At 42.3% G+C, this 72089-nt stretch overlaps 1 protein-coding gene across 1 annotated transcript; it reads right to left on the bottom strand.

Annotated features, from left to right (window-relative positions):
* Positions 1-25637: 25637 nt before the first annotated feature.
* On the bottom strand, positions 25638-42486 carry CXCL14 (C-X-C motif chemokine ligand 14). Its single transcript, XM_073358149.2, has 4 exons — positions 42167-42486; positions 41138-41243; positions 33418-33528; positions 25638-26708 (listed from the first exon to the last, which is right to left on the bottom strand). The coding sequence occupies exons 1-4, from the start codon at positions 42228-42230 to the stop codon at positions 26693-26695; spliced, it is 297 nt and encodes a 98-aa protein (XP_073214250.1). The 5' UTR covers positions 42231-42486; the 3' UTR covers positions 25638-26692.
* Between the last annotated feature and the right edge of the window lie 29603 nt (positions 42487-72089).

Below are 72089 nucleotides of genomic sequence, written 5' to 3'. Positions count from 1 at the left end.
TTGGTGATGTATGCTGCAAGTGCCAGGAACCTAGAAGTGAAAAGTTCTGTCTCTTAATGACAGTCCCCACAATCTGACTTCTTGATAACTTTTAGCTTTGACTGTGTCCTTTTAAAGGACAATTCTATTTGTATATTTCCCCCCCATTTTAAAGCTTGTGTACCTAAAGCACATAATAATTGCTGCTCTTTGAATACTTCTTTTACAGCATAAAAAAGATTAGTAACCTAGAGAATGACATCCTAGAAACAAAACAAATCTGTTTTAAAAATCAGTTTTAATTTATATTTAAAAATGACAAGAATAGGTTAAATCTCAGGAGCAGAGGAAGACCTGATTCAGTGTTTCCCACTATTGTATGAAAATGATTGATTAACAATAACATTACCCAGGTAATGTGGGATTTTGTTTCAGAGAGATTATTTGTAAACTTAGATATATGGTATGTATTATATTAATTAAAAAAGAACTGAATATTTGCACAAAATCAGTTAAGATATATGGAGACTTAAGCAAGTGTATAGAGTGTAAAAACAAAATAAAAGCCAGGAGAAATCACAGAAGTGTAGGACTGGAAGGTACCTCGAGAGGTCATCTAATCCAGTCCCCTGCACTCAAGGTAGGACTATGTAATAACTAGATCATTCCTGGCAGGTGTTTGAGAAATGTTACCTTTTTATTTATACTAGGACTGTCAAGTGATTAAAAAAATTTATCACAATTAATTACGCAATTAAAAATAATAATCAAGCGATTAGTCTTAAACAATAATAGAATATCATTTATTTAAATATTTGTGGATGTTTTCTACATTTTCAAATATGTTGATTTCAATTACAACACAGAATACAAAGTGTACAGTGCTCACTTTATATTTATTTTTAATTACAAATATTTGTACTGTAAAAAGCAAATAGTATTTTTCATTTCACCTAACACAAGTACTGTAATGCAATCTCTTTATCATGAAAGTGCAACTTGCAAATGTAGAATATATACAAAAAACCCCTGCATTCAAAAATAAAACAATGTAAAACTTTAGAGCCTATGAGTCCGCTCAATCCTACTTCTTGTTCAGCCAATCGCTCAAACAAGTTTGTTTACATTTGCAGAAGATAATGCTGCCTGCTTCTTGTTTACAGTGTCACCTGAGAACAGGTGTTTGCATGGCACAAGATATCTACACGCCAGATACAGTAAAGATTCATATGTCCCTTGATGCTTCAACCACCGTTCCAGAGGACATGTGTCCATGCTGATGATGGGTTCTGCTCAATAACGATCCAAAGCAGTGTGGACGGATGCATATTCATTTTCATCATCTGAGTCAGATGCCATCAGCAGAAGGCTGATTTTCTTTTTTGGTGGTGTGAGTTCTGTAGTTTCCACATCAGAGTGTTGCTCTTTTAAGACTTCTCAAAGCATGCTCCACACCTCATCCCTCTCAGATTTTGGAAGGCACTTCAGATTCTAATATCTTGGGTCCAGTGCTGTAGCTGTCTTTAGAAATTTCACATTGGAATCTTCTTTGCATTTTGTCAGATTTGCAGTGAAAGTGTTCTTAAAACAAACAATGTGCTGGGTCATCATCCGAGACTGCTATAACGTGAAATATATGCAGAATGCGGGTAAAACAGAGCAGGAGACATACAATTCTCCCCCAAGGAGTTCAGTCACGAATTTAATTAATGCATTGGTTTTTTAACGAGCATCATCAGCATGGAAGCATGTCCTCTGGAACGATGGCTGAAGTATGAAGAGGCATATGAATCTTTAGCGCATCTGGCATGTAAATATCTTGCGACGCCAGCTACAACAATACCATGAGAATGCTTGTTCTCACTTTCAGGTGACAGTGTAATTAAGACGTGGGCAACATTATCTGCCGTAAATGTAAACAAACTTGTTTCTCTTAGCAATTGGCTGAACAAGAAGTAGGACCGAGTGGACTTGTAGGCTCTAAAGTTTTACATTGTTTTATTTCAGAGTGCAGTTAAGTAACAAAAAAACCCTACATTTGTAAGTTGTGCTTTCATGATAAAGAGATTGCACTACAGTACTTGTATCAGGTTAATTGAAAAATACTATTCCCTTTGTTTATCATTTTTACAGTGCAAATATTTGTAATGAAAAATAGTATAAAGCGAGCACTGTACACTTTGTATTCTGTGTTGTAATTGAAATTGATACATTTGAAAATGTAGAAAAACATCCAAAAATATTTAATACATTTCAGTTGGTATTCTATTGTTTAACAGTGCGATTAAACGTGATTAATTTTTTTAATCGCGATTAATTTTTTTGAGTTAATTGCGTGAGTTAACTGCAATTAATCAGTAGCCCTAATGTATACAATATAGAGATTGAAAACATGCCCAAAAGTTGGAAGGTAGACGGATGTTTTTAGTGCCTTATATTTTGGGTTGATACATAGCCATTTTCTTGAACTATCAAACCAAGTACAGAAAGATACTATCTTACACTAGCTCATTGAAATCAGTGGGAATCTTTTTACTGACTTCAATGGGTTTTGGATCAGGTCCACATAATCCAGCTGTCTGACACATTGTTCTGTTTTCCTCCCAAAGTAACATGGGAATGAGTGCAGTAAAAATGCCTAGTATAGATGGATGGTCCGATAGATAATTAAATGGCAAAGAGAAAATGTTTACAGCTGAAAATTTAGTAGTAGTATTGGGGGAAGGGGAAGATAAGAGAAACGTTATCTGATGCCAAATGACATAGGGATTTGTGAATGAATTTCTCGTAAATTACTGATAGCACAATTCCACAGCACAGAACATTGCCCTTTCTGTTTTTACACTGATACATTGGAGTGAAAAGGCTTATATACAGTTATTTGTTTAAATGGTTGTAGAGGAGGTGAATGCCTTGTATGCAGTTGTGTAGACTTAGAGCATGTGTTACAGCACTGAATTGTAAAACTTAATGATGGACATAAGGTGCTTTCCCCAGTGGACACACAACTCTTTAACAGTTCAGCAGTTAAAAGTCACAAAAAGGTTCAGAGGTTCATGCATTTGCTGGAGAGTTATTGACTAATAGACAGTTCTGGAAGTTAAATATTTTAAAGAGAAATAACCTTTTATTATTAACCTGACAAAAACTCATCTTAGTTTTAGAGCATTTTCAGATTTGCTGATTTAGGAATTATCTCAGATAAAGCTCTGGGGTTCATTTGTAAAAGGAATGGTCCTAATCTCATTCCTACCTAAGTGTCAAGAATGCTTTGGTCAATTTCAGGTCTTATTCTACTTTTTTTGTGGCCAAAACTTCACTGAGAGTTTAGAATGTGCCTGGAATACAGGAGTGATCCCTTCTTCAGTAAAGCATTGACGTTTCATAGTTGGGTTGATATGTGTAAGGCAAGAGTGCTACAAAATGTCCACTGACAACATGGTCAGAGAATCTGAGGGGCTGTGTGTGTACTATTTTCCTACCAGGGACCGAAGTCCATTCAGAAATACCTGTTAAACATCTGTATTTGAGCATACACTGGGATTAAGACTTAATCCCTTTTTATGTATTATGTGGAAATAGGAATAATGTTTTTTCAGTTTTTAAAAATGTGATTTAACATTTTTGTTGGGGGTGTTGGGACCTAAGTAAATTATTGTTCCCTGTGAGCACCAGTGTATTTTGTTTGTCGTAATTAAAATGTTTTAATGAGACAACCATAAAATCAACCATTAATTATTTTTTTTAGAACACTTCTGCTTCCTTTTGAGCCAGGTCTATTTAGAAATAGTTTAGAGAGTAGCCTGCAGTTTTATTCTTTCTTTGGTATTATACACAGGAGAGAAGAAGTCATTTATAAATAATTACACAATGTTTTGGGTCTTTGGGTTTGTATAATATATCAAAGCGATTAGTACATGCATTGTTCCATTGTAAATGGGTTTTCCCCCCTTCCTTTCAGTTTCACTTGCCTTGTCTTCCATCTAAACCTTTTTCTTGAAATCCTTTGTCTTCCTCATTCTTTTAGCTTGTTACAGTGCAGGGGCATTCTTCTTATTCAAACACTCACAGCGTGAGTAAAGAAAGCTACTTCTGTCGCATCTTAAGATTTGCCATAACTTTCTGGCATTTTCTTTTCTTCCAATGTTCCCAGACTACTGATGGGGCAATGAAGAATTATAACGTACATCAATTATTAGGGCTCACGGTGTATTATGCTCCTGAATTCAAGGGGAGATAAAAAAAAAAGTCTCACTTTTTCTGTGGTTTTAAGGCACATAAGAGAGGACTCTGCACAAATTATTTATAACGCCAAACAACTTTTTGGGCAGTGATTATGTTTGACTCCTATGTTTGACTCCACTTCTCCGTCCAACTGATTTTATGGCTATGAACGCTTATTTGTGTGTGTGTGGTTGCTTTGGCATTTAACTTGTTTCTTTTATGAGCAGCCTAAACAATGCATTTTCAGCCCAAACAATCTATCTCTTAGAATAATAGCTTAAATGTCAGTCAAGCTCTCAGCTCTGGGAAATATATGATCATGTTAAGGGACATCTAATTTGAGGAGAATGTTTGCAAAGAATGCTGATGGGGAATGCCAGTGAGGTTGACAATAGGGGCAATTTAACCTTATTACCCCCATAAAGTGATAAAATAACATTTTTACAAGATGGCTAGAGTTCAGTCTTCTAGAGAGAAGGACATGAGGCTGCTTGGATTGAAGAACTCTTGGCTGGCATTCCTGCCTGGGGATGAAAGTGACCAACTGAGAGGATTCTCCAAGGAGATAACCTGATAGGATTAGACCTGCACGAGATAGGATTGCAGTTCAGTGTAGAGCCACGTGAGAAAAAAAAAAAAAACTATTTCTAAGGTTTCAACAAAACTAATCCGTGTTATCCAACAGAAGAAAAAAAATCCCTTGTTGATAATACCCTGCCGCATCCTTTCTCCCAGCCCTGCAGTTATAACGTCACTGAAGCTCTTGGAGAAAATTTAATTAAATTTTGTATTCAGGATCCCTCTTCCCCCTTTTCTTTTTGGTAGGAAGTGTTTTTTCTTTCACCCTCTCCTCTCAAGAACCTCTATTTTGACTTAAAAAAACCAAACAAACCAAAGAACCAACCTATAAGATTTTTCCAAAGGGAAAGAAACTGGGATTTATTGTAAATTTTAGTTGCAAAATGGCCCAAGGGGATGGCCACTCTGTAAATATCCCAGGTAGAAAGTTTACCCAGCTTTCAAGCTGTTTATTTTTGTTGGATATAAATACCTTCGGTTAAAATTTAAAATAAGAATGTCCAAGAAGGGAAAATATCACCTCAGGCATAAATACTGAAGGAGACACTACTGTTCAAGGGGGGAAATATTTTCTGCTTTGACTGAGTAATTTTATTCCAGTCCAGAAGAATGTCCTCTCATTTCAGCGTTTTCTTGAGTAAAGGCAGCAGTCTGTCAGGACTCCAACCACGTTTACATATGAACAGCCAGCTCAACCCCCCCCCCCCCCCCCAGTCTCCTATCAGAAGGGAGGATGGATTTGCTCCCATTTGCATAGCAGGTGCTTGATTCTTGTCCATTCGTACTTAAAGAAGTTTTAATACGGGATAAATGACCAGGAATTAGGAGGAGGCAGGCAGGGGACACGAGACGGGACTATGTAGTCGTCTTCCTGCCTAGCTCAGAGGGGAGAAAGCTCAGAGTGTGAAACAAAACACAACACAACACAACAACAACAACAAAAAAACACGTCAGCTGCTTTTGGAGGCGAGGGAGGGAAGGAACTTTCATCGCTTTGATTTTACATTCCCGTTTGGGTCTGGTAAAACCATAATCTGAAGACACTAATGCGGTGACTGGCCCCAAGGATTTTTATTTTTGAGTCAGAAAGTCCAGTAAAGGAGTTTAAAATGCTAATCCTTGGTATAATCCCTCCCCTTGGTATTGTACAAGTACTGCAGCCACAAGAGATTTTCTGATTTTCCCCTACTGGTTTTAAAGGGGGGGGGGAGTCAAAATGGGCCCATTACTTGTGAACGATAATGAATTTCTTACTTCAGTGCTTCAGTTATGTCCCTGCGCAGCTCTCGGTGCTGTGAGGGCTGCCCTATATTTTGGTTGGAGGGTTTTTTTGTTTTGTTTTTTGTTTTTAAGCAAACCAGAAAGCTCATGCTTACAACAGGGATGGAAACCAATTCCTTTGTAGCTGTTTAGGCATTAGCTCTTTGGGATCTAATGCTTCATTCCTCCTATTTGGAAAGCTCGGAGCAACACTGGGCTCCTAAAGAGAGAGAAATTCTTACCCCGCCCCCTTTTACATTTATGCTACTCCTTTAGGCGAAGGTAACCTGTAACTCTTGGACTTGAGTGCCGAGCGAAACGTGCCTACCTCTTTCTGCTAAAGTCGGCGCCGAAGGACACCGTGTAGACAACCTGGAACACTTGCCTAGGGACTTGATCCTTTAGAAACAGGTGCCACTACATGCCCCCTCGCCAATAGGCGTCCATGCCCTTTAGAAATGTAGGAAAGCCTCACCCACCTCTGCAGGTGCGTTCAGAGTGCTGTGGCCTCGACTGCCAGAATCGTTTTGGTCAATACACCCCACGGTATAGACATAAAGCAATAGGATCTCGAGTTGGCAGAAATGTTGCACGCTGCATTGCTCCTAATCGCAACCCCGGCGACGGTTTTGCTAGGAAGGGGATAAGTGCATGGAAATATTCCTACTGGAAGTGAAAGCGTTTGTTAATCCAAGTCAGTGCACGCCTTTGGAGGCTATTTTGTTATTGGTTGGTCCGAATATCTATCCAGTTGCTGACCCCTGCACTGACTGCGCCATGAACCGCAGAAATCATCATCATGATGATTCACTCATCCAACCCACCATCCAGCCCGACGTCCTCAGCGTCAGGCGCTGCCCATGCTCGTGGGCACCGGAGCGCTGGGTTTTAAAAGGCGCCGATCTTTGGCGCTGGCCCACCGGGGCGCTTTGGGGTTTGGGGAGCAGTTCGGCTGGAGCATATGGTTTGGAGAGCAGTGACTCGTCGCGCGCACACAATGGGGGGGACTGGAGAAGGGGGAGGTCAGTGGCCGAGCCAGCTATGCGGCAAGCCGCCCTTTCAGGCTAATGAAGCTGTTGTCTGGGGGTAATGATGCACGCCCCTCGGAGCCCCCTTTGCGGGGCGCGGGGGTCTAGAGCGCGGTTTGCCAGACAATCCGAATCCGCCAGGGCTGAGACGGAAGGAACCGCCCCTCGGAGATGGAGATGCGCCCATATGTCCACTTGCTTTGCATCTGAAGGGAGGGGGTGGGGGAGAGAGGGGAGGATCGGGAATGCTTTCTTTCTAAGGCTCCCGCTGCACAAGGAAAGCTTGCCGGGAAAAGGATCGATCTTCTCTGAATAGCTGCTCACATCGAAAGCTGCCCCCTTGATTAGCCCCACCCTTCGGTTGAGTGTGTAAAAAAGGCAACCTTTATCTAGGAGAGCAAATTGAGGGCCCCGCTCCTGGACTATTGAAGCCAGGGAGGGGTTTTCGCCTAAAATGGGAGCAGGATCCCCCCCCCCCCCCCAAAAAAAAAACCCAAACCAGCGAAAGCCGCTACCCGTTGCCTTGGCAAGCTGTCCCCATTTTGCATTTGCCTTTAAGGCAGGCTCGGCGTATGAGTGCGAAGGAAACAACCGTCTGTGTTGATAGGGCCTTGAGAGGGATTGCAGCCCGGATGGGGGATACAGCGCCGGTCACCGCGCAGCACAAAAGCAAGGCGATGGGTCTGAGCGCACTTCAGTGATATCTAAATCGAGCATCGTTATCTAGGGTTTGCATCCTCCTCAGTGAGGCAAGAGGAGAGAAACACAGAAAGAATGGGGAGAACAGGCTAGCAAAGGCGGTACTGTAGTGGAAAGAAGGAAATTGACCAGCGATCTAGAGCAGGAGTGTAATCTCCGCCCCCCTCTAGTCATCATCTTTAACCTGGTGGGAGCACTGAGCAGGATGATGCCAAATCCGGATGCGGACCTGTTAGCTCACACCAACATCCATCCTTGCCCCTCTGCTTCCCCCTTTAGCTCTGGGCGTGTGAGAGCTGTCCCAGCAGCAGGACTTGCCTTGGGCTCCTAACCCAGCAAAGGGTTCCCTTTAGACGGGGGAAAAACATCCTCCCCCATCCTTCCCCCAGAAAGCGCCCCGTCCCACTTTACACTTATACAGCACTTTTCATATAACACACGTATCTCCCTGTTGATGTCCCACGTATTGTAACTTTCACTCATACACTGTACCAACGATGGCTATCTGCTACACTTTATGCTTTATCATGCCACTGTTTTCCTCACCCGATCAGGTTCCTTTTAACTAGCGTGTCTAGAGGAAGCACAAAGGAAATGGCACACATAATTTGTTTGACATTAAAACTGGATGTCATGCAGCAGCACAATAAAACTGGGCGCTGAGTGTAGGAGTTTGTAAAATAATGCACATAGCATTTTGGACGCCTCCGAAAGTTTCTTTCTCTACGTACCAAATACTACTTTACACACCAGATTCAACATAACTCTCCTCTATCCTGATTTTCTGGGATTAGGAAATTGAGTGTAAACTCACGGGCATGAGAACTATAAAGTCAAAAATACACTTGTAAACTTTGGCCAGATCCTTCACTCCTTTCATGCAAAACTCCTGCCTTGACTTCAGCGTGAGATTGGAGTGAAAGAAGGATCCATGATTTTGTTTTTCTCTGAATCAAGTTAAAAGTTCACAAGCAATCGAATGCACTGCTAAATTAATCGTAGGTTTTTAATAGGTCTCCTTTTATAATCAGGATATTTCATGAATCATGCTAGATAGCTACACTACTAAGTGAAAACAGTTATTGGACTTAGTGTTGTTGCTATTTTCTAGCAAAGTTGTTCTACGGACTTCACTGCTGGAGTTTGGGGTACTCTGTCTGGAGAACCAACTGTAGAAAATAGCGCCATCTGTTGGTTTGACATCAATTGTGAATGAATTCAGAAATGTTGCGTAGTACTATACTTCTGCTACACAAACATACTATAGGCGACAGGTTTCAGAGGGGTAGCCTTTGTTAGTCTGTATCAGCAAAAACAACGAGGAGTCCTTGTGGCACCTTAGAGACTAACAAAAGGACTCCTCGTTTTTACAGGAAAGGTGAGAAATCTCAAATAGTCAAGAAATAGCTCTAGTAATATCTAGCATTGACATTCTTGTCTCCCTGTATGTAAATGACTGATTATATGCATCTGGTCTTGTTTCCACCCACTCAGTTTAAGCAGTGGATAAATCATCCTGCATTTAATAGCCACTTATCCAAACCCCATGTAGTATGTTTTAGGAACATAAGCAGACATGTTCAAACCTGGCTGCCAAAAGATTGGCTACTAAATCCATATTGAGACATCTAAATAAAGAGGCTTGATTTTTTTTGAAATGCGGAGCACCCCCAACTAGCTTTGAAGTCAGTGGGAGTTGGAGGTCACTGGCACTTCTGAAAATCAGACCAATTTTAATTAGGTGCCTAACTATAGATTTTTCCAGTTTGTCTTCAGGGACATTTTTGGCCATGAGCACTTTAAACAATTAAGAGTCTCTTAATCAAAAAATCATTCTTATTCAATACACTTCACCAAGAAGGCCATTTCACTTGGGGTCTGATTTTGAGACAGCTGATACTGTGTCATAAAAGTAGAAAAGAAACAAATTGATCAAATATGACACACAATATTTAATTTATGAACTGTTGTCCCAAGATAATGAAGAAACTTATGTTTTAATATGTATTATATAAACAGTGTAAATATTTTGGAACATAATCCTAATGATCCTTTTCAGTATTATACAGGTGTGCATGTTTTCCTTCTGGGGTGTTGCAGCAGCTGGCACAATGGGGTTCTGGGCCATGACTAGGGTCTTACACACTACAGTCATACAAATAATCAAATAATAATAATTAATAATATGCAGGTGCATGTATATCTCTATATCTGGTGTGAGTACACACACATGCATACAGAGCGAGTGGAAGTCAATTGAATTATGCAGGTCATACTGAAGGAATGTTAAAACATCAAAACATTCATATCACATCACCTCGTCTCAGATCCTGAGTCCCACATATTTTACAGCAAAGCTACTTGGGAAAAGTTTTCAGTTTTTTTTAAAGCTGGGACTATTATACATGTCTATTCACCTGTAAAATTCTACAGCCTACTTAATGTTCTATGTAGGTCATGTTTGCTAGTGACTTTTACTTCGGCAGCTATATAAATGGCCATAAATATGTGTCCATCCAGATGCCTAGTGACTCCACACCAGAAGAAGCTTTTTCACAGCAGTGATGGAGAATTTGACATGAGCTCCCTTATAAAAAAGGTTCAGACTGTAAAACCCATATTAGTGGTGCAAAAGACTAAACCACACAGCTCTTTTGGCCTAAAGGACCAGATCTTCTTCTGCAGATGCATTGCATTCAGCACTGATGGGTTACACAGGCTGTGGAAATCCCTTCTTGGAGGATGGAGGTGTAATCCATCTGTTAAAACAGCGTTAAGAGAAGTGACAGTGGGCTGGTTAACATCTCATTGTTATGTGCCTGTCTCTTCAAATCCTCCCTGCTGTTCACAGACACCCACTGAGCATGTGCAGGTGTCTGTTACCCTGTGCAGCTGAGAGGGATAGCTGAGGATCAGCTCCCAACCTGGGCAGCTGCCAAGAGGGAGAATGGGATAGTGACACTGTATCCTAAAAACAGGTGCATTCAGTCAGAAAGAAACATAAAAACTGGACACAGAGCTACAGACCCCTGCACAGACTCCATGAACCCGTGAACAGCAGGGAGAATTTAAAGACACAAGTATGTAACTGAGCAGTTAAAATAAACAGCCCACTGTCTATAATCTTGACACAGTTTTAACAGATGGGTTATAAAAGTGTCTGGTGAAACTACTATTCTTCATTGCAACCAAATAATATGTGAATATTTCTGATGCATTTCCCTGATTGTCCCTGCAGATAAGAGGAGTGGGGGTTTCATCCTAAGGCATGACACTGAAAGGCCTTTTTTACACTTAGAAGTTTTGCTGCCATAACTAAAGCAGCAACTCCCCCTTGTGTAGATGCAGTTATACCAGTATAGAAGTGCTTATACAAGTATAGCTTGTTAAGTGAAAGCTGTTATAAAACACTTTATCCCAGTATAACTGTGTCCACACTAGGGCTTTTACTGGGATAACTATGTCAGTAAAAATATCACACCCCGTACCAAATAGCAATGCTGCTATAACTTTTTAAAATGTAGACCAGGACTAGTTATCATAAGACCAACTGTACAGGCCTCAGAGGAAGAGAAAAATGATAGTGAATACATCTTCTACAATTTCTAAAATAGCATTTTATGCATAATGACCTTATGCTCTTAAGATCCAAAAATTGGGGCCTCCCAGAGCTAAAGACAAACGCTGCATGTCCCATTGGAAACCATTCCTAGCATTGAAAATATATTGGACATTAAACCTGGCTTTGTTCCATAATTTAATATTGCTCATATTGAGCTTCAGGTCAATATATGTTAGAGGGGGGAAATTAAGGTTTTAGAAGAGAAAAGGAACCTTTCTCTGGCAGGTAATTTTCTTTTCATCCGATGAAGTGAGCTGTAGCTCACGAAAGCTCATGCTCAAATAAATTGGTTAGTCTCTAAGGTGCCACAAGTACTCCTTTTTTTTTTTTTAAAAAAACATTGTGACTCTCTGCCGCTGCTCAGAAGTTTGGCATGTTAGCAGTAGGCCCAGTGGAGGTAGATTAGTGGCAAGGCAGTCAAACATGAATGGTGAACGCAACTGAGACCTTATCCCGTGGCTATGTCTACACTACTGCAGGATTGGTGATTGATGCACTGGGGGTCAATTTAGCGAGTCTAGTGAAGACCCGCTAAATCGACAGCAGAGTGCTCTCCGGTCAACGGTACTCCACCGGGAACGAGAGGAGTAAGGTAAGTAGATGGGAGAGTTATTCACATAGCTGGAGTTGCGTAACTTAGGTTGACTTACAGTGGTAGTGCAGACATAGGCTCTATTGAAGTAAATGAGAGACTTTCTGTTGACTTCAATGGGCTCAGGACCAAACTGTTTGCCAGCTGGGGCTGGTTTGAAGATGTCAAAGTGGTAAGCACTGGTTTTAGCAGTCAGGAGAGCTGAATACTTTTAAGAGAAGCATTTTCCAAATAAAGCAAATGCTGTTCTACGGGTGCTTGTTTTCTTCAGGGCTGTAAAGTACTTTATATACTTTACAATCGTGAATTGTCTTGGAACAATGACTTGTTTAATAATGCAAGGAAGGCTTGGTTGATGTATCTCCCGTTAGTGCTGCAAAAATATTTCTTTCTTTTTCAATTTATAAAAAAATCATGCATCCATTAAGTGCTGTGCTCATGGATAAACAGAAAAATAAGATAATTTGTGAGCGGTAAGTAAATTGGTCCCTCCCCGAGATAGTTTTATAACTATCCTTACGTATAGCCATTGTCCTTACTGTCCTTACGTATAGCCATTGTCCTCTTAGATAAAAGCCACAGGATCTGATTCTTCTTTCACAACAGTTTAAAGTGCGGCAACTCCAGTGGTCATGATTCTGATCCCATTTATGCCAGTGAAAATTAGGTATAGCTTCTCTGAAGTCAGTGGAGTTACACAGTCTAACATTTTCAAAAGCACCTAAGTGACTTAGAGGCCTATGGCAATGGAACTTAGGCACTTTGGAACATATTACCCAACTGCATAAAACTGGTGTGAGATCAGAGTCAGATTGTAGAGTTAGAAATAAATATTGCAATGCATACAGTCTTCCTTTTCTTCTTATTTATTATATGTATTTTGGTTGTGCTTTGGCGCCCCAGTCATGGACCACTTTCCCTGGCCCATTCTGCCCCCCTGAGAATGTCTTCACAACCCCATAAATCCTCAGAGCAATGGTTTCTTTATAAAATTGTCCAAAATTATATCAGATGCTCTGATCTCAGAATTTTTCCTGCACAAATAATGCTTAAACACTGCACAGATGTCTGTAGGGAATTTGTCTTAATGTAGCTGAGGTCAGTGTTCAAGTTGTGTGTTTGAGTGTGATTGTGAGAAACTGGATGTGTGCACTGGGGCTGGCTATAAGTTGGATCCAAAAGGATGTTTATTAGGGAGCTCTGCAGGTTTTGATATGTGGGTTTGGAGATGATTATATTTGGGCGTAAGGCATCTTAATCGAGGCTTATGTGGAAGGTAGTGCTGTCTTCCTGAGTGACTGTCCTGACTTTTAGTGGCTACATTGATAGGAAAGGTGGTTAAGCAATCTTAACTCTATATTAATGAAAAGCTTTGTGTAGTTCTGAATAGAAATCTGAACGGAAAGAGGCGGAAGAAACACTTAAAAAACATCATCAGTGCCACTGTTTGTAGACTAAAGCCAATCAAAAAGCTAAGCCATTCTGCTGGTGCCTGTACGTGTTCTGGCTACCGGTGTTTTTTTTTTTCCTTTCTTCCCCTGTATGATCAGAAGTTTGTTTTTTAGTGCTTAAATTAAAAAAAAATAAAACAACAAATAAAAAAAAAACATTGGCAAAAAGTAGCAAAAACAGCCACGAGATGGCAACCTTTGTCACCACTCTGCAACGTTACCTCTGTTCAGAGCCAGGAACCTCAGATCTCCTCCATAAGTGAGGCAGAAAGATAGCTAATTCGGTCAACCATTTGTAGAGCACTAGTTCCAAGTTCCAAGAAGCTAAGTGATGAAAATCCCTTCATTCTTGTTGAAGAATTGACAATTGGTTGTTTTTCTGTTGTTTTCCCTTTGCTAGGGCTAATGTTGTTTATTATTTGTGGTACAGTATCACCTAGCAGCCCCAACTGGGATTAAGCCCCATTGTGTTAGGTGCTGTACATACCCATACATACATATAGTAAGACAGAGTCCCTTATTAGTTAAGAAGACAAGATGGACAAAGGCTGGGAAAAAAGAAGTACCATGCCCTGTGCTATACAAAAGGTCAAGCTAGATGATCACAACGGTCCCTTCTGGCCTTAAGAATGTATGACTCTGTGAGTATCATTCCTATTATATAGATGGCAAAGCGAGGCACAGAGGGAAGTGAATTGCACTATAAGGCATGAAGTTAAGAATTGTGCATACATTTTTGCAGGATTGGAGCCTAAGAGACTTGCCGAAGATTACACGGGAGGCCTGTGGCAAAACTGGGAATCAAATACAGAGCTCCTGAATCCCAGTGCAGGGGGTGAGGGCTCCAGCTGCGGGTGTGGCCTCTGGGGTGGGGCTGGGACTGAAGGGTTAGGAGTGCAGGACGGGGTGCGGGCTCTGGGCTGGGGGGTGAGGCCGAGGGGTTCATAGTGTAGGAGGGGGCTTAGGGCTGGGGCAGGGGGTTGGGGTCTGGGAGGGGGTGAGGGCTCCAGCTGGGGGTGCGGGCTCTGGGGTGGGGCTAGGAATGAGGGGCTTGGGGTGTAGGAGGGGGCTCCAGGCTGGGACTGAGGGGTTTGGAGTGCAGGAGGGGGCTCAGGGCAGGGTGTTGGGGTGTGGTAGGGTTGCAGGCTCCAGCTGGGCAGCGCTTACTTCGGGCAGTGTTCCTGGCCAATGGGAGCTGTGGAGTCAGCATTCGGGGCAAGGGCAGCACACAGAGACCTCCTGGCTGCCCCTGTGCCTAGGAGCCGGACATGCTGGCCGCTTCCTGGAGCCGTGCGGAGCCAGGGCAGAGAGCCTGCCTTAGTCCCACTGCGCCATCGATCAGTGGCCTATTAAAATCTCCCGGACTGCTTTCAATAGCCACCAGGAGATTGAAGCCGATCCTGGTAGACTCCTGGCCAATCTGGGAGGGTTGGAAACCCGACCTGCATTTCTACACCAAGAGCCTAGGACTGATAATACTGCAATGAACAGTAGCATTGCCATTTTCTTTTCTTTCCCTTTGAGTATTGCACCTTTCTTCCCTTCTTAACTTTTTGTTTTCCTAATCTTTAAGGAAAATCCCCCATGCTGGACAAGTCCAAGAAATCTCAAAGAATTCTGGAGTTCTTCTCCTTCTCTTGGTCATTATCTCCACCTCCATATTTTCGTTAGTGCTTCACTCAGTGTAGTTTAACATCCTAAGTGCTGGAGCTCCCACCACTTGAAAAAAGATTCCACAGCTTCATAATTCTCACTGTCAGGGCTTTCACGGGATATATTCTTCTCTTTTTTAAATTTGTCCCATAATTCCTTGTTGTACCTCCATGAACGTGCCACCTTTTCCTTCCTTGGTGTTTATGCCCTTCAGATGGCAGTAGGCAGTGTCATGTCCACTCATATGGTCATTGCTTAGCCTACCTATACGTATGTAGCTTTTTGAATCTTTGATTCTAGCCCCTTTAGTTTAAAGTGCACTCCTGCTTGGAAAGAAACTCTGTAATAAATTATGTCTTCCTATTTGACATAGCTGCTCCCTATGTCTATTCAGCATCACATATGCTCAGATGTTTTTGCTGCTTTTTATTCCTGTTAGCCTTGTGCAGCCAATGAAGCTCTAGGAGAGTGAGCTGGGTTTCAGTCTTTCTTGTCCTTCCCATCAGTTGTATCTGTGTAAACACAGTTCAGGCAAAGGTGTTGCACAAGTGTTACCAAGGGCATGACTTGAAGAAAGTGGGCTTGCACAGGAGTAATTGAGGACCTACTTTGCCTTGCAGAACCTATGTGTCTGGTGACGATGCACAGAAAGGAGAGAAACCAGCTTGATAATCAAATTCCAGGTTGAATTTGCAGAGGTGGCAGTTAGAAAGCATCTATTTTATTTGCAAACAGAGCAATTGATCTGGAAATCACTGAACCAATAGGAGTCACAATGTCATTTTTATGGAGCAAAACCATACTTTAAGGTCCTTGTAGGCTTTGGGAAAGACCCTTGTTTTTTTTCCCAGCAGCCTCGTTATTCCAGTTAGTTATGGGTTTGTTTTTCTAAAATATATTTGTAAAAGTGATACATTGTATGGACTTAAAAACGAAGCTGAAATAAATCCAAAGGGAAACTGTAAATGGTGCAACTATTAAGGTAATAGAAATGTAGAGGTATGCCCACTAACCACCATGTAATGGGCAATGACAAAACAAAAATGCTACAGGATAAAGGAATCACACATTTCTTCCGGGATTAAAAGTGAGCTCAAAATTGGCCAAAGCCTCGTGAAAAAGCCTGTTGTCGAGTTTCCTTCCCTTTTAATAAGCTGCTTTTTCTTGGAGTGCTAAGTATTCAGATGTAGCATATTTAGTGCCTAGTAACCTAACAAAGCATGGCTTGGTGGCTCCAGGGAAAGATTTCTTTCCCATGTAGGTTTCTAACCATGAAAAGACACAAAGCTTGGTTGCTTCAGACTCCTTAATTAAAAACAAAGAAGGGCAATCAGAGCTGTGGTTTACTTCTGTCATCACCAACAATTTTGTAAGCCTGAATAACCATTTCTCACTCTGAGGTTTACAACTGGAATACATCATAATTGTGGCTATAAATTATCAGTCTGAGGAGAACATCAGCAGGTTTCTCTGAGGGTTTGGTGTGTATCCAAAACTAATCCACTCCTCTCTTTTCTTTAGACGGAGGTGGGGAGAAAAACAACAGCACAATCCTAATGATTTCCTCACATCTTACCTTTTTGTAGAAGCCTCTTTCATTTTTTAAAAAAAGTTTATAATTTTAGGAAAAATCTCAAACTCCTTGAGGATATACATTATTTTTTGTTTCATGGTGGCATCTAGAAATCAGAGCCTCATTGTGCTAGGTACTGTACAGACACATACTAAGTGATAATCCCTGCCCCAATGAGCTTACAATCAAAACAGGCATTGGGAGGGGAAATAGAGTGATTAAGTGACTTGCCCGAGGTCATACATCAAGTCAGTGGCAGAGCCAAGAACAGACCCACATGTCTCCTGACAGGTCAGTGCTCTCGCTCCTACATCATGCAGCCGCTCATGTTTTTAAAATGTTCCCTATCCTGGTCCTTGTTCCTTCCCGGTGCTTTACTCAAAGCCATACTAATACCTACTCAGTGAAACTAGGTTCTTCCATTTAAAGAGAAGGAGGGCGGGGGAAGAGAGGAAGGCATTTTCTCTCCTCAGAAATTCAGGCTATGTCTGCACTTGGAGCTAGAGGGGTGATTCCTAGCTTGGGGAGACAGACTTTTGTTGAGCAAGCACACTAAAGTAGCGTAGCCATGGTAGCCAGGTCAGTGGTGGCGTTGCCCTAAGTACAAACCCACTGAACCCCTCGGGGTACGTATTTAGGGCTTCTAGCCTCTGCTACCACTGCCCACATTACCACATCCACACCACTATTTTTAGCGTGTCAGGAAAGATGAGAACTGGCGCAAGTTATGTCCACACGAGCTGGAGTGACAGCCTTAGCTTGTAGGATAGGTGTAGCCTCAGAGGGCCTCAGGGCACTATTACAGGGTACCGATTACAGAATTGTAAAAGGGGTGGTGGTGGGGAAGTCTGACTGTCGTCACAGTGGAACAGAGAAGGGAGGAGGAAGAGGAGATTGTGCAGGAATTTCAGGGTCAGCATTGGCCAAAAGTATTCCTATGTTGCTGGATATCGGCCAAGATCCTGGTATGTGAGCAAAGCCACAGTAAAAGGACTTTGGTTGGAGAAAGTAGATGGTGCCTGGGGAAGGAATCCACCCCACAACTTGAAGTAATGCCCAGGGCATCAAAATTGTGACCACTGCAGAGGGTATAAGATGGCCTTACAGCTCATGCTGTGAAGGCTTGGGTCCAGGGGATCTACTGGCTGGTCGTGCTCCTCCATGAACCCATTTCCTTGTTCATATTGCAATCAGGTGTGTGTGTGTGGTACCCTGAATGGCTTTCAACTGTGCCTCATGATGATGTGAAAACGCCACTTTTGCATTGTGTTTGGGGCCTGGAGAGGGAGCTGCAAAGGATGCCCCTTACATATCAATCAGAGATGAAAGATTTGGTGCATGACAGGCAGCCCAGCTCTCATCAGAAACAGGCAATGGCCGTCTGGTTTATAGAGAAAATAGTCCAAAGGATGATGCTAAGGTGTCTCCAAAATCTTGTCCAAAATGGATGCAGACTTTCACTGTCACCACTAGATGTCCCTTCAGCTCTTCTTTCTCAAGAAAATTCTCTTAATATCATCACTAACCCTCCCATGCAACCATATTTATTGAAAAATATGCTGGCCACTAGTCAGCATACTTAATAGCATGAAAAACAAAAGATGGGGCTTCAGCTATGCAACTTGTGTTTTATGATAAAAAGATGGTTTGGGATTTAATGAACTTGGATTCCATAAAATACGGGCTTGCTATCAGCTGACTGGGTCATTTCAAAGTTCCCTTTTACGTATTCCTGGCCATCTCACACCGCTCTGGATCATGCAGCACTAGCTCACGTAAGCGCTAACTACCATTTTAAAAAAGTGTATCAACACTGACCTGCGAGGTGAGAGGGTCCCAGAGCATGGGCTCCAGCCAGAGCCCAGAGGTCTACACAGCAAAGAAACAGCCCCACAGCCTGAGCCCCGGGAGCCCGAGTCAGCTGGCATGGGCCAGATGTGGGTTTTTCTTTACATGTAGACATACCCAGAGAGACTGAGAGTAAATGTTTTAAAGGCATAAGACCCCCAAAGGTGGTGGATAGGTGGCTACTGGGATGTCTAAAATTGTCCATAGTGAGTTAGGTGCTGAGGAGATTGTTTATCTGCATCTCAGATGCCTAAATACTTTTAAAAATCTGGCCCTGACATGCCTAAGGTCATACAGGAATCTTGTGCCGGAGTCGGGAATGGAGTCCCGATTGGTGTCTTGAGACCATTCTTCCTGTCCCCACTAAGTGATTTTATAAATTGAATTTTTTAACTAGTAAAACATAAAGCCACTATTTTAATGGCATGCCGGTTACTTGAAGGAAAAAACCCCTCTCAGGTTCACAAACACATCTGCCAGAGCCTCTGGGATGAACTCTGATATGCCTTTCACCATGCTGAGAAAGGCAGCCTCACATCACCAGCGCCTGCAGCCTCTAATGCAAAATAACACAATATGTTATTGCCAGCCAGCCATGAATAGGATATAAAAACTTGGGGTGATTATTATACATACTGCACAGTATGGTCAGACATCCTAGCGATAAGCTGTTTGGAGCTTGCTTTGGCAGCTGCAGACTGTTCCTTTCTCAGGTAATGGTAATCACGGTTCCTATTCTGGTCTGTGTTATGTCTGGGAAAAAAATTCTAGGAAGTCCATTTTGGACTGGTCTACTAGAATGAGGCACAGGCTGTTTACAAAAATACCTGGTCTGGCCACACACAACAATCCACTTAAGGGAGCATGATAAGCAGGTCGTGTGAAAAGTATGGAATGCCAAAATCTAAACCCAGCAATTTACCAGAGTCACTCTGGCCAGCATTTTTCAGAGCTGGGAGTTGGGCTCCTAAGTCCTTATGTAGGTGACTAACTGAAAATGGCCTGATTTGCAAAGGTGCTGGGCACCTACCGCTCCCATTGAGTTCTGTGGAATTTGTGAGTGCTCAGTACTTCTGGGTTGAGAAGCCTAACTTCAGGCAGCCGGCTTTGAAAAAGGTGGCCTAGATTTATTTAGAACCTATGGGAAGCAAATTTGGAGCCCGGAAACCCTGAACATGTAGAATTGATGCTTTGAAAGAGCAGTGAATAAATATTAATGCTTCTGGAAGGTTCCTGACTGACGCCTTTGCTGGAAAGGTCCTCTGTTTCTCCACACAATGGGTACAGCCTATTGAGTGGCCATAAAAGCTTCCTTACCATTCTCCCACCAGTTAGCCAATTTATGACCAAGCCAGACTAGCTCTAGGTCTGTGAGGGTAATTTGCTTTCCATTCACGTTCTCTGCTTAACTCCTTTGCTGGGATTACCAAGAAGGTGTGTCCAACTAGTGCCAATAATTCTGGTGGTGTTTGTTTTGTGAAATGGGCGCTGTTATATCCTGGGGATACCAGCTCCAGATTCCTGACCTGGACTTTGGAACAACCAATTAAGAATGTCCCTAGAGATACCGACCCTTGTTTCACACGGAGCCCACTGTATGCTCTGACAGGACTATAGAAATGTAGTTAGTGCTGTGGGAATAGTCACACCGTACAAATGTGGTCAGTGAAGCTCTTAGTTTATATAAGCCCTCACTAGCAGGGTTTAAATTCTCAGAGATTATTTCCCAGAGCGCCTCCCCTCATCTATTGGGGCTCCTCAGGACACCTCCTATTAGCCGGGAGTGGGGGGGTCCTCAGGGCTTTAGCCCGATGGGAGAGGGTGTGGAGGCTTGGGACTTTAACCAAGTGCTGGGAGGATGCAGGGGCTTCAGCCCCACAGGGTGCGCCGGGGCATGGGGCTCAGGGCTTTAACCCTGGAGTGCGCATTGAGCTTTGGGGCTTCTGCCTCGCGGGAGGCCCCAGGGCTCCCACAGGTTTGAAAATATTTGGCTTTGGCTGAATTTAAGCCCTGCTCACTAGTGAGTCTCAGTGGTTTGATTTAAAGAGCTCCCTAGTAACCTGGGGCATAGCGGACATCTGGAGACTAAGACTTGGACTTAGAGCATCAACTCATTTAACAGAGGTCACTGAACGACTATCGCTTGTTAATAAACTTTTGGCCATCACTGACCTAGACCATATATGAACAAGTGACATGCAAGTGCTGAAAGGCTCTGTATAATGTTACTAATCCCATGTAATGCTCATACTGAAAGAAAGGCAAGGCAAGGTTTTCCTGTATTATCGTGTACTTTCAGTGCAGCTGCTTGATTTACACTGGTGCTCTTATTAAAACAGAACCTGATAGGATAATTGCTAAATGAATGCAGACCAGCTGATATGCGATGCCAAATAGAAGGGTGGAGAGCGGATGATGAACATTTAAAGCACTGTACTCAGGGCGTGGTTTGGGTGTTTTTTGTCATTGCACACTCCTGGCTTCTATTTTGCCAAAGTCAGATCATGTCTACAGGTTGGAGAACATGCTAAAAATAATTTTGCCAGATGGGCTCATTGGAAGCACATTGTGAAGCATGTAGAATTTATGCTGAAATGGTTTGGTTGTGACTAAAGAGTTAAAACCAGACAAATTCAAATTAGAAATAAGGCACACATTTTAAAAAAGGGTGATGAACCACTGGGACAAACTACCAAGGAAGAGATTCTCCAACTCTTGAAGTCTTCAAATAAAGACTGGATGCCTTTCTGGAAGATATGCTTTAGTTAAACATGTGTTATTGGGCTCAATAAAGGGGTGACTGGGTGCAAATCTAAAGCCTGGCCACTTGTACAACACAGGCCAAATAATCAAATGGCCCTTTCTGGCCTTAAAGTCTATGTATCTATGAAAAGAAAAATCACCTTTTGATCAAGCCAGTTCAGCGTTCTATTATTTAATATATATTTTATATGTTTGGATTTACAGTCTCCATAATGTGCTTCCAATGGGTCCCTTTAACAATGACATTTCAACTACCTGCTTTCCTTACAGCAGCAGGACACTTGGATTGCACCGGGGTTGCCGGGGATAGAGGCTGGCTCATAGTTTATATTTTAGGACCATATATCCAGGTGGGTCCGGGTATCACACTGAAATCTGTGAAACGTGTGTAGCTTAACACACACCGGTATATAAAGTATATATGACATACGTTATACTATACATACAGTATTTATCACGTTCTGTACATGCATTGGTTATACCTCCCACTGGATCGGGCCAATGGGGAGACAAAGGATTTGTGTCTCATACAACTCCTCTTTCTGCTTTAGCAGTAGCTCACTCTTCTTTATTGTCAATACAAGCATAACAACCACGGTTGGCATCAGAACAACTGGATCAAAGGAAACTGCAGCACCACAGTCTGAGAAAGGGGAATTAAATGTTTTCACATTCAGCCTTCCTGACCATCCACACTTTTACATTCTTAGAGATTTTTTTCTTCTGTCACTTGTGCTGCAGGCGCCTCTTGGCTTCCGAAAACGGAGTGATGTGGCTCTCAGATGCACGCGACATGAAGTTGGTGTTCTGTTTCCTGTAAGTACTGTGGGTTCATATCCTGCGTTTAGTTACCCCATGAAATCTCGTTAAAGTCAGTGGGGAAACCTTGCCCCTATTGTGGTTAATGGCAGTTTTTACCATTGACTCAATTGGGGCCAGGATTTCACCCACTAGGAGCAATGGATAGTAAATTGGTTACGAATCTATGCATTTCAAAGGACATTAAGATTGTGTTTGTGTATTTGTATACACAGGAGAGGACAACACTGCAGTGGAGACCAGACCAGTAGAACAGGGGGGGTCTAACTACTTTAAATGGTCTTTAAATTACATGTGTTTTTATTCTTTTTACATTTTTAAACAGGAGTGTTTCAGCTGTTGGGAAACAGCTGACATCTCCAGTGCTTGACAGACATTATTTCTTATTATCAGTGAAGGCTCACTGGTTGAGATGGTCACACCTCATAGCCTTGGAGGCATTATTAACTTTGCAAACTACAGATGTGATTTGCAGGGTTTGCAAAATTGTTCAAGTTCACAAACATTTCCCCCTATAATTTAAATACATACTGCCAAGGGTGCTGCTCATAAAAAACAAACAAGCCAGCAAAAGAACAACAACTTTTTCTAGCAAAAGCTAATCCTGTGCTGGATATTAGAAGATGGAGGAATTTTCCATAGGCTGGTCTGGCACAAGTGGATGGTCTCTATAAGGTATATAATTCTCAGTAAAAACATCAAACATGCCCTCCGTGTGTCTCAAAAGCTTGTCTCTTTCATCAACAGAAGTTGGTCCCATAAAAGATATGACCTCACCCACCTTTTCTCTCTAATATCCTGGGACTGACACAGCTACAACAATACTGCTTATAACAGTGTTCCTTGTACTCAACTGCTCCGTGCACGGAGAGAGGACTTTAAGCCCCAGGACTGTCACTTGGGGACTTTTCCTGACCATTAATGTCCTTGGAAAATTAAAAATATAGCATTTCCAAGGGCTTGTGTTTAAAGATAATTGTTTTGCATTTAGATTATGAACTGAACTGGGTAAATCATCCGGTTTTTTTAGAAAGCTACTACCATTGGCACTGAGTGGAAGGTCTCCAACTGAGAGCCTGTGGGCTAAGCAGACATAGGGATAGCTACATGCCAAAAGTAGATTTGAGAAGGCAAAGCATCTTCCTCTAGTATTTGCAAAACATGCTGAGCACCATACTCTCATTCATCCTACATTGCAATGAGAGCAGACACCCTGCTCTGCTGAAGTTGGCGTCAGGAAGCACCCAACTTATTTTCTTCTATCTGAAACTGACCAGGTCCTTTGGCTAAAACAGGCATTTGCTTGGTTATTTCATAGAGAGGCATTTTTGGAAGAGAGTTATGCACAATCTTTGTTGAAAGCTGTTAAATACAGAAAAGAAGGAATGGAAAGAGAGACTATTTAAAGACACCGTGTAATTTGGATGTATTTGAACTAGTGCTGACTTTACAGTTATTATAAGGTTACAGTCTGGCTTACACATTTTCTTTTTGCAGAACAGTGCACTGTTAAGTCTGCTCTTCGTTCAACCCAGGTTGTAGAAAACTCATATTTTTAACAGCTGCAGTATGAACAAGAGAATCAAATCAACCACAGCCCAGCTTCATTGACAACCTTGATGCTCTGTGTGGAAATTGTTCTGCTGAGGTGCAGAGATACCCTGAAACTCTTTGCCCTTTGGCTGCTGCTGAGGTTAAAGGCAAAGAAGAGGATAAGGGTCTAGGCATATGTCTACATGTGCAGTGGCATAGCTGTACCAAGAGCGAATCTGGTGAAGACGTTCTATGCCGATGGGAGAGAGCTCTCCTGTGGGCATAATAAAACCACCTCCGCGAACGGCAGAAGGGATGTCGGTGATAGAAGCTCTCCAGCCAATAGAGCGCTGTGCTCACGAGCGTCTATGTCATCATAACATATGTTGCTCAGGGGGGTGGTTTATTCACACTCCTGAGCGACATAAATTATGCCAACATAAGCTGTAATGTAGACATAGCCTTAGATTTTTGTTGTCAGATTTCCATCAAGTTACCCAGTTTAATGTAGTGGAGACCATTTAGAGCACACATTCTCTTAGTCTACAAATAAAGTTACATGTTTGGGGCATGTGCTGGAGAAGCAGATGCCTATCTCATTGTCATCATTAGCTGTGGCTGCTCTACTGAACACACTGTGGTGGCTAAAGATGGATGGTGTGTTAGTGACAAGTTGCCTAAGCCAGCCCATTTTCTTTTACATACAAGCCAACTATGATGATTTTTCATCAACTGCACAAAACATTCCAGGCAGTGGACCAGATCCCACCCTGCACACCAGCTGCCATGTGCCACTCTGGCACCACAGTGCAGCTTGACCGTTAGTAGATCTGGTGCCCCCTTGGCTGCCAACATCTGGGACATGGCCCGAGCCAGATGTGGGGCAGTTGCTTTTCCACTACAACATGGAAAAATTCCCAATGTCATTGAAACTAGTGGAGGAAAAATGGGTTTGCACCAGATTTACAAAAAGTCAGATGGTTTAGCGGTAGGGTGCATTGGTGAAAATAGAAAGATGGCCAGGCAAATGTCCCTTGCATTTGCTCATGCAATAATAGTACTTTCAGTGGAGGATACCCGCTCGCAATGCTGCTAATTAGACATTTCTCATAAGCTCTATAATTGACTTTAAAATAATAAGGATTCAAGTCCTCAAATTACATAGACATTGTTAGTCATACGAATGTACTCAGGTTGTCTGTTATACTAGTATGTTCATTTGTTATGTACATGCTTGTGTCTACAGCGTGTATTGAGTGAAGACAAATATATTACATGCCAAACATTTATGTTCATGTTATCAACTTTAAACACCTGAGGTGAAATCCTGTTTCTTGATTTCAATGGGCAGGCTTTCACTCCTAAAGTCAGGAAATACAAAGGTTATAGATTGCCTAGTGAGTTAATCCTACTCACCTTGCACATGTGAGTCCGACTGATTTAAATAAATAAATGAGAAAATCAAGCAGTATTTGGCCCTGTGTGTAATAAAACATTAGGCTGTACTGTGGATGGTTGATATTTTGTAAGTATCACAAATATCACTGACATCACACTTCAGTGGCATGTGGATTTCACAATGATCTTATTTTACTATTAGAAGAAACCCATTTTACTTTATTGTACACTATTTTTACTTTATTGTACACTATTTCCTGAACTTGGGTGCTTTACCCTGCAACCCCTAGTAGTATTAAACATAACACCCACAAAGGCCTTCACATCCACTGCACTGGGAATGTATATCATTTTCACATAGGCAGGTTCTCTAGATTTAAGGTCCAGTCCAATTTCTACTGAGGTCAGTGAGAATGAATTGGCCATAAATGACATTCTCAGGATATCCACTGCTGCTTTGTATCTGAAGTTTCTTTCACTAACGTTGAAAAATAATAAGAAGTGGACTGAGTTTCACAGTGTCTTAATGAAATTGAAAAACAGCCTTTGGCATGTTTAAATACATTTTATTACTTATTTTTCCATTTGTTTTTAGAAAGAAATATGAAATCTGCATGCAACTTTCTAAATATTTCAAACATTTAAATAGCAGATGATAATTTAGCAGTACAATACATTATACAGAAAGATAATATAGGGAGACTCCCTGTAGTATATTTACACATGAAAAGGTAGTTTTGTTATTTTATTTTTCAAAAGAGGAAAGCACTGCTTAATATTTAAGTATTACATTCAAAATTATGAATATGTTGCTTTGTGACCAAAACATATATATTTATTTTATATGTTTGCCCTCTCCAATCTTTCATAAAAAGATACCTTTCAAAGATTTTTGCTACAAATCTACAAAATCATATACAATATTCTTGAAAATTAAAATATCTGAAAACTGATGAAGCTGCAAACTTTTCACAAGAACCTCAGGTGAAAAAAGATCAAACACATTCTTAGAATAAAACTGCTCTAGAAATGTTTTCTAGTATATGTAAAACATTAAGTGGGGGTATGTAATACATTTCACCTTTCAGCAAGACCCTGTTTCATTAAAGAACAGATACAAAGTGATGTTCGTAGCCATTTGACAAGCCACTAAGGAACCTCATCTCTGCAGCTATATATGCCATGATACTTCAGTGGCATGTTACACAGCAAGCTGTTCCTCAGTCCCTACATTGTGCAGCTTCCACCATAGTTGGACAACATTACTAGAAACCCTAAGCACACCACTAAAGCTTTCCCAGTACAAAAGGATAAGGGACACCATTATATAATACCGCTACAAATATTTTTTGTCTAATGAGCTTATAAAGCTCGATTGTAATCATAGTGATGTATGAATGAATACAAAAAAAGCATTTATTTAAAATGAAAAGCATGAGTTTTCACAATCTCAGTATAAAGCAGACAGGTATGAAATTTGAAGTGTGCAAGAGACAAATCTGGGAGCCTTCCGCACACAGCTATAAAATGTAAAAACTGACCCTTGGTAAAAAGTGCTTTATAATAATATAGAATTTGTGTCTTATGTCTGTGAGAGAGAAATATTCTTTGCAGAGTCCATTCCTTTAGTCAGCCAAACAAATTCAGTTCCTTTTACCAAGAGTTTTCCTCTTATTCTTCATAAACCCTGGGAAATAAAAACAGAGAGCTAGGTATTTAAGTCATTTTGATTACAGTTAAAACCTTCCCCACCATCCGGGTGAGTAAACACTAGGAGCCAAATTCTGCACTCATTTACACTGGTGGAAATCAGGAGGAATGTCACTAACTTCAGCAGAATCAGTTGTATTAGCACAACTGAAAGCAGAATTTGGTCCTAATTTTCCACCCTTCTTCCTTTCTTGAATGCACTGAGAGTGGTCAAATCTACCACTGAAAGGATTAGTAGGACATTTTAAATGAGGGAATCCACATCCAGCAACATGGTTTTTTGCCCTGGGAAAAATACAAGCTAATATATGAAAAATATGTTGCTAGTCTAAATATTTAAAAGAAGAATTAATTAACTTTCCCTCTGTAATATTGCTGAAACATTCCAGGCATGCAGTCTCCACAGATTAAAACAATCTACAGTGGCATGGTTATAATTCGCCCCAGAGATATTTTGGGAACGCAGGAATTCATTTTTACACTACATTTGACTTTAAAAACCACTGACAGCTCATGAAAAAACATTCGATGGGCTTAATCCAGCTCCCACTGAAGTCATTAGCAAAACCCTCTTTGACTTTGATGGCAAAAGCACTGGGTTCCAAACATCACATATTTTGTCTCTTCCCTAAACTTCTATTACAAGGGAGGCTCGGATTAAATCAGGATCTTGGTTTCTGAGAAGTTTGTCTGCTCCTGTTGCTTCTCTCTATATTCCTGCAGTTGGGCTCACTTAATTAATTGATCTTTAAATATTCATGGTAAATAGGCTCAATAGCCTGTGATGGGATGTTAGATGGGGTGGGATCTGAGTTACTACAGAAAATTCTTTCCTGGGTATCTGGCTGGTGAATCTTGCCCATATGCTCAGGGTTTAGTTGATCGCCATATTCGTGGTTGGGAAGGAATTTTCCTCCAGGGCAGATTGGAAGAGGCCCTGGAGGTTTTTCGCCTTCCTCTGTAGTATGGGACACGGGTCACTTGCTGGAGGATTCTCTGCTCCTTGAAGTCTTTAAACCATGATTTGAGGACTTCAATAGCTCAGACATAGGTGAGAGGTTTTTTGTAGGAGTGGGTGGGTGAGATTCTGTGGCCTGCGTTGTGCAGGAGGTCGGACAAGATGATCATAATGGTCCCTTCTGACCTTAATATCTATGAATCTATGAATCCTGCTGCCGCTGGTAGTGGCAGCTTACATCTACCTCATCCTCAGATTATCCCCAGGCAAGCTTTGTAGACCACTAGGGCTGGTGAAAAATTTTACCATCAAAGCTGTTTTTGGATGGAAGCGTATGTTTTCATCGCAATGAAATTTTTTTTTTGTAAAAGGTATCTGCTTGCTGTGGAAAATTTCATTTTTTGTCACAATATTTCAGCTAAAATCCATGTTTTCAGCCAAATCTTTTGGTTTTTGGCCAAAATCTTTTGGGTTTTGACTTCTTTGGCTGAAAATGTGGAAAATGTTGTCAAAAAGAAAAGTTTTTTCATTTTCTTCAAAAATTTCCTTGGTGGAGGGGAGGGCAGGAGGAAGAACCCAGAGCCGCTCTAAACACCGCTACTCTCTGGAGATTCTCCTTGAGTTGATTCTCTAAGTTGTGTTGAGTTTCATTCAGTGCTCTCTGTCTCCAACCTAGCAATGCTCCCCTCCATAGGCCAGTGCTGCCCACTTCCAGGGCTGTGCAACCAACAACCATCCACTTGGAAGGCAGAGGAGTGGCAGGAACCTTTAGCCATCCCAGCATCCTTCCTGATGGATCTGCAGCCACGGGGCACATGTGCCCTGACAATGTATTCCAGGGCTAAATCTAGCCCCTTCTTCCCTGCTTCTGACATCATCATCATTTCAGAAACAACTGGATGTGCTGTTGCAAAAGGGGAATTGAGACTTCAGGTGGGGAATAAGCAGGAGGAGAAAGGTAACAGGATTGTGCTGTGAGGCTGGAGGCTTAGGCCAACTGTAGGCTGTGTATCAACTGAGAGTCTGGAAGGCTTACTGCTGGTGGAACATTATTATAATTAAGTTGTTAAAACTGCAGTAAAACATGGAGTGCTTGGACTTTCCTAAATGCTGGTGAATGGATGACTGTAATGCTCAGACACTTATCTCTGTGTTGCTCATGTTAAGAGTCATAACTGTACATGTGCTTTACATAACTCTCCCATGGCTGGGACAGACCTCATGATAACAAGAGCCATTAATCACTGCTGAGTTTCACCCATAGAAATGGCTGCATCCCTTAGGGGGCAGAGTGGTCAACTGACACCCATTGAAAAGCAACATGTCCCGAGGAAACTCCTTGATTCTCAGTACAGGAGGTAGGTACAGTTTACAGGACAATAAAGAAGGGGAAACTTCTACCCAGGGATGAGTAACACAGGATGACATCACCGAAGAATTACCTCCTGGACTCCCCCATCACCTTTTGCATCTGTTACCTCTGGGATCAAAACAATCAGATGTTAGGGTTTTTGGATAAAAGCTGCCTACTGGAAGGACACAGGGCTTTATACTTGATTGGATCCTAAGAAGCAAGGGCTTTGTCTCCCAAGTAAAGAACCTTTAGCTGCCACAGCTGGGATAAGCCTCAGAAGCTGAACTTGTAAGACTGTGTTACTTCAAACAGAAGTTTTATAAGATAATAACCTACGTTTGTCTTTGTCTGTCTGTGTCTTTAGTATTCTTAGCGTTGTGCAAATATCTCTTGCTTCATTTTCATTTAATCTATACAGCCTAAATAAGTTTATTACAGGATTGGACTGAGTTTTGCCTCATTGGGTAATCGAGGGAGATCTAAGGAGGAACTGACTGACCTGTGGTGTGTCTGGTCCTTTGAGAACCATAGAACTTGGATGTTCTGTGACATTACAGTGAAAGGGACCTAATTTCACAGGGGTCCACTTAGTGTCAAGAGGGACTGGGGTTTCCAAGGGGACTGTTGCAGTTCTATACTGAGGCTGGCAAAAGTCTAGGGAGTTAATAAGCAGTGCGGGAAGCTGGTGTGTCTAAGGAGTTAGAGTCACAGCTGGCACCGGGGTAACTTCCCTGTTAATAGAACAGTCTGCCCTGAAGTGGAACCCAGTCTTGAGATACCAAGGCACATGACACCTACTTCCATGGAGGGGAATAAACTGGAAAACAGACATGCAGATAGTACAATATAGGCTGGGGAGGACTCTCTAAATGGAATATTTCCCCAGGTTTACAGAAGGTGTCAGTATGCTGTCACTGTACTCAGAACATGCTGAGCAAATTCCTAGTTCTTTTAAACAGATGAATATGTGTAATTATATCAAATGAGGTGTAATTATAACCTACTCCTGCCCCTGAGCTGTATTTTGGGGAAGATGATGCGAGGAAGGGAGAACAGGTTAAATGCACAGAAGCAAGCGCACGGTCTGGAGATTCCTGGCCCATTCACGGGTAACTCCCTGTATATGGAACAATCTACCCTATACTGTGAAGCTTGAAAGACAACAGAGTTAGACAGGTATGGATGCTTTACTAAAATACTGTCCTGTTTGTTAACAAGGGGCTGACTATATAAAGCATGTTAATAAGGCAGAAGAATATGTCAAAGTTGGCATTAAAAGTCTGACAAACCCACTGACACAAGGAAATTCACAGATAAGGCTAAGAGCCCAGGCAGTGCCTTTATACCCAGACATCACAGCACGAGTGAGGCCATGTGATACCAGGACCTTTGCCTTGGCAAGCTTAAATCTAATGCGTTTTGTTTTTGTCAGCTTAAGGCAGATTGGTAACGTTACCTGATATTTAGCAAATCATAACCTTTCCAATAATATCTCACATGACTTATCTTGCCCAAAACACATCTTAGTTATGCCGTATTCATATCACAACAATATCTCTATGAAGAATATGGGGCATAGTGTCACAGTAAGATTCTGTGGCTTCATTTCCTTTGTTGTTTTAATGGTAGCCTTTACAAACAGTAAGGAAATATGGCGTTACATAATAGTTGACATTTCACAATGCATTCCATTTACTTACCAGCCCACAAACAGCTTATACAGAGCTGGCAGATAGGCAAAAATATCCACATGGAGTGGTGTCCCTTACATACAGTAATGCCATGAGCTTTCACCAGCCTGGCTATCCGCCCCGCACAGTGGCAAACTTGTCATCCAGGAACAAGACGTTTCCACAAAAGAATTTGCATTTGCCCCTGGCTCAGTTGACTGGATTTTTAGGGTAGGGTTAGGGTGATCACATTCTGAGATCAATGCTGAAGTTAATGAGAAAGTTCTCACTGATTTAAATGGAAAAAGATTTGGCCCTATATTATTGCTACTTAAGAGATGGAGGATTTCTAAACATACATGCCTGACCCAAAGCACATTGAAATCAATGAGAGTTTTCCATTCCATACCCTTTACTGCATGACTAATTCATTCAGTGTGGTTGAGCTACTCTACATTCCATCTGATGTCCCCAGTCCGATTCTTTCATTCAGGCTCTAGAGTTGGTCTTTCTCTAGAGATTATGCTATGTGCTTTACGCGGTTAGCATTTATGTAAACATTCCACAGCTCCTTAAATCTTTACATGCTGTTTAGTTTTACATTTTGATTCAGATTTCTCCCATGCTGATTTCATTATACCTTTGATGATACCCTTTCTCCTTTCCTACCCTCTTTTCTAAAACCACTGTTGAGCATTTCCAAAATGTGAAGGAGAACGTTGCACTGGTAACTGTGTCCCCTCCAGGTGGCTCATGAAGCTTATGATTTGTATTTTGGGACCTGAAGCTTAAAGGTAGAAATGAGAGAAAAGTCCCATCTAGATGTATTGGAAAAATCAGGGGCAAGTCACTTTTCTATTCCTTTGCAACGTCTTTCAACCCTATCCATTGTAAACTAAATACCACGAGGATATCCTCAGAGCTGAAAACTTGCAGTGGATCCAGGAAGTGAGATATGGCAGTATATGTTTGTGAAGGAGGAGTGCTTGATATTCTATTGCACCATCACAACAACAGGTGTAGATTTCAAAGGTGAGTGCTTAAATGGACGCAGTTTGAGTCCCCCATCTACACAACCTGCATAAATGGGATTTGTGTAAGGAATTAAGTGGTGATTGGAGAGATGGGATCTAATGCACGCCCACAGCCAGTCCCATTCCTAGGGGAGGTAAGAGTGGCCACTGTTGCTCCATAGCCCAGGACAGGCACTGGATCCAATGTAAGCCTGCATCCGGTGGTTCTTCTACAGTGCTCTACTCCATGCCAGCATACTCAGAGCTCAGACAGAGACAACTTTCCTCAGCATACAGCGGGTGCAGAGAGCTGCGCACATCAGCACATCCCCCATGCTGGGGTGCTGCACAGGTTAAGCGATATTCTACCAATGAGTGAATTTAAACCAGTGTGAGTAATATTTGTGCTCAAGGGTATGGTTACTGGAGTTGGTGGTAAGATCTTTCACTCCTCCCAAGAATATCCTTTAAGTTCTGTATACAGTAAGTCTTCCCTTTGCTACTCTTTTCCTGCCAAAAGAAATGGGGAGACTAGCTACGGGGGGTGAGAGGAAATGGAGCTTTCTTACACTCCCTGCCTTAGCTCTTCAATTAATAATGAGCTCTAAGAAATCACTGGACATCCCTACTAAGGGGAAGATTATTACAGGGCACTCAACTCCATTTCAGCACCAATGGGTGGTGGGCAGCTAACTCCCCTTTGTTCCTTTAGACTTCCTCTTAATTATTTACACAGACAACATAATCCATTTTAAATCTGGTGTTCATTTATGTCTGTGTTTCTTTTCTGTTTATCACTGATGGCTCAGCTTGTACAAAAGCCAGGTTGGCAGGGGAAAGGTAGCATTGCATCCTGCAATCAAGCCATAGCTCTAGAGTTATATCATGAAATTACAGCTTGGTGAAAATGTGCTAAAATCTGGGTAATCAAATATAGGGTGATAGTGTTTCCTAGTGCTTAGAGCATGGGACCTGAACTCAGGAGACCTGGTTTCTGTTCCCATCTCTGCCACCGACTTTGTGTTTGACCCGAGGCAAGTAACTTAGCCTTTATTTGCTTTGGCTTCCTCATCTCTGATTTGGAGGCGATAAGGTGTAACAAACATTGAAAACATCAGATAAAAAGTATGGTTCAAGTGCAAAGTATTACTATTTATTCTCAGAGCAGCCTATCCCTAGGAATACACTGCATTCAGAGGAATAAACTAGGAATAAACTGCATTCCAAGCTAGTTATATTATTTTACTATTTACAGATGTAATTTGTAGGTTTTATCAAATAAATCAATTGCATTGAATTGATTGTTTAGGGTATGAGAATTTTATTGTAGGCATTTAGACAGTAATCTCAAGATCTTAATAGTATCTAACCTTGCACCGCATTTTTCACCTTCAAGCTGTGATGCGTAAAAAAATAGACCCAGAAGCAGCTAAACTAATGGGCTATCTGTAGCATTTTATTGAGGAGAGTCGTAGCCATTTCAGTCTAATTAGTGTTTGTGCCATATTCCAGAGAGGGAGAGAGCCATTTGGACTATTACACCTAATTGTTCTGTGCTGCCATATCTCAAGCATTCAAGCAAGAAAGGTACGTTATTTCCCAAAAGGAACAAATTTGGTTACCTATAATGACATCACTTTTTATCCCAGAGAAAATAGGAGCATCTTTTGCTGAGTGAAATTAATACTCACCTGCGTTTCTCCTTCCATATTGTGTACCACTTAACTAATCTCTTTGTGCTTTGGAGTTTGGGATGCAAGCAGTGCTGCTGTCCTCCTCTGAACCGTGACTGCATAGTTACACTGAAATGGAAGAGGAATGATCACTACAGAAAGATCTTGAATAACTCACAATGGTCACTGTGAACATTTCATAAAAACCCAACTGGCTCTCTCTTGCGCTAGGTATTTCATTCACATTAATGAGAGTTGCACATGTGCACTGAGAGGATAACAAGCCACTATGTTCCATGGTAAAATCTGAATTTGCAATAATAAAACTTCTGGTGTAGCTCCATGGTCCCCAGTGGAGTTAGGCCAATTTACACCAGCTGAGCTGCCCGTAATTTTTAATCAACAATTGTACTCCACCCTCTATCAAACATTTATATTGGGGTTTAATAACGGATTTAAATAACATGGTCAATTAGGGCCCAGTCCTGCAAACCTTTACTCAGACAAGTAATTCTGGCACGTGCAAATGCTACTTGGAAGAATAAGGATTAGACCTGGATCACTGACTTTGTATGCAGTAATGCTTTCATTAACAGTACTTGTGTGCTTTGAAAGCTTCTGGAGACCCAAAAGGGTCTAGCCTGGGGCGCAAGGAAGACAGAAGTCACCTGGGACCATCTCTAGCTTTATCAGCCTGCTGTCCGATCCACCCAAACTTGCCCATAGCTGCACTGGAGAGGAACCACACAAGGACTGGAAAAAAGACACTGAAAGGCACCTCATCCTGGAAATAATACTGGGCAAGGAGGCAACACATGGCCGATTTACTTCCTTGCCCTTCTGGTTTCCTCCTACTCTGTCGTTTGTTTGAGTGTCAACCATTTAATGCTGGTTAATTAATGGTCTATCATGTTCCAGGTGATGTCATGCTTTCACTGACAAACCAGCGGAGCTGGTCTAGAAATGGGAAAATAACTTCATAAAAACATTTTAAATTTCAAAGTTGCTTTTAGTTCTAAGGATTCAAAATGGTTCCATTTTCCACTTCTGGCAACTTTTTCTGTTATGTTTTTACCACATTTTTTATCCAAAATGTTCATTTTCTAGAAACCTCGTTTTTAGTATGGAACCACAGTTTTGGTTAAACTAAAATATTTCAAAAAACAATTTAGAATATTAAGTTGGTAAAAATTTCTGTTAAAAAATTCCAGGAAAATGGAAAATTCTGAGATTATTGAGAATTTTTCACAAAAATTTCATTTTTGAAAAAGGGGCCCATTTTTGGATGAAAATACCTTTTTGTACCTTTTTTTTTTTACCCAGTCTACAAATCAGCAAGGGATACCACTATGCAAAATTCAGACAAAGGACAGAGAGAGCGGGTTGAAACGTGGCCTTTTCTTCAGCTCTGGCTACTGGACTGAATTCTTGGTTGGAGCTCCACAGGGCTGGCCCAGGGTCTGAGTATGTCTTTCACTGACTAGTCAAAGAATGGGGGCTGAATTCTGGCTTTGCTTAGTTTTGCTCTCAGTAAAAGGCAAACTAATGCTGCAAAAGCACAAGACATCAAATCACTTGTATCAGAAGCAAGAACAATAGGGGCGGGAAAAGGTGTTAAGGGTCTGTGTGCATGCTGGGGGAGAGGAATCAATGCTACAACATACAGACACTCTCCTCATACAGTAACTCCTCGCTTAACGTTGTAGTTCTGTTCCTGAAAAATGCAACTTTAAGCAAAACGATGTTAAGCAAATCCAATTTCCCCATAAGAATTAATGTAAATAGTGGGGGTTAGGTTCCAGGGAAATTTTTTTCACCAGACAAAAGACTATATTATATATATGTATACACAGTACACGTTTTAAACAAACAATTTAATACTGTAAAAAGCAATGATGATTGTGAAGCTTGGTTGAGGTGGTGGAGTCAGAGGGTGGGATATTTCCCAGGGAATGGCTCACTGCTAAATGATGAACTAGAACTCGGCTGAGCCCTCCAGGGTTAACACATTGTTGTTAATGTAGCCTCACACTTTACAAGGTAGCAGGAATGGAGGGAGGGGAGACAGCATGGCAGACAGAGACACACACCCTGTGTGTGTGTGTGTGTGTGTGAGAGAGAGAGAGAGATGTGCATTGCCTCTTTAAGTTCGCTGAACCACTCTAAGTAGATTGGCTTTTTAAGTAGACCAGGAAGTTGAGACAGCAGCTGCTGCCAGCAGGCTCCCTCTGACCTGAGCCCTGTCGTGTCCCCCCGCTTCCCAGTTAACGCTCTCTGGAGATGGGGTAAGTGAGGGGCAGGAGCAGGGGGGAGCGGGACACCCTGACATTAGCCCCCTTCTTCCTCCTCTTCCCCCCAGCAAGCAGGAGGCTCCGGAACCAGCTCCAAGGCAGAGGGCAGGAGCAGCACATGGCAGTGGGGGGAAGGACAGCTGAACTGCCGGCAATTGGTAGCCTGCTGGGAGGCTGCCACACAGGGAACTTAGGGGAGCGGGGAGCTGATGTGGGGGCTGTCGGTCCACCCTGGTTCCAAGCTCCCACCAGCTCCCTCCAACGGGCTGCTCTTCCTGCAAGCAGTGGACAAAGCAGGCAGCTGCCAAACAACATCATAAGGGAGCATTGCGCAACTTTAAACGAGTATGTTCCCTAATGGATCAGCAACGTAACAATGAAACAACGTTAACCGGGATGACTTTAAGTGAGGAGTTCCTGTACCGTGCGCCTCACTAAGATCATTCCTGCGTGGTTCAATCCATAGAGAACACTTTCTCATTAAACTGAATGGGAGAACTGAGACCGGTGGGCAGTGAGTTTTAATGGAATCAAGATTGAGGAATAGTAGTTGCGTCCAATGGTTATTGTCCTGGCAGTGGGATTTGTGTGTGTGTGTGTCGGCGGGGGGGGGGGGGGGGGTGAATATGAAATCAGAACTCAGTCCGTGCTGTTTGGCTGAGGGAGTGTACAGAATATTTTCAGAAAATGACAAACTAAACCACAGTAGAAGAGGTGCAGGGCCTCTGGAGAACAACGGTGCATAACTCTGCTTCAGAAAAGTGATCCAGGGCAACTTTATTTGCACTGATACCATGTTAACTCTGTGCTGGGGCAAAAACAATCCCGAAGGCTCGGCTTTCTTTTGAAGGGATATTCCAAATTCCTAATAGGTTTTTGGATAAATCCATACAGTTAAATCATACTTTAATGACTGATGCACTCTTTTGCCATTGGGGTTTTGTATAGTATATGGGTCATGGGTAACCCAGTTAGCACCTCCTATGACTGCCAACTGGAGGCCAGCCACTAGAAGAGACTTTGCCAATTAACCGAATTCCTCATCCTGTGGCTGCACTTGTTCTCTGTGTTCATATGATTTCTGCACATTGCCCCAGCCGAGTTAACATTGGTGTTGGGAAGGCTGCAGCTCCCCCAGGTGAGCCAAATGAGAGTTACCACATGGGCAAACCTGTACGCAGAGAGCTTGGTTAATCTCAGCTCGCGGTCATTCTGCATATTTTACAGCATCCACTTCAAAGACAGTTTTGCAACAAGTCTGATGCTGAGTGGCTTCCTGCATATTTGTGTCACTCTGGGATTAGGGTCGTACCCCAAGGGACCAAAGGTAGCTGTATAGTATTTTTGCTAGCCCCTAGGATTATGAGGTTGGATGGGGATTGGTCCACTTCCCTAATTTATGCTCATCTGATTACGGCTTCAAGGGGCCATTTGACAGCTAAAAATAGTTAAAGCTACATTCCTTTGCCCTGGCCATTCTCTCTATGTTGGGGAAAGTAATCAAATGGCATAGTGCTGTTATGATGGCTCAACTCCTTAGTCAAGGGGAAATCTCAGCTGGCTGGATCTATCAGGTTCCTGGCTGCTTTGCCCAACTACAAATTGGGGACAAGAGAAGAAGGTCCAAGCCACCACATAGCCATGTGGCTGAGCTGGGTAACACATTTTAGAATCAGGGCTAGTATGTCCAGCTTTTGCATAAAATCATCTGCATATTGTACCAAGCAGCTTTGGTATATCTCTTCTCCTATATACAGCCATAAAGCTTCTTGTACACAAAGGTAAGATGTGTTCTAGGAAGTTGCACTGTTTCCATCTGCTTTTTAAATAGAATAAAGAAACTCTTATCTCTGTTGGCAGTTTCCATTATCACCAATAAGAGTTCTTAAGTCTTTGAGCAATATATAGCATATAGTATGTGTGTGTGTATCCAAATGTTTGTGAGTGATAGGAACTGGATGGAATATAAATCAGCGTAGAATTTTGTTCATTATGTTTTTAATAATAGGGTGATCTGGCTGCCATGAAATTAAAGGGGAGTTTTGCCATTCTGTCAATGAATTAAACATTCTTCTCACAAATATTTAGCTGAATTCACTTTCAAGCTGTCTACACTTCCACTACTGCAACTCAGCTGGTGGTAGCAATGGTAAAAGCGGCAGTGTAGACCAGCTGCTTGGGTACTGGCCACCATGCTGGCTAACCCTGCTCAGAGCAGGTCTAGATAACACAAAGGGGTCAGGGATTTGCTGTCTTTCACAAACTTTTCCAGTTCTACTTACATATTTTATGTCATTAGGTGAATCTCTTCCAAACAGTATATTCCAGTATTCTCCCATCTGCCAGTCACCCTACAGTTTACACACTTCTTCCATGTAAATAGACCGGAGAACGGTCAGGTTTATAGGGAGGGTTGGAGGAGAATCATTAAATGATTTTATTTCCTCAACAACAGCCACAAAAATCCATTTCAGGAATCGGACTCTTCTGTGTCTTGTAGTGAAACTACAGTATCAATCGCTTCTGGTCACAGCTCCCTCCAATTGTTCCAATGTCCCCCACTTCTCTCTAGTACTGATTTCAAGTTACACTGAAGTAGATAAGAGTCACTCCCTACAAAAGCACTAATGACAACATCTCTGCCTTCTCCTCCTCTTATGCTGGTGTAAATCAGGAGTAATTCCACTGAAGTCTTAAATTCTCTCTCCACAGAATAGGAATGGCCAGCTTGTTACAGTACTTGGGTGCAAAAGCAGAGTAAGGCAAGGTAATAGAAAAAATAACAAGGAGTCCTTGTGGCACCTTGTAGACTTAGAAATTTATTTAGGCATAAGCTTTTGTGGGTTAGAACCCACTTCATCAGATGCATGGAGTGAAAATATTGGAGCAGGTATAAATACATGAAAGGATGGGGGTTGCTTTACCAAGTGTTAGGTCAGTCTAACGAGATAAATCAATTAACAGCAGGGTACCAAGTGAGGAAAAATAACTTTTGAAGTGGTAAAAGAGTGGCCCATTACAGACAGTTGACAAGAAGGTGTGAGTAACAGTAGGGAGAAATTAGTATTGGAGAAATTAAGTTTAGGTTTTGTAATGACCCAACCACTCCCAGTCTCTATTCAGGCCTAATCTGATGGTATCCAGTTTGCAAATTAATTCCAGTTCTGCAGCTTCACGTTGGAGTCTGTTTTTGAAGTTTTTTTGTTGAAGAATTGCCACTTTTAGGTCTGTTATTGAGACCAGAGAGACTGAAGTGTTCTCCTACTGGTGTAAAGTAATAGAGGTTGTCCAAATTTGCACAGCTATACTCAAGATCAGAGCTTAGGTTGAAAGCTAATTCTTTTGCCAAGGCATTTTAGCAAAAACTAAAGTATTTTATATGTTTTCCTGACATTCTTATTGAAAATGAGAAGTTGCACTAATGAGGTTCTTTTCATGCTCACAATTTCCCCTTCTCCCCTTGGCTGCCAAGTCTGGCCCTACTTCCAGTGCTCGGGAGCAGATGTCTCTCACAGACTTATCCCAGCAAAGCTTGTTATTGTTTTCTTGACAGCACTTCACCATCCAGCTTCTGCTGGCATCTTGCTTGGGGAGAGCAGATTGCTGCTTGCCTTTCCAGCAGCCAATCATACTCCAAGGCACAGACTGAAGTCTCTCACTGCACAGAGTGGTGTAGCAAATTCTCCAACTGCTTCTATGCTGCTGCATGTTTCAGCTCCTTTTGTTAGCCCCAGGTGATTGACATAAAATAGAAATGACTGTTTGTACCCGCTGGCTGGGAAAGAGGGCCCCGCTCCTGACTGGAGGACATCTGGATTCTAAATATTATTACCCCTTTGCCAAAGATGCCTTTCTCTCTGACAATTCAAAGTGTTGTTTATTTAAGCCCCTGTGAGAGTTCAAAGGGTCGTTGGTTCAAAATGTTTGCTGGTCACGTTTATTTCAAATGACTAGTTTGGAACCTGAGAATTGACTTTGCCTTGGGCAGCATGCCTCTCTTTTACAATTTAAATATTTTTTAAAAATTACTCAAGCATTGATCATATAAATATAAATATGTTCTGGGTTGCTGTTAGCGAAATCCTGCAACTTCCAAATCCTGCTTTCGGTTACACTGCTTGTAAATCTGGGGTAGCTGCTTTGAAGCCAGTGGGTTCAATTCTGTCCTTATTGAATGGGGAGTTTGGCCATTCACTTCAAAGCAGGCAAGATGGGACCCAATCAGAGTAACTAAAAAAAGGATTTGTCCCAGAGTTTCCATTGGTGTAACTGAGAGCAGTCTGTGTTTTGAAGCGATATACATCTATTGCAGTGTGATATATTACGTCATCTTTCTAAGTGTAAGTAAATTTGGTAACATTAACTGGTAAGGAACAAATGCTACAAGATATTCAATGCCTAGCCTTTTTGGTGACGATCTGACAAGCAGCTAATAAGAACAGATTTAAAAATATTATTAAAGCTAATGTTAAAAAAATGATATAATACATAGGTTGAGAAACGAGTGTCTGTACATCTTCTGTCCTTGCAGAGCAATGAAGTCAGTAGCAAAATAAGTCTTTTCAGCTATTCTGACCTTATGGTTCTTTTGCCAGCACACAGCCTGGTTTGTGTTTTGTGCAAAGCCTTTCAAACACTTTTACAATATACAAGACAAGATACATTAACACCCTTCCCCCCAATGCCATTGTTTTAATTGTTGCATCCGATGAAGTGAGCTGTAGCTCAGGAAAGCTTATGCTCAAATAAATTGGTTAGTTTCTAAGGTGCCACAAGTACTCCTTTTCTTTTTGCGAATACAGACTAACACAGCTGTTACTCTGAAACCCATTGTTTTAAACTGTAATACATCCCACTGATCTAATCTTCAGAGCTCCCTTTGACTTTAGCTTATCAATTGTTTCCGTTGAGGTTTCATTGCAGCATCAATCAATGCATGGCTATTTGCTTATACAGATAGTTGAATTTTGCAAGAAAAATGTCACTTTCAGTTATAACCCACGCAACCCCACTGAAATCAAGGGAATTGTATGAGTGTAACTGAGACAAAAATTTGCCCCAATGCATTTGGATGATTCTTCGTTACTCAAAACTTTTGTGGACCAAATTCTGTTCTCATTTGTTACTCCCCATGTAAATCCACAGTAGCCTGAGTTTAGCATTCTGGATTTACATCTGGGCAGCTGAAAGTAGAATTTGACCATCATCGTTTGTTAAACTAATAATTACTATCATAAGCAATATTCTTTAGATATTTATAGTATTAAGCAGATTCTCCTTTACTGACATACTACAGATAGGATTTGTTCATGTAGCTACATATTTTCTTATGGCTAACATGTTGGAAATTTGTATATCAGGAAATTCTAAAAAACAAAGAAGGAGGTTGCAATACAGGGAGATGCAATTCACTTGGTACATAGTAGAAAGCATACATGAACACTTACATGATCATTTTTTCCTTACAATGTGGATACTTTGGTTTGATTTCCAGCTTCTGAACAGCAGAGAATCTTATCTTAGGACCCTTTCTTGAGCATTTGCACTTTGATCCTACAAGAGAAAGTATTTATCATTTGTGTACCGAGTGACAGTGTACCAATTGCAGTTTAATTTCCCCCCTCCTCATTAGCTTATGTAAATATACAGATTAGTCATGTTTTAAAAATCTATGAAAATTTACGCTTTGGGGGGTTGTTGAGCTGAAAAGGGCAATATTTTCCTCCTGATTTACCACAGAAAGGTTTAGTAACTCCCTGAGAAATATATGTTAAAGTACTGGAAATGTTGTGGTAAATATACACAGTACAGCAATGTGGTTAGTGTTGATTTTTTAAAGTGCACCTGCTGTGATTAAACTAAGCTTTAACAAATGCAAAAGGAAAGAGCTAAAGTCTGTCGTAAAGTTGAATAAGCTTATACAGCTCTCGGTTTTTGTCTTCACTCTACTTTCGCAACTAGAACTTGGGGGGGACTCTAAATTGTGCTTCTGAATTTCTTACTTGCACAAGTTCTAAAGGTCTATCCCAAGCCTGACCAAATCCGAGTTTTGTAAGCGTCATTTTCATGGAAAACTAGAAAACATCTCTGTCAGAATTTCACCCTCAGTTCAATCCATTATACTGCATCAAGCTAAATTCTGCACACTTTCAACCGCACAAATCTGGGGTAACGCCATTGATTTCAGAGCATTTACCCCAGATACACCGTGTACCAGAATAAATGGGCTGTAGAACTGTAACTGGGGGCACAAGGTTGTCCCCTGTGTTTTACCTCTACTTACACCTTAAAAAACAACAGCCTTGGAACTTCCTTCCGCTACTATCAGATTCATCATATCAATTCTTCCCCATGCAGACTGAGGACAACAATAAATCTCATTATAGTATTTCAAGGAGCAAACACAGAATACTGAGGGGAAAAAGAATCACTGGAAAGAAGTTTAAATGGGGGATAGGTACAAGAAACTAACTTACCTTCTGCAGTGGCTAAGCACATTACAATGAACAGCAGAAGTAAAGCTGCTGTCAGGGGCTTCATGGTAAGACCTCAGGTATCGAAATAGCTCACTTATATAATCGGATTTCGCTTCTGGGCTTTGAGCAGATGCACTGATTCACCGGCTTGATGTTGCCAGGGCAGGAACTTTGAGAACGTCTGGATTCCTTTCTCTTGCTGCTGCTGCTGCTGCCTTGTCTGAGCTGCCTCTGCCTCTTTCCTCCTCGTGTCCTCCTTTAAAACAGCTCCTGCTGCCCTTCCTGCGAACTCATTAATATGCAGAGTGACTTAACTCACTGCAATTTCTCCATACAAGGGAGGGTGGGGATGGAAATGATCCTAGCCAGGAGATCAGATGGATTTATTCTTGGGAAGAGAAAAGGAAAGGGGGAAAAAACATTCATTAAATCAACGGGCAGGGGGAGGAAGATGTGGAAATCAGGTTCTTTATACATTTGCCAGGTATTTTTGACTCGTTGTGCAGGTGGCGTGAGCCAACTTGTGCGGGGTTCGCAAAGAGTTGGGATGTTGGCTCCATTCTGTCTGTGAAAAGAAAAGGAGTACTTGTGGCGCCTTAGAGAGTAACCAATTTATTTGAGCATGAGCTTTCCTGAGCGACAGCTCACTTCATCGGATGCATTCAGTGGAAAGTGAATTCAGTGATTTCTGTCTGTGGTGGGTGCATTTGTCCGACGGGAATTGCGTTGGTCTGAGCTACATTTTGAGATTGTTTATAAGCAATGAAGGAGCTAGAGAAATGACAGCTTTCCTGGGAAACTCCCATTGGCAATGAAAATAAAGTGCAGAATGGGAAATTTCACCTGGTGAGAACTCTTGCTAGGTTTTTTTTATTTAACGTTCTTCAACTTTACCAGGCTTCCAAATTTAAGAGAGCTTCTGTGAATTAAATGGACAAAATTGTCCCTGTGGGGGTTAGCACAGAGAGTGTTTCTGGGAGCAAGGTTTATTTGAGGAGCAATTTATTGCTTTTAAGGTGTATTTGAGCAATTTGCTCTCTCTCTCTTTCTCCATATTTCTGTTTCAGGATCAGTTTCTGATCTCAGTTCCACCTCTCTATATATGGGATAACTCTTTTAAAATGAACAGGATAACTCCAGATTTATGCCCATGTAAATGAGATGCAGTAAGATCAGAGTCAGGCCCACAGTTTCTTTGTTAGTACTATATTTTAAATAACTAATACTAGGAGTTGTAATGAATGCTTCTCCTATTCCTCTGTTAATCTTGGTCTTTCACACCAGACTTCCTTTGACTACACACAAACCACACACACGCCTTTCCCTCCTTGTTTTATATATGTTTATTTACTTGTTTATAGGACACCTATCATCAGGTTACTGAGTGCTGTACAACAAAAGCCAAAACATTAATATTAATTATAGCCTTTAACCATAACCATTATTACTAACACCAACCCAAACCAGCTGAAATCCCTATCCACCCAGTCACTTGTGAATAACAACCCCGATTTCAAACCCACATATTCCTAAATCTGATGTGTTCCCATTCCATGTTAAGTTTTCTACAGCATTGTTATTCTTGTGTCCCTCTTTCTGAGCCTCCATCCTGCCCTACGTTTCATGCTCGGGCATTGGCAGGTTGAGGAGTACGTGCATAACACACATACACAGCACGTTGAGCACAAGCTCATGATGCAGTTGTTTTGTTCTGCATGTTGCCTTTCATGTGAGATGTGCTGACATGCCTGGAACATTCTGAGTCTCCTGCAGGCTCGCTAATGCAAATATGTGTTAATATTTCCTTTCTGAGAGACGTGCTGCTCGTGTACAATGGACAACGGGGGTGTGTGTATGTGTGTGTTAGAGAGAGAGAGAGAGCACAGGCTGAGGAGCGTGGCAATGAACTTGCCAGATGAAGCACAAAGCTTTGGTGGGCTTGTTTGCTACAGCTCACACAACTAGTAAATGCTTTGCTGCAGCTTTAATAAACAGGGCTTTGAAAAGCCTCAAACAAGGAAGCTTCTGCAGGACAATGATAAAATTTGAGGGAAATTCTTGAGCTCCCCCAAATTAGGGGATCTCCTGATCTTGTATGACTTCCGGTGGGGTTGTTGTCGAGACAGCTGTCAGTTCCCATCAAGTTAAGCACCTCCCTGCTCTGATCCTGCTTCCTGGGGAGAAATTGGGCTTCTTATTGTTGAGGGGATTGCCACAAGCCAAGCAGTGCCTTATCAATGTGCGTAAGGCCAGCTTTGCTAATATCTGTCTATCTGAGGTAGTTCTAAGGAGCCTTTTGCCTTGTGTAACAGAGTGTGCTGGCCTTTTTCAGCTGGTGAGGGAAGGCATGAGACCAGAACCTCTCTGTTCTGGAAGTTCATGATAAAAGCAGCCACTGAGGAGGAAGATGTCTTGACAAGGAAGTTTGGGAAGCAAACCCCGAACTGTTGCCTTTCTTCAGAGCCTAAAATCAGAACTTCAAAGTACAAGGTGGACTAAAGATCCCCTTTCTTCTCAATGCTGAAGAGGAAATGCTTGTCATCTGGGAAGTGTAGGCCACCACAGCTTCCTCTTCTTATAACAGGAAGACATTGGGAGGAAAAGAGTTTCTCCAGGGGAAATGGAGAACTGGGATTCCTCAGAGACTTGTCACAGATCTCTGGGGAGAATGAATGATCGCAGAGACCCTTGGGAATTAGCACCCTGAGAATGGGAGAATCTTTTTATTCCTCTTTTATTGGACTTCGACAGTGATCATCTGGGGGAAGTCTGTGACCTCAGAGAGCCTGAGGACAAGTACTGTGGGAAGGGCAACCCATTCTTTATTGAGCTTTGCCAAAGGGGGGGGGGAAGGAATAAGTCACCCCTTAGGGTTTATTTTTGAAAAGACTCAATATGTGTGGTGTTGTGTGGATGGTAACCTGCCATTCTCTGCATCCTAATAAAGTGGGGTAGAGAGCTCCAGAAATATTCCTTTAGATTTGGTTGCTTTGTGCAAGCAAATACCAAACTGATTAAGAAAATGTGTTGATCGAGTTTTAATATATCTGCAGTGTGCGTCTCTGAAAGCTGCTGAGACTCAGTGAATATACACATTTTAATGCACAGATGGTGACAAACACTTTGTTATATAGGCTTTTATGGTGCCTTTTAGAGAACCAGGGAAGAAGTCTACCACCACTCCATACAGAAAGGGTTCTATCCTGTGGGAGCCAGAATCAGTCACTTGTTGATACAGTGGTTCCTCGACAATTTAACAAGATATGTTTCCTAGAATTTTTTGGTAGCCCCCATATGGAGAAGCAGGGAAAGTGGCTGTCCACCCGAGTGAAGTCGGAGTTCAGAGCACAAACAGCTAGTGTGCTTCCCATCACTAAAAACCGCAGAGAATTCTCCTGCCATCTTGAGTACCTTCTTCCCTGATTTCTGCTCCCCTGAAGCATTCCTTTCAACACCCCAGACCATCGCAAAACAGCTGATCATGTATAAATGTTGTTTTGGCACCCTAAGCGGGGAATATCACATCATAATTAACAAGGGCTATCCAGTGCCCTCAATTCCACGCATGTGGCTTCCATTAACATCTGTGCAACATGTTTAGACAGCAGTTCATGTCCCCAAGAGAGCATAGCAATATCTTTACTGGTAGCATATTACAGTCTCCGACTTGCTAATTAGAGGGACATTGTCACCGATGACAGGTCCGACATTTAATCTAATTAAATATTCTTTTCAATTATTCTTTCCAGTGCCCTAGCCCAGCATAAAGCTCCCTGGCAAACTGCAGAGAGGGCTTGACTTAGTGCCTGTTGGTGAAAATAGAGCCACTGAACAGGCCAACCACAGCTTGCCAGCAGAGGCTTGGTGAATTGCATCAGGGGGCTCACAGCAGCAATTGCCCAGTCGGCTGGATCCTCAGAATGGCGGGAGGGAGGCTTTGCCCACACTCCCGAAGCAGGCTCTGACAAGGAATGCACAGAAGCTGCTTTGGAAGCGGCTAGCAGGCTAATGGGGTTTTCAGAGAAGAGAGCACCCAACCATTAACTATTGGGTCACTGAGGGTATGTCTACACTGCAATCGAAAACCCATGGCTGGCCCATGCCAGGCCAGCTGACTTGGGTTTGCAGGGCTTGGGCTGCCGGGCTACTTCACTGGTGGGTAGACTTCCAGGCTGGGGCTGGTGCCCAGGCTGTAGGATCCTGCGGGGTGGGAAGGTCTCAGAGCTCGGGCTCCTGCCTGAGCCCGGAAGCCTACACTGCAATTAAACATCCCCGCAGCCCAAGGCTCGGGAGCCCAGTCACCTGGCACCGGTCAGCTGCTGGTGTCTAACTGCAGTGTAGACATCCCCTCAGGATACAGAGTGAGGCAGTGACCTGGAGCAGGGGAGCTGAGTCATTCTGGATGCAGAGGTGTGGCAGTGACCTTGGGGTAGGGTTTGGGTTTAGGGTTAGGAAGAGGGTTAGTGGACCCCTCACCCGACTTTGGCCAGGCTTCTCTCTCCCTCCTAGCTGGGTTCCTTGCCTGCCCAGGTCCCCTCCGATGGGCAGACTGGAGGGGGAGGGGCCCAGCCGTGTGTACAGTTTGTCCTACATAAGCAATGAAGTGTGCAACCCTCTAGTTGATCTAGGGCTTATATCAGTATAACTGAGAGCAGAATCTATCCCAGTGGCTGAGAATATTTCCCTTCTCCATAAATCTGCAAATTACTCTGTTTAGTGACATTGGTTTAAAGATACTAACGCTAATACTGCGTGCGACACTTTGCACCTGCTAGTCTGGCTTCACAGTCACACACACACATGCATATGTATTTAAGGATACAAGAGGGCAATGGATGGATCTAACTGGACAAAGCCCACCCCGTTCCCCATCTCCACCTGCAACGTGCCCCTTTCCCTAACTACCCACTTTGTAGAAACTTGGTGAGGGGATAGCATGAGGTCTGGATATGTACTCTGGACCGGGCTGGGTAGCACTAGTAGAATTGCATGTGAATAGACCACTTAGGGCTTGGTGGGGTACTTATCGCTTGGCTAAGTGTCTCGGGTTAGATGTGACTCTGCGCAGGATTTGGCCTCAAGTGCCCTGTGAAAATTTAGCCTATTTTTAATTAAGAGGCCTGTTCTGCAAAGCTTCTTCATGTGAGTGGCCCTTACTTACATGATGAGTCCCATAGACTGCAGTGGGAGTACTGAACATAGTCTACTCCCGTGAGTTGTTTCAGGATCATTCCCTAAGTGCTTAGGGCTCAGTTCTTTCTCTGCAGAGGGGGATCCGTGCTGGAAAGGAGGGGAAGGGGGTCACACCTGGAGGCATTAGGACTTTGTAAGAGACTGGGACTTGACATAAATTAAAACAAATCTTCAAGAAGATCAGTCCAGAGTTTCTTTTGCTTTTGGCATGGCCCTTTAGAAGCTGCTGCAGAACTGGAGGAGAAATGTGGTTCTCTTAGGTGCTGAACTTCTAAAGGGCATTGGTGACATCATGTAAATTACAGCATTTATTATTATTATTACATATTTATTTTACAGTAGTGCCTCGAGGCCCCAGTTGAAATCCGGGCTCCTTGTGCTAGGCACTCCACACACACACACACACACGCACACACACACACACACACACACTGAGAGTCCTGGCTCTGAGAACTTACAGCTAAGACAGGCAAAGGGGTGGAAGGGAAAATGGAGAGGAAATGACATAACTAAGGTCACAAAGCAGGTCAGGGCTGGGAATAGAACCCAAGTCTCCTGATTCTGAATACGGAACACTGTTCACCAGAAACTAGACAAAAAGCAGGAATATGTGGGCCTTTGGCATGGTATGGACTCAGAGCTAGTAGCGCTTCACCATTTTCTTGTATCCCAATGGTCAGAAAATATATTCTTGAAGTCACACAGGCTTCATACATTTGGTTTATTTTGCTGGTAGACTAAGATGCTATTTGGGTTAAGGCTAACCACCCTTTTAGATTTAATATGCAGTTAGCTGGAAGAAAGGTACCATGCATGGAATGCATATCAGGTGCTAGTCAATATGGGAGTAATGTTTATAAAAATGGTCCAAAACAGGAGCTTATTTGCTGCCATGGGAGCAAAATATTGGGAACAGCTAATCCTTGTTTAATGCTTAAGTATGTCCAGATCACTGTACTAAGGAGTAAATTAGTCATTGGAAGTCACATGATTCAATTCCTGCGTATTGTGTCAGAAATTTCAGAGAGGAGTCAGACTTAAAGAAACACTAGGAAATGCAGAAGCACTGTACATTTTTTTTTCTGAATATTGCACTTTAAATTCCTCCAAGTTTGCTGTCTGCTGGAGGCAGTGGCCATTTTGTATTTGGCTGCAGATGCAACCTGTGGCAAAGGAGACATGTAACGTGCTCTCTCACAGAGACTTTACTTTTATTCTTTTGTGTTTTGTTGATTTCCTGTATAAAAGCCATCGGACTGAAAGTACAGGCTGTGTGTGTCTGAGAAACTGAACTGTATGCAACTCCATCCTGTATGCTGCATGTTTAGGGAATTGCATTAGATCAGTAGAGGAAGATGCAAACAGTGTGATGTGTGTGTCATGTGTGATGGTCGGGTGTGTCAAGACAGTGTCAAGTCCACCTTTTCAGCTTTAACTTGGAACGGCTTCGTTTTTACAGTCCTGAATGGTTGTTTTTGGTATTTGTCTATAGTTGGTTGGAGGTCTGAGCTTTGGATCTTAACTCTCTGACTCTGGAAACAAGAAACATTTGAGTGAAAACGTCTGCGTCCCCTCAGTAAATGTTAAACAATGGATGAATTTTGCAATACATAGTTTTATTGTTTTTGCAGCCACTGCTTTCTCCTGATTTTTATTTTTTTCCATTATGAGTTTACATTCTAGACATTGTTCTCTTCCCTTGGGTCAGTTTAAGACAACTCTCCTTACAGCCCTAAATTATTCAGCAGCCAGGATTTTCTGTTACACTCCGAATAAGTAGCTCCCAAATCAGAGCATGGCAAGGTATCTATTTCTTCTCTTTGAAACTGTTCCACATGAATGATTAAATAAGACTGGTAATAACATGGCAGAGCAGTGTGTTGACACTCTACAATTGATCTGAGAACCATCTGAGGATATACATATCAGGGTTACAAGTAAATTCTGCCAACAGCTGATGAACTGGAAAAAATACATGTTTTCAGTTGTGCCTAACTTCCTGTTGACTAACTTCTTTGCATTCTCTAATTTTGTCTTGCATTTGCACCCAGTTGTATAGTCTGTAGCTCACAAGATGTACCTAGAAATAAATATTTTGTTTTGGAAATTGCCATAAAGTTTTATTTCATATTCCATACTGAAACAAGTTGGATGGTATTGAAAAGTTAATCTAGGATGCTAAACCTTCTCTCTATATTTCAAGTTCCCTATAAAATACATTCCCATTATTTACTCCATACATTTATTCCCAAATAGCAAAATCAAAACTTGAAACACAACTCTGAAGAGACTCTTGTAGGCTTCCTTATAATCCATACTTGCCATTTCCTGCTATTGATCAGCTCCAGGAAGCAGTTAAAATTATTCAAGCCAGGAGCACATATTTGCTGGATGAATTAGGGCCTAGAAAACATTTGTTGACGAATGTTCTCAGCTGGAGAGTTAGCTGGTTGTTTGCACACGCAGTTTTCACAACTATGCATGCACTCACAGTACTTTCAAGTGAATTGACCTGAAAATCTGACTCCTTACTTGAACCTTCTATATTATTCCCAGGTCCAGTTCTGCCACCCTGTCCCGCATGGTGTAGTACCTTACTTTGGAAGTAATCCCATTGATTCCAAGAAGAGAAAGGCACTATTCAATGTGAGGAAGAGAGGCAGAATTGGTCCCAGTGCATATGTTTTATATACACACTCTCACCAGTTGGTTCTGCTGGCTCTTTTAGATCTACGGTCTCGCATTACAAAAATACGATTTTTTTGTGTGCAAATGCAGTCCCTCCTTTATAGCCTTTGAGAGTTTTTTTTAAGCATACTCTGTTTGAGAGATAATAGATAACTGTTTACACATGACTAGTAACCATGGCAATGAAACACCCACAGAAGAAAGTATTAAAGCAATTAGGTACAATTACTATAATTTAGAGTGGTTAAGTACGGAGATAAATCACTTCACTTCATCTCATGTGATGTTAGGCAGCTGAAAGGAGCAAAAGCATTCATGATAAATTTTTAGATCAAGTGTGCTCAACATATGAGTGTGTACACACACTGGATGAAATTCATTGCTATGCAGGCAGCCAGTGTAAGGGCCATTTAAGCCAAGCTTGTGTGCTAGCCCTCTGTACAGGCGTGAATTCCACAGTTTGTGAACAACACTGGTAGAGCTTTAAAAGGATACAGATGGGATTTTCCGTTGTTTATAAAACATTATTTTCCTGCCCCCCTTTGGTTATTTGTAACAAACCTTTGGAAGTTTGTTAACTAAATTCTCTTTCCCCTTGCCTTCATCGGTGCTCCACATACCTGCTGTTCTGTTGTTGCAGATTAGTTATTAATGACTGCTGAGTTTCATGCACTCATTTTTTTCCCTTAGAAAAAAAAGCATATTTAAGCCTTTTTAAAAAAATAAAGCATTCTAACCAATGACACAGACAGTGAATATGGATGAAAGAGAAGTAGGCTGTAATTTGAAGCCAGCAACTGTAAAATGTGGTCATACCCTGAATAATGACTTTGGTAAAAAAATGGCATTATGGAGGTTCCATACTCATTGTGCCTCCCTCATTTCCATATCAAATTGGCTCAGTATGCAAGTAAAACACAACAGCCAGCCCTGCAAATGCACTCTGGGCTTTGAGAGTCTGAACGGGCTATTTCCATCTTTCATATCTCTGACACCTCCACAGGGGTACACATCACCACCATCTGTCCTTAAGCATGAAGCAGTCTTGTTTCTGCCTGCTATGGATCAGCTCCCTGAAACCAACAGTATCTGGAAGCACAAGCAGTCTCTTCTAGGCCTCCACAGACCTTGCTGTCTCCATACAGGTAACAATAGGCATGCACCAATCCCCAAGTTTTCAAACCATTCCCTGCAGTGTCCAGCCCCTTCTCCACGGAACTCTCACTGAATTACCAGGTCTGCTTTTCCCAAAGGAACAGTGCCCACCAGCCTGTAAGATTCAACTCAGATCCAGCACTTTGCTTAACACCACAGCACTTAGATCTATAGTAAAAACTAGAGTAAGTTTATTATTGAAGATTAGAGACTCAGGTGATAGTGAGTAAGATGATTGGAAATAAATGGTTACATATAAAACAAAATCAGAACACACTTTCTAGAGACTAACTTCATTAAGAAGTTACTCTCTTGTCTAAAGAAGTTTATCTCACCCAAAGCTATCTTCAGCACTTTCAACCCAGCCTGGTTGAGATCCCTTTTTCATGAAGCAAAAGTGCGGGCCTTTTATTCCCTCAGCGAAGGGTGCTGGAGCATCCCCTTTGTATCCCAAATATAGTGGAACAAACCTTTGATGTATATCTCCACATAGATCGATGAAGACACATAACTCGTCCGACAGAAAACCTGTTTGTCTCTGCTGGTGACCAGCTACCATACCCAGACTTTAAGAACATGTTTTCAGTATATACCTAACTCCTTACATAATATCTGTACATACGTTTCATTGAGTAATATTGAGGACCAGAGCAATGTTCCCTCTAATTTTTGACAGGCCATGTGCTCAAAAAATTTCTTCTGTGCAAATTTTTGTGCTTCTCTGCAAATTGTTGTGCGTGCGGTGTTTCGCCGTGTGCGCGGGGTTTAGGATCTGTGCGCACACGCGCACAGCTTAGAGGGAACAGTGGACCAGAGTGACACCAGCTTTCATTTGAGACCTCCCATGATTTTCTTTGGTGAACCATAATGTACAAACCAGAATCCGGAGATTCCTGTAACTCCCCTGCACCCCCATTGCCTCTTGGCCTTAAGACATTCTTGGTTCACAATATCATCACCAGTAATAATAATTCTGCAGACCTTTATATGCCCTTGGTTAAACCTGAGCAGCACATTTGCTTTCAGTGGGTTTGCACAAGTGTTATTGAGGGCATAATCTGAATGCAATTAGGTTGCAGAGGAGAAACGGAGTGGTTTTTTAAAAATCATCTAATAAATGCACAAAATTGGACTGTAAATGTGTAGGAGATGGGCAGATCCCACTAACCAGGGGGTAGGGAAACAGAAAATATTTATAGCTACAGAAAAAGGCTGCACAAATAAATATATTGCAAATAGGCTATAGTATCCTTTGCTGAGCATCTGTCACCATATCCAGGAACACTTCTGTTCTCAGTAGCCTCTAGGTTTATTGGGGTTGGGAGAGTGCCAATTTCAATAAAGTTTAGTTTTACAAAAGTTTTATGTACACTCACTAAGATTGGTGAGGATTTCTAAGAGGGAGGTGTTCAGAATTTAAAAGGGCAGAGGGAAAACAGATTAGTTCCTTTTTTTACTTTGTCCCACAGCATGAGATCAGATGAACACTTGGAATTAACATTAAAAAGTTAGTGACGAATAAAAGGAAATACTTCTTTCTGCAGTGTACGGATATAGTTAGTCTGAAATTGGTTCCTGCATTGTTAAAAGGACTGGATAATTTCATGATAACTAGGAATATTTGTATCAAAACAAGCTAAGATAAAACTCATGCTGGAAGGGCCAACACTGACACCTGAAAGTATTCAAAAGGAATCCGCCCTTCTCCAGTTCCCCACAAATACACTGTAGGTAAGTGCATTACATTATTAGTTTTGCTTACTCTTTTTCAAGCATTAGTAGTTGGACACTATTACAGACAGGATGCTCCAACTCCAAGTAACTCTTTGTTTCTATATTTGTTCTTTCTTTCTGCTTAAAAAATGACTGTTCTCACATAATTGTATTTTCCTGCAAGAGATTTGGCAAGCTTTGAACAATTTAGAATGCTGATCTGCCTTAGCCTGTACCCAGGCAAGGACAACCTTGCAGGTAAATTGGCAAAGTCAGTCCTAAACAGCTTCATGTTTATAATCCACTAGGGTCATCTGATTTTGCCAAAGAGACACTGCAATCATTGGCTAGTTCTTCAAAGGTCTGTAGCAATTCCTGATGTGCAGTCACTGTAGCAGGTCAACAAAAAGAAAATCACCAAAGAAGTATAGAACAGATGTCAAAATTGACTTCTGAAATATTTAATTTCAAGATACAATTCCAAACAGAGTAAAATAACACAGTCCACAGAGCCCTGAGACATACAGTTGCCCACAAAACAATTTCCCTTTTACGTAAGTGGTGGGAAATGTAAACTATCTGGAACACTGGGTGCTGTAGGAAAAATAAGATACTACATCTCCCTTTGTCAGGACCTTCACATTCTCTACTGTCTAGTCTAAAGAGCCTTATGAGACAAGGTCACAGTTACTGATTTGGCTCATCTTATGGGTAAGAGAAAATGATCCTTGTGCACCAATACAGATGCCCAATCAGACAATTTTCTGAGGAAGCTCTTAAAATAGGCAGACTTAATCCAAGCAACAGTTTTTCTATGACTATTCTCAATTATACTGTCAATTGTGTTTAATTTCTCAGCCACGTTGTTTCTTTACTCCTTGTTTCTTTTCGGAACTCTTGACACTATGGAAGCAGATTGCTATTGATCTGATGCATTAGCATTGCTCCTAAGACCTCTTTTATTAATTACTTCATATACCACCGAGACTACAGTCCAACTGGCACAAAGGAGCAACCTCATTCTGACCCATTTGCTTCTTTATTTGCTTAATTAATTCATTTTAAAATCATTTTTTGCAGATCATGAAGAACCATCCAACTTTTTTCCATTGTTTGTGTACGAGGGCCGAGTATGTTAAAGCTTCTCAAGAATAGCTTCTCAAGAATACAGATTAGCATGCTTAATATCTTCTAACACTGATCAAACAAACCATAAAGAGCTATTTATGACAGACTTAGGATTGTTCATTATGTCTACTGACTTTTGTTTTTACTACACATTTAGATACCTAGGGTGAAATACTGGCACCATGGAAGACAATGGAAGTTTTGTCATTGACTTCAAAAGGATCAGAGTTTCATTCCAGAATTCTGTCTTGAATTTTTTCAGCAGACCAAATGATATTACTCTGGGAGTGGCACACAGGAATGTGGGTAAGTCATTGTCTTTGATTCCTGCCCCTAACAGCATGACATGGGCCAGGGTTTCCTAGCCCATCATCTGACCGGGGTCAGGAGCCATTGACTCCAACGGCTATAGGGACTGACGAATTGCTGAGAATTGGGCTCATGGTATGAGCATACTTGGTGTGCTCTACACTTTACTAGATGAAGTTTGAATAACCGCGATACAGACTGGAAAAATACTATGGACTGGCGGAGACCTCTAGAGGCAAAACCTGTTACCGCATGAAAGATCCAGCTTCAGGTCCTAATTTCAATCTGAATTCCACAGTCAGGTGGGAGCTCAGACTACCACAGAGAATGTGCCTTCAGCCCCAGTAAGTAGTGGACCACCTCTCCTGACCCAGATTTCAATGGGAACTGCCTCCAGTATTCCACAATGAAGGCTGCCATCAGTCAAGGCAGTAATATGGGGCATAATTGAGGAATCTTCCTTCTGCCTTCCCTCCACAGCTCATGAAAAAGGACTCTGTGAAAACTCTTAGATACAGGTGAATGCATTCTCCTATGTTGGTGCTTATGTGCCACTTAAGCATTAAACACAGGTGTCCCAGAGATAGGAATCAGGCCCCTACTGAGCAGATGGGAAAAGAGATGCCTTAATCTGTTTTCTCAAATGCCATTACTTTCAGGTATAATTTATGCCCCTGTCTGCACAAACCCATAAGGAACTGATGCAAGATAAGACAAGTAGATCTTTCACATTCTTTATGTTCCATTTTCTGCTGCTAGGAGACAATTTCCAGGGTGAGGCAGCAATAATTTGCACGTAGTGCTCCCTTCCCTAATGCAATCAATGTAGGTTTCAGGGGTCAAATTCTAAGGGCTGCGTTTATGAGATTCACCATTGCTGGCTGTTTTAGTGAGAAAACAGAAGAAAAGATTTGTAAGGGTTTGCACCAGTCTTCTGCTAACCTGCCCTTAGTGGTACTAACTGCAGTGTCCCTTCAGTCTCGTAAGAGGAGGAACAGCAGATGTTTTAGGAATATGTTTGTGTTTACTACAACAATGCAAATCTGTATCCATTAAATATTCTACATTATTTGTAACATTACTCAGGGGTAAATAATTTGTAGCCATTCTTCAATACAGACATATGTTGAGAGAGGTCCCACTTCAATGGAAGGAGAACCAGAATGACAACTGGGACCCAAATGGTAACAATAAATATCTACTCACAGAAGGGTAACAGTTCTCTTTAAATTGCATGTAGGTGTAGGTGGACAATTCATACTGTATCATTTATGTGAGGACTCTTAACCTCCACTTCTCTTTTGCAAGAAGTTTCATGTATTTTCAATTGTATTTGTTGTTCAGAATTATTTGCCAAATATTTTGAATCATCAGTTCTTGATCTGTGGCTTGTTCATGACCACTTCACTATCCAGAACTCAATACCCAAAATTTCAGCTGGGCTGGATAGGTGTAATTGGCTATCTAGATCACATGGTATTGTTTCTTTTCCTGGACTGGATAAGAATCAGTTTAACAGTGTATATGCGAGTGTTCGTTAATTCAAACTTTACTTATGACTATTGTTGCTATACCATGAACATTCCTGTTAGTGAAACTGTTTGCTATAATGTTGGTGGAAATGAGGTGGGAACAGAGCCATAGCAAAATCCATTTTTAATTCAACCATTAGATCTTTTAAACTATGGGATTTACTTGAGATCATGCAACATGTGCCTTATTATTGAGATAATCGTGCATATATTCTAGATTCCTGAGATACCCTGTAGACAGAGTGCCAGATCCAGAGCTGGTATAAATCAGCTTAGCTTCATCAACTGAGGATCTGACCCATATTTGTCTGGGTCTTTTAAGTGTGTGACTTTATTGAGTTCTGCAGGCCAAATTTCATGCTGACTTCCACCATATGCAACTCCATTCAGTTCAATAGGGCTGCACAGAGTGTAAGGCAGTGCAGAATGGAAACTAACTTGATAAAGTAATTATGTTTCTTTTGCTATTGACCCTTATAAAAACATTACTTATGACAACGGATGAATTGCTAATAGTTCTGGCTATCATCTTGCCCAGATCTCTAGGGCTTAATACTGTATGTTCAGTTTGAGTTCTCAGGGATGCCTGTTCTGAACTGTTTAGTTACTCACGTTAAGGCTTGTGTCTTAGGGTGGAGTTATTTGATTTATTAAAAATGTGTTATAAAATAGTAAGACAGATCTTCCATAAATTATGTATCTCTTGAGCAGATCAAACATTCAATTATTTGTGGTATTTTGAAGGCATCATGCATCAAAGAAATGTTACAGTAATCTGATAATACAAATGGTTTTAGTTATGTTTGTATGCTGTGCTTTTCATAGTCGTTGGATTACTCTATAGGAAATCTGCCAGTCCTATGCTGTCTCTTTAGCTTTCTCACTTGTGTTGTTCTGTTCATTAGGAGAATAGATCAGTTGCCTTGATGTTGAGGAGGAGAATCCTTGACCATGATGCAATCAACTGACTGGCCAGTTTCTGGGTAATTTTGTAGCTGTAGCCTTTCTTTTCTGCTGGAACTCCAGCAAACGTTACACCTACCAGACTTCTGAAGAGAGTTGAAGAGCCAAACAGTATACCATGGTGGTGTAAATATAGAAAAATGGGAAGCATACCTTAATATCCATCCTTGGTAACTCACTCAGCTTATTCTCTATTCTTTGCACACCTTGTACAAATTGGTATTTACTTGACTTGTCATTTGGAATTCAAGAATGCGACCAGTAGCTACAGCTGGAATTGTATGACTTGTAGTTGGTTGGGAGTATGTGCAGCTTAACTGGTTACAAGTTATGTGGTTCAGTTTCTGACCACAGAGCAGTTTTTATTCCATGTTTTCATGTCCACACCAAGTACTCTCCCTCACTGAGTTGTTAGGACAACATTCTGGACAGCTCTCTCACATTCCCTCTGGAGCAACTGTCTGTGGAAAGGACTGTGGGTATGTTTTCAGACCCTTTTCTCTTCTTTTCATGCACAACTTCCTGTTCCTCCACAGAAATCAGTATTGTATTGCTCTTGTGCTCTGTCATAACCTACATGGAGTCCATAATCATTTTCTCCTCACTTTTCTTCCTATTCAATCATAGATTATAAAAGATTCTGACATTTTTGTGCATAGAAGGTTCATCTTCGAAGTTGCTAAGCAATGTTCCATCAGTTAGAGGAACAGGAAAAAGACGCTGTGGCTGGAGCTTCAGTAGAATGTGGGAATGAGAACAAGCATCGTTAGTTGTATTTAAGTCTAGACACGATAAATTGACCGCTGAGTGCTCTCCCATCGACTCTGGTACTCCACCAGAGGGAGAGGCACAGGCTATTGGGGGATTGTCAGCTATTGACTCACTGCAGTGAAGACACCGCGGTGAGTAGATCTAAGTACGTCGACTTCAGCTATGGTATTCATGTAGCCGAAGTTGCGTAACTCAGATCGATTCCCCCCCCACCAGTGTAGACCAGGCCTGAGTCTTAATCCTGACTCCTACTGTAACTCAGAGGGGAAGTCATTTAATCTCCTTTTGACTCATGTTCCCCATCTGTAAAATGAGTAGGAATATTTACCTGTCCCAAAAGTAGTGGGTGAAGGTTAATCAATTAATGAGTATACCAAGTTGTAAAGCTATATAAGTGCTATGTATTATTATTATATGTCTGAAGTTAAATTTCTTATACTAATTTCTCACTTGTTCTGTGAAGGAAAATGATTCACAACAACCTCTAATTTTAAATATATAGGGCCACCAGCTGATGTAATTCAACACTGCAGCATCAAAAGTGTAGCTCCATTGATTTCAGTGGAACTATGCTAGTTTGCACCCGCTGAGGATCTGGCTTGTATGCAATATGCTTTTGTGGCAATCATAGACCTGATCCAAAGCCAAAGTTAATAGGAGCCTTTCCATGGACTTAAATTGACTTTGGATCAGGCTCTAAAGGAATAAGCATTTCATCCTATTTAAATTAGTTATTTCTTTTTAGTCTCTTGCATGCAGAGTTAAAATGCTGCTTTCACTATTATGCACCTCATTCACTATACATCAGCAGCAAGTGGTCCTGTGAAACTCCAGTAATGTAGTGTCCCCCTACCCATTTGTTTAATATTGCATTGTGGAGCTATTTTTCTTGCATCTCTGACACTGTGTTCTAATGTTTTGCTCAATGACTAGAGTTGACTGGTAGAAGCACATATTTTCAGCATGTATCACTGAAAGTAAGATACGTTTCAGTATGTTTCTTGAGGTTTTGTCTCTAAGGAGTAAGGAGAGGGAGGGAACCCTTTCAGTCAGCAGTGGGTGGATAATGAGATTGTAACTGACCTTTTCAAGCTCATCAGTCTCCTTCCATGAATAAGAGAACTTCCATAGAATTGGTCACTATGGGCATGATTTTCAGAGTATCTAATTTAGTGATTTAGTAGCACAAGTTGCAGTGACTCTCAATGGGACTTTGCTTTTGAAAATCCCACTTTACATGATTAAGGGTAAAATTTCATTTGAGTATGGGGAAATCTGCATAGATAACACCCTGACCCTAGTAAGATATAGGGTATGTCAACACTTTGGGCTGGGGGCATGATCCCCAGCTCGAGGAGACATACTCGCACGAGCTCTGATTGAGCTAGCGCACTAGAAATAGAATGTATCCAGGACAGCACAAATGGCATGAGGGCTAGCTGCCCCAAGTATGTGCCTGGCCCTCCTAGCTGCTCCTGCTGCCCTGGCTACATTCTATTTTTAGTATACTAGCTCAATCAGACCTAGCCTGGGTATGTCTCCTCCAACTGGGAATCACGCCCCACTCCAAGTGTAGACATACCAGTAATGCACATCCCCACTATTCCTGCAAAGATGAGTCTATGTTCCTCAGCAAGGCAGTACAGATTCTTCAGATAGTGCTAAAATTAAATTCATTCCAGAGTCCATGGTGGTAGAGGGTGCCAGTGGTGCAAAGTCTGCCATGGTGGAGTATCCAGCCAGACAAAGATGCTGCAACCTCTCATCTACCAGGATCCCATAGAAGTGGCTAGAAAAGTGGGTGGTGCTAGCCAGTAAGGGGGTATGACCTAGGTAATCATGAGATACTCTGATCCAGGGGCCTGCCTGGCACAGATGGGAATAATTTACACCAGGGTGAGTTACTCTGGCCCTGTGTCTCTGTTCTCGTGTTTATAGCACAAGCTCAACCTGTATTTGCATTTCGTCTTCCTGCCAAACACTATGCAAATAGTTTTAGTGTATAACCCCCCTTAATCATGGAAGTCTTTTCCTGGTCTGCATTGTGCTTCTTTATAGGCTAAAATCTAATGATTACTGTCTTATCAGCCAATAAATCTTAACATATTCAAATTAGGTGCTGTTCACTGCTACGCTTTTCTGAAAGCAAACTGTCTAAATACCAACCCTTGCAGTCTCCATTATTATAACTTCCTACTTCATCTTTTCTCTTTCAGTAGTTCCCTGTACAACAATGGACCAATTTTCTTTGCATAAGACATTCCAGCTTGTGCAGTATTAAATATTGTACTATTTGATAGGTAACATATAATGATATCATGACAAATCTTGAAGGCCTAACATAGGTAAAAATCCAATTGACTTCAGCAGGAGTTTTGCTTGAGAAAGAATTTGAAGATTCAGCCCACAGAGAGAAGAAATACCTAAAGGTTTTACCTAAAAGGTATATATATCCAAGGAAGACAAGTAGGACTGAGAACATTCAGTCTTAACTTTGTTGCATTTCCTGAATTTTGAGAGTCTTAATTTCTTGTTTTTAATATTTTGGATTTGCCATTGGAAAATGTATACTGCAGTGAGAGATTAATGAGGGAAAAGCTAGATTTCAAAGGCCAAATTTTGGCAGCCTTCCTGTACAGTGCCCTGAACTGAGGTTACCCGGAGTCTTTTCTAACCAGGAGAGCAACACTACAGCTCTTTACAGATATCGCAAGATCATGCTGCTTAGCACACTTCCCAAACACTCCTGGAGGTATTGGCTGGTATCCCAGTGCTATTGGAATCAATGACAAAACTCCCATTAGCTTCTAAAGAGCCAGGATTCGGTCCCATTTCCTTTATTGGGGCACCCTTTGGGCACCAATGCTGCGTCTCACCTCCCTTCTCCCTGCCTTCCTTCTACAATCTGCTGCATACTGCCTTTTTCATTATAAAGTTATGGCTTTCCGATAGAATGTCAGGCTGTATCACAAAATAATGTGACTAGGCAGGTCTAATGGGGAGGCTGTCCAGAGATGTCAAGGACTAAATTACGGAGACAAAGGGAGATCTCTCACAGTTGTAAATGAATTTGTCATCCGCCCGCTGTACTGTTTATTCACTATGCTTATCCTTCTGCACTCAAATGAAGAGAGATTTGAATACACTCAGAAAATACTCACGAAAGCTTATGCTCTAATAAATTGGTTAGTCTCTAAGGTGCCACAAGTACCCCTTTTCTTTTTGCGAATACAGACTAACACGGCTGTTACTCTGAAACCTGTCAGAAAATACTGGGAGCTAAATAAATAGTCCCTAATCTTTTTTCAGGCTCCAAACCATGCAGATGTTTGCTATTTCGGGGCTTCTTTGGATTAGTTTTCAAGAGGTTGAAGGGGACCAGTTTAAAGCAGATTATTAGTTTGTTTAAGCATAACATCTCCAGCAGTTACTGGTCCACAACCTGATAAGTTTTACATGGTTTCCCATTTGTTCCATGTATACTCTGAGATCTGGATTTTGCATAAGAAGGGTGCACTCGGAATAGTTCAGGCATGATCACTCCTGTAGCAATGTCAGTTTAAACCTTTCCACTTTAGGGATATGAATAACAAAGGATAGTGCGCAAGTACTTGAAGTACATGCATATGTGATCCACCACAGACATAAGAGGCAGAAGGGTTTGTTTCTGAATTACAGATGTAGGGCAGGCGTCTCTGGTTTGCTGAGGCCATATGGTGCAAAGTGGCTTTAAACCAGCCAGAGATTTCCAGCGAAGAATTCACCCTGTACGGGGGGAATCTCCATTTTCACAGAGCTGGCAGAGTGTAGCCACCCAGCTGCCCCCACCTCGATGTAAGGGGGAGGAAGGGTGGGACAGGGCATGCCAGAGCTGAGCTCATCAAAACTAGCAGTGAAGGTGCAGCGGCATGGGTTTCAGTGTGGGCTGCATGAACGAGTAGGTACTCGGGGAGCCCGGGCAGCCCAAGTCTGTGTCACTGCACCCTCATTGCTATTTTTAGCAAGCTGGCTAGATTACAGTTAGCACAGGTACGTCAACACAAGATGCAAATTACATCCCTGGCTGCAGTGTTAAGAGGTAACCTATGCCTGTTCCTCTAGTGGTGTAAGGAACTGGCATAGGGCAGTCCCACCTGGAGCACCCTCTGGTGGCAGGCTGCACCATGACATCCCTTTCAGAGTTCCCCGTGACAAAACATATTTCAAAACAATCCGTCAGACATATAATCCGTTTCTCACCCCCAGAGCAAACAGTCATTAAAATCACCCAACATCTTGTCCCATGGGTGCCTCACGTATCACACTGGCACCTTCAACCACTCCCGGTTTCTGTCAGTTCTCTTCTGAGTGTTCTCCAACTGGAGAGCAACCCCGGTCTTCCTAGGGGAATCGTCACTGCCTCTCCGCTGGGGAGCATCCCTTCCTTCCCTGGTCCTCTCATGGTTCCTCCAAGTCCAACTCTCCAGCGCTGGAGATGTCGGTGGTTAGGCTCCTCTGGTGCCCCCTACCTTTGGCCCTCCCCAGCAGTTGGTTCTGGTTGCCTGGCTTAGAACAAGCAGGCAACTCCCTCTACTGCTGCTCCTCCTGCCTTCAGCCCTCTGTCCCTGACTCTCTGGCTTGGAGATCCCAGCCAGCAAACCCCTATTGCTGTTCCTGGGCCTTCAGCCTTCTCCCAGGTCACAAATGTACAGCCTCTGGAAGCTCTCACCTGGCCTTTTCTAACTGGTTCTGATTCACTGGATCTACCCCTCTGACTGGGTCTCCCTCTGACCCTTTATAACCCACGCATGCTGCCCCATCCTCTTAATTTCCCAAATGGGAGCACCTGCTCCAGCACAGGGGAGCTGGACCTACTTCATTTACTGGCCCCAGCCAGCCTGTGACAGGGACTTAGGCCAGCAGTGCTAGTTAGAACAGGAGCCCTCTTGCTGCAGCTTATACTGGGGCTAGGCCGTGCTGAACTGGGTGCCACAGCCAGCTCCTAGTGGCTACCACAGTCCATGACATCTGAATGCAGCTAGGACACATAGTGGAAAATCAAGGCCATGGATGTCCATGGAGTGACTCCAAATTTACATTGGCAGAAGTGAACGGAGACTCAGGCCCATTAGGGGATTCAAGATGGAAGATCTTACAGAGTCAGAAACACACTCTACCTTGTTTCTCATTAAGATGTGACGTTCATCCTTTTGAAACCATCCAGTCTGAGAAATATGGTGTCAAGGTTCCTTCCCCACTCTGAACTCTAGGGTACGGATGTGGGGACCTGCATGAAAAACCCCCTAAGCTTATGTTTACCAGCTTAGGTTAAAACTTCCCCAAGGTACAAACTATTTTACCTTTTGCCCCTGGACTTTATTGCTGTCACCACCAAGCGTCTAACAAATATATAACAGGGAAAGAGCCTGCTTGGAAACATCTTTCCCCCCAAAATCCTCCCAAACCCTATACCCCCTTTCCTGGGGAAGGCTTGATAAAAATCCTCACCAATTTGCATAGGTGAACACAGACCCAAACCCTTGGATTTTAAGAACAATGAAAAAGCAATCAGGTTCTTAAAAGAAGAATTTTAACTGAAGAAAAAGTAAAAGCATCACCTCTGTAAAATCAGGGTGGTAAATACCTTACAGGGTAATCAGATTCAAAACATAGAGAATCCCTCTAGGCAATACCTTAAGTTACAAAAAGACACAAAAACAGGAATATACATTCCATTCAGCACAACTTATTTTATCAGCCATTTAAACAAAACGGAATCTAGCGCATATCTAACTAGATTGCTTATTAACCCTTTACAGGAGTTCTGACCTGCATTCCTGCTCTGATCCCGGCAAAAGCAACACACAGACAGAGAGAAAACCTTTGTTTCTCCCCCCCCGACTCCAGCTTTGAAAGTATCTTGTCTCCTCATTGGTCATTTTGGTCAGGTGCCAGCGAGGTTATCCTAGCTTCTTAACCCTTTACAGGTGAAAAGGTTTTTCCTCTGGCCAGGAGGGATTTAAAGGTGTTTACCTTTCCCTTTATATTTATGACATATGGTTTGCTCTTGGTTTATGGGAAACTACACAGGGTATAGGTGTTGGTCCTATTTTGAGCAGGGGGTTGGACTAGATGACCTCCTGAGGTCTCCTCCAACCCTAATCTTCTGTGGTTCTATGATTCTGTAGTTGTGGATGTAGAGTTTGAGTCATCACTGCAACACCTGAGCTCTGTTGAAATCAACAAAGTTGCACCAGTGTTAAACTAGAATAATGTAATGGCAGACAAGACCTATTATTATTTTGTGCATACCAGAGATTCCATACGTCCCATGCAGCAGAGTGGAGGAAGGGAAGGAATCACTCAGGGACATCAAGCAACCCACACTGTTGATGGCTACATTGTACAATGACATATATTTTCTGTTTCTGAGCTGTACTTTTTTAAAAGATGTCCTCACAGTTGTGGAATTTGGAATTAATAATCAAGTATTTAATAAGCAAGGGAAGAATACAACTGAAGGGCTTGGCTCCTAGAGAGCTGTCTTCTCTTGACAAACCTATAAATAAGAGCTAAATGGCTAGAAAGCCTCCTGCTTTCTGTGAACAATGGACAGTGGGCCAAATTCTACTCTCGGCTTCATTGATAAAAATCCAGAAGAACTTTATTGCCTGTAATGGAGTAACTCCAGTTTCACACCAGTCACTGAGAGCACAGTTTGGCTGGATATGCCTTACACCTTAGGAAAACCAGTACATGAACTGTGGTGAGTCCTTTTTCTCCCAACAGCAAGTGATTGCAGCATCTGGTTGTAAGTGTGAAATTAATTCCTTGTGGGCTTTGTGCTGATGGTAGGGAAAATATTGTATTTTCTGAGGGGTCTGTAGCTGACACCTGCACTTCGGCAGCTAAAATACCCTTGGACAATTTGCTTCTCATTATTTGTTTTTTTAACCCTTTCCATGATGACTGTTGTAGCAACCCTTGCATGATGGCCACCTCTGAGGTGTTCACTGAACTGTACCAAGTAGCAGAGGCAGCATGGTGCGTGCATTTTGTACGGCACGGGATACAACCAGAAGTAGGTAAGAGGATACTGTGAACAATTGCTTTAAAAAAAATTGTATGCTCCATTGTTTGGAAGCTTAAATATAACCCCAATTTACTTATTAGTTTTTCTATTTGCCAAACATTGACTTGTCCTCTATAAAACACAGTCCAGTTGGGCTTTTCCTTGTTTTGCCTCTTTATTGGCAAACTTGTGTTACCCATGAAGTCTGCTCAACAATATGATTGGTTAGTTGTGTTCCCTGTGTTGGTGGGGTCTGAAGGAGCAAAATAAAACAAATATTGTGGGCTCAATGCAAAGAGAAGACTTTCTCACCCGATGCCAGGCCATAATGTGAATGACTATCCAAGGTGCCAGGCAGTGGAGAATCAAGCCCAGTCTTATGTTAAAACTCTTTCTGCTTCTAGCCTACCATTTTATTTAACCTTCTTAGTGTTCACCCATGTATTGAAACACTTATACCCTTGTATTAAGGGTCTGATCTTGCATCCCTTGCAAATCTAAAACTCCCTTACAAGTCACTCAGAGGGTGCAGCCGATGAAGTGAGCTGTAGCTCATGAAAGCTTATGCTCAAATAAATTTGTTAGTTTCTAAGATGCCACAAGTACTCCTTTTCTTCTTTCAGAGGGTAAGGTACTTATCAGCATGAGTAAGGGCTGGACTTAGTAGTAATTTTCTGGTCGGAAAAACATACCAGATTCACAGACAAAAACATTTTCACAATCGCTATGAATCCGCCAAACTAAATACATTTTGCTGACCGTAAGCCACTAGGAAGGAAATAAAACAAATCTTTCTTGCTGAGATCACAACAGTGTCATAAAACATACAAAGCAAAGGCATGCAATCACATAGCAATTTGTCTTTTGAGGTGACTAAATACAAAATCAACAACAAGTCTCTGCTAAATTACACATTAAATTCGAATTGGTTTTATTTACATTTTCTTCTGCTTCCTGAGTTTGTATTTCAAAATGTGCCTCTGGATTTTACATTTAGCTTTGTCTTTATCAGTATTCCTCACACTGCTTCCCATTTAGCTGGATATATGTCCAGGATTTATCTTGCATATTTAAATGAGTGGAATCCTATGGATACCACAGTCCTTCATCTTTTATTCTCCTCCTCTCCTGCTTCCAAACTTTTTGGAAAAATAGAAGTTTATTAATACTATTCTTTATTTCTATTGTGATAACACCCAAAGACTCCAGTCAGGATCAGGAAGACCCCAGTGTGCTAGGCACTGTATAAAAACATCGGCAGCCAGGGCTCTGTTATGGAAGGAAAATTGCAATTTGATTTTAGAAAACATATAACATTAACAGAGGAGGAAAAGGGGAGGGAGAATCAAAGGAACAATAATAAGTAGAGCTGGTCGGGCATTTTTGAACAATTTTTTGTTGTTGTTGCAAATTCTGATTCACCAAAAGTAGGTCCAGGATTCGGGGGGTGGCGGGGGGAGAACCAGAGTCTAGAGGCTTTGCATGGGATGTTAGAATATCAAGTTCAAATTGGTGCACCGCCTAATTTAGAGAAGGGGCTTGAATTTAGGCCCAGAGAGAAAGAATGATGGAAAATGCATTTTATTTCCTAATATGTTGTACTCAAGGACTTTAATGGAGAAATAATTGATGCAAGAGATAAGGCTACGCTAAATAAGTCCCTAGGCTGTGATCCTATTTCTGCTATCTTAGTCAAACAAATTCAACAAGAGGCTGCCAAGGCTGGTGGTAGTTCTGCTGTCTCTGCTTCGGGGCTAATTTTCAATCATCTTGGGGTGCTGTGAGGATGCTAGGTGATGTTTCACTGTGGCAACTAATGTCAACATTCTCAATGCTATAATAGTGTAGCAATTCTGGCATGAATACAATGAATACAACAAAGACTGGTTGTTGCCTACCTCTGGACATTTACGAGTTTTTAAAAATTTATGTATACACTGACCTTCAGGGAAAGGCATATACATTGCTGAAGGTACTGTTACGATTCATGACTCATTTATATTTTGCAGTTAAAAATGGTTTGATCCCTTTAAGTCTCTTTAAAATTAATTGGCATGTTTCACTGGTTCCAATAATAAATATTATTACATCTGTTCCATTGTTTCTTGCAGAATGTTGTTTTGATTTTAATTTGTTTCTGATGGGTCTATCCAACCTCCATTTGGGGAAATCATTCAGTTTCCATTCATTTCTTTTGGAGTCCCATTCTGCCAACAGTGCTTCCTCTAGCTTTCTGGCTGCAGATGTCTTGGCAACGACTGGTGTTCGGTGACCAGAATTTCTTGCAGACATTGTGTGTGTGTGTGTGTGTAAAATTGGCAAATTGAATTGCATACAATAGTTTGGACTCCATAGACCTGACATTACCTAGCCATTTCTCATGTAAAGTCACAACTGAAAAAAATCCCAATACATAGTCCAACACAACCAGGTAAGATTTAGGGCTTGTCTACAAGGTGCTTTAGTCCACTCTACAGGGGTGTATATTTTAGTCCACTTCAGTTGCACACTAACTGGCCCGGGGGGACCCTGCTGGAGTGCGCAGAAAGTTCCCTAGTGCACTTCAGTGTAGTGTTGTGTGAAACCGAACTATGTGAATGTGCACTGGGGAACTTTTTGTGCGCTACAGGATCCACACAGGCTTGTTAGTACTAGTGGATGAAATTTACACCCCTCTGGTGTGGATGAAATTTACACCCCTCTGGTGTGGACTAAAGCACCATTAGACAAGCCATTAGACTGTAAATTCACTGTTTGTTCTGTGTTTGTACCACACCTAGCATAAGGGGACCGTGGTTCATGACTGGGTCTCTTAAGCGCTACTGCAATACAAATAATAAAAACAATATTAATGTAAGGTAATTTTATGAACTGGGACTTTGGTATATCTCTTCTATTCTAGAGAGGTTCTCATACCGCCCCCTCATCACCATAATAGCTGAGCACTTTCCACTGGCACATTAAGTGATGTGACGAACATTGTGCTGGCTGCTTGAAAAATTGCTACATCTGTTGCACAATATTTAATGGTTTTCTGTGGTGGATTACTGCAATATATTACTTAATGTTTTCAGTGTTGAAATATGACAAGGCTCACACGTAAGTGTCTGATTCTCCGCTGCTTTTGTTTATGGGTGTCACAGATCATCGCAAAGCCTCTTAAAAGAGAAAAGCAAACTGCAGGTAGAACTTGTCTCCTCTGTGGCATTGTGACGGTGGGTGGGAATTTCACGGTCTTAACCACATCAGAAAGATATAGGGCCACTTTATGCCACCTTTCCGAGGTTCAGTACGTCAACCTGATCCTCAAAGATATTTAGGCATCTAGCTCCAATTGATTTCAATTGGAATTAGGTTCTGTGCCTTCCTTTCTACACACATAGTAAATAGTAGTGTAATGTAGAAATTCAGTTACTTTACCATTTTAATTAAATTGACTCAGAGTTAGGGGTGGAGTCTCATCTCAGGGTTTATTCATATAAATCTGCACATATGGGTTTCCGTTTAACCTGGGGTGGGTCCTCTGTAGATGGAAAACTCTGTTGATCAGAACCTCCGAAAATGAGGCCATTTATGTCAGTGCCTAAGGGTATGTCTACACTATGAAATTAGGTCGAATTTATAGAAGTCGGTTTTTTAGAAATCGTTTTTATATATTCGAGTGTGTGTGTCCCCACAGAAAATGCTCTAAGTGCATTAAGTGCATTAACTCGGCGGAGTGCTTCCACAGTACCGAGGCAAGCTTTGACTTCCGGAGCGTCCCACAGTTCCCGCAGTCTCCGCTGCCCATTGAAATTCTGGGTTGAGATCCCAAGGCCTGATGGGGCTAAAACATTGTCGTGGGTGGTTCTGGGTGCATATTGTCAGGCCCCCATTCCCTCCCTCCCTCCGTGAAAGCAGCAGCAGACAATCGTTCCGCGCCTTTTTTCTGTGCGGACACCATACCAAGGCAAGCATGGAGGCCGCTCAGCTCACTTTGGCAATTAGGAGCACATTAAACACCACACGCATTATCCAGCAGTATATGCAGCACCAGAAACTGGCAGAGTGATACCGGGCGAGGAGGCGACGTCAGCGCGGTGACGTGAGTGATCAGGACATGGACACAGATTTCTCTGAAAGCATGGGCCCTGCCAATGCATGCATCATGGTGCTAATGGGGCAGGTTCATGCTGTGGAACGCCGATTCTGGGCTCGGGAAACAAGCACAGACTGGTGGGACCGCATAGTGTTGCAGGTCTGGGACGATTCCCAGTGGCTGCGAAACTTTCGCATGCGTAAGGGCACTTTCATGGAACTTTGTGACTTGCTTTCCCCTGCCCTGAAGTGCATGAATACCAAGATAAGAGCAGCCATCACAGTTGAGAAGTGAGTGGCGATAGCCCTGTGGAAGCTTGCAACACCAGATAGCTACCAGTCAGTTGGGAATCAATTTGGAGTGGGTAAATCTACTGTTGGGGCTGCTGTGATGCAAGTAGCCCACGCAATCAAAGATCTGCTGATATCAAGGGTAGTGACCCTGGGAAATGTGCAGGTCATAGTGGATGGCTTTGCTGCAATGGGATTCCCTAACTGTGGTGGGGCCATAGACAGAACCCATATCCCTATCTTGGCACCGGAGCACCAAGCCGGCGAGTACATAAACCGCAAGGGGTACTTTTCAGTAGTGCTGCAAGCTCTGGTGGATCACAAGGGACGCTTCACCAACATCAACGTGGGATGGCCGGGAAAGGTACATGATGCTCACATCTTCAGGAACTCTGGTCTGTTTCAAAAGCTGCAGGAAGGGACTTTACTCCCAGACCAGAAAATAACCATTGGGGATGTTGAAATGCCTATATGTATCCTTGGGGACCCAGCCTACCCCTTAATGCCATGGCTCATGAAGCCGTACACAGGCAGCCTGGACAGTAGTCAGGAGCTGTTCAACTACAGGCTGAACAAGTGCAGAATGGTGGTAGAATGTGCATTTGGACGTTTAAAGGCGCGCTGGCGCAGTTTACTGACTCGCTTAGACCTCAGCGAAACCAATATTCTCACTGTTATTACTGCTTGCTGTGCGCTCCACAATATCTGTGAGAGTAAGGGGGAGACGTTTATGGCGGGGTGGGAGGTTGAGGCAAATCGCCTGGCTGCTGGTTACGCGCAGCCAGACACCAGGGCGGTTAGAAGAGCACAGGAGGGCGCGGTACGCATCAGAGAAGCTTTGAAAACCAGTTTCATGACTGGACAGGCTACGGTGTGAAAGTTCTCTTTGTTTCTCCTTGATGAAACCCCCCGACCCTTGGTTCACTCTACTTCCCTGTAAGCTAACCACCCTCCTCTCCTCCCTTTGATCACCACTTGCAGAGGCAATAAAGTCATTGTTGCTTCACATTCATGCATTCTTTATTCATTCATCACACAAATAGGGGGATGACTACCAAGGTAGCCCAGGACGGGTGGTGGAGGAGGGAAGGAAAATGCCACACAGCACTTTAAAAGTTTACAACTTTAAAATTTATTGAATGCCAGCCTTCTGTTTTTTGGGCAATCCTCTGTGGTGGAGTGGCTGGTTGGCCGGTGGCCCCCCCACCGCGTTCTTGGGCGTCTGGGTGTGGAGGCTATGGAACTTGGGGAGGAGGGTGGTTGGTTACACAGGGGCTGTAGTGGCAGTCTGTGCTCCAGCTGCCTTTGCTGCAGCTCAACCATACACTGGAGCATACTGGTTTGGTCCTCCAGCAGCCTCAGCATTGAATCCTGCCTCCTCTCATCACGCTGCCGCCACATTTGAGCTTCAGCTCTGTCTTCAGCCCGCCACTTACTCTCTTCAGCCCTCCACCTTCTCTCTTCAGCCCGCCACCTCTCCTCCCGGTCATTTTGTGCTTTCCTGCACTCTGACATTATTTGCCTCCACGCATTCATCTGTGCTCTGTCAGTGTGGGAGGACAGCATGAGCTCAGAGAACATTTCATCACGAGTGCGTTTTTCTTTCTTTCTAATCTTCACTAGCCTCTGGGAAGGAGAAGATCCTGTGATCATTGAAACACATACAGCTGGTGGAGGAAAAAAAAAGGGACAGCAGTATTTAAAAAGACACATTTTATAAAACAATGTCTACACTCTTTCAGGGTAAACCTTGCTGTTAACATTACATACATAGCACATGTGCTTTTGTTATAAGGTCGCATTTTGCCTCCCCCCACCGCGTGGCTACCCCTCAACCATCCCCCTCCCCATGGCTAACAACGGGGAACATTTCTGTTCAGCCACAGGCAAACAGCCCAGCAGGAATGGGCATCTCTGAGTGTCCCCTGAAGAAAAGGACCCTATTTCAATCAGGTGATCATGAATGATATTTCACTCTCCTGAGGATAACACAGAGAGATAAAGAACGGATGTTGTTTGAACGCCAGCAAACATACACTGCAATGCTTTGTTGTACAATGATTCCCGAGTACGTGTTACTGGCCTGGAGTGGTAAAGTGTCCTACCATGGAGGACGCAATAAGGCTGCCCTCCCCAGAAACCTTTGGCAAAGGCTTTGGGAGTACATCCAGGAGAGCCATGAATGCCAAGGCAAATTAATCCTTTCACATGCTTGCTTTTAAACCACATATAGTATTTTAAAAGGTACACTCACCAGAGGTCCCTTCTCCACCTGCTGGGTCCAGGAGGCAGCCTTGGGTGGGTTCTGGGGGTACTGACTCCAGGTCCAGGGTGAGAAACAGTTCCTGGCTGTCGGGAAAACCAGTTTCTCCACTTGCTTGCTGTGAGCTATCTACAACCTCATCATCATCATCATCTTCTTCGTCCCTAAAACCTGCTTCCATGTTGCCTCCATCTCCATTGAAGGAGTCAAACAACACGGCTGGGGTAGTGGTGGCTGAACCCCATAAAATGGCATGCAGCTCATCATAGAAGCGGCATGTTTGGGGCTCTGACCCAGAGCGGCCGTTTGCCTCTCTGGTTTTCTGGTAGGCTTGCCTCAGCTCCTTCAGTTTCACGCGGCACTGCTTCGGGTCCCTGTTATGGCCTCTGTCCTTCATGCCCTGGGAGATTTTGACAAAGGTTTTGTCATTTCAAAAACTAGAACGGAGCTCTGATAGCACGGATTCCTCTCCCCAAACAGCGATCAGATCCCGTACCTCCCGTTCGGTCCATGCTGGAGCTCTTTTGCGATTCTGGGACTCCATCATGGTCACCTCTGCTGATGAGCTCTGCATGGTCGCCTGCAGCTTGCCACGCTGGCCAAACAGGAAATGAGATTCAAATGTTCGCTGTTCTTTTCCTGTCTGCCTGGCCAGTGCATCTGAGTTGAGAGTGCTGTCCAGAGCGGTCACAATGGAGCACTCTGGGATAGCTCACGGAGGCCAATACCGTCGAATTGTGTCCACAGTACCCCAAATTTGACCGGCAAGGCCGATTTAAGCGCTAATCC

The sequence above is a fragment of the Lepidochelys kempii genome, chromosome 8 (assembly GCF_965140285.1).
Source record: "Lepidochelys kempii isolate rLepKem1 chromosome 8, rLepKem1.hap1, whole genome shotgun sequence".
Taxonomy (NCBI): Eukaryota; Metazoa; Chordata; order Testudines; family Cheloniidae; genus Lepidochelys; species Lepidochelys kempii.
The sequence above is the reverse complement of the archived record's forward strand: the minus strand, read 5'-3'. Positions and strand labels throughout refer to the sequence as shown.

Bases quoted from the DNA above. Each gene is read 5' to 3' on its own strand.
- CXCL14 (XM_073358149.2), bottom strand. From the start codon at position 42,230: ATGAAGCCCCTGACAGCAGCTTTACTTCTGCTGTTCATTGTAATGTGC. The intron at 41,244-42,166 runs GTAAGTTAGTTT...TTTCTCTTGTAG, and splicing joins GTGCTTAGCCACTGCAGAAG to GATCAAAGTGCAAATGCTCA. The intron at 33,529-41,137 runs GTAAGTGTTCAT...CTTCCATTTCAG, and splicing joins TGTAAGGAAAAAATGATCAT to TGTAACTATGCAGTCACGGT.